General features: G+C 40.0%; 2 protein-coding genes and 2 long non-coding RNA genes across 4 annotated transcripts; 3 read left to right on the forward strand and 1 right to left on the reverse strand.

The window, feature by feature from the left end:
- The first annotated feature begins 10,051 nt into the window (after nt 1-10,051).
- On the forward strand, nt 10,052-16,338 carry LOC149102333 (uncharacterized). The gene is made up of 2 exons (XR_016202585.1): nt 10,052-10,418; nt 15,700-16,338. It is a non-coding gene; the product is annotated as an uncharacterized LOC149102333 (long non-coding RNA).
- On the forward strand, nt 11,458-14,409 carry LOC149102334 (uncharacterized). The gene is made up of 2 exons (XR_016202584.1): nt 11,458-13,021; nt 13,964-14,409. It is a non-coding gene; the product is annotated as an uncharacterized LOC149102334 (long non-coding RNA).
- A 1,533-nt stretch (nt 16,339-17,871) lies between the features above and the next one.
- LOC110064191 (uncharacterized) lies at nt 17,872-46,953 on the reverse strand. Its single transcript, XM_089274556.1, has 18 exons — nt 46,878-46,953; nt 44,782-45,069; nt 43,953-44,261; nt 42,692-43,330; nt 42,003-42,234; nt 40,222-40,502; nt 39,285-39,336; nt 37,617-38,164; nt 37,087-37,383; nt 36,330-36,626; nt 34,882-35,113; nt 33,603-33,808; nt 30,967-31,151; nt 29,924-30,295; nt 29,029-29,240; nt 28,516-28,556; nt 18,933-19,029; nt 17,872-18,237 (listed from the first exon to the last, which is right to left on the reverse strand). Exons 1-18 carry the CDS (start codon nt 46,951-46,953, stop codon nt 18,066-18,068), a joined length of 4,536 nt encoding a protein of 1,511 aa, XP_089130682.1. The 3' UTR covers nt 17,872-18,065.
- Nucleotides 46,954-52,982: 6,029 nt separating this feature from the next.
- On the forward strand, nt 52,983-54,060 carry LOC110064087 (uncharacterized). The gene has a single exon (XM_020771094.2). It carries the CDS (start codon nt 53,254-53,256, stop codon nt 53,848-53,850), a length of 597 nt encoding a protein of 198 aa, XP_020626753.1. The 5' UTR covers nt 52,983-53,253; the 3' UTR covers nt 53,851-54,060.
- The last annotated feature ends 3,224 nt before the right edge of the window (nt 54,061-57,284 follow it).

The raw sequence follows: 57,284 nt of genomic DNA on the forward strand, positions 1-57,284 counted from the left end.
TTAATTGGCATCTTCCTCATCTGAATTGATGAATGCAAGAATGACGTCATTTGAGTCATCTTCTCCCCCAGAGTCAATGGCATCACTGTCATACTCATCATTGTCACTTTCATCCGTTTCACTGCTGTCAGCACTTGCCCTGTTGTCATTTTGTGTCAATGTCCTGGCATTTCTCAGTGTTGGTTGGCCAGCTTTGAGAGGCCTCTTCTGCTGTAAGCATAAATGTCTTACAATTGCCTTTACTTTCTCACTCTTGCTGCTTTTTAAATGTGCAAAATTCCAAAATGCGCAATAATGGCGAAAGCGACGGGTCGTTTAAGAAAAGGTTTACAGCTGAACGATCCAGGCAGTTTGACATCTTACAAGCAAAAGAAGCAATCTTTCTAAGTGCGGATGGCTGTTCAGAAAGGGCGGGTGAGTTTTCCGTGCCAGGGTACCAGTTGAAGCCCAGTGATGGAAGAAAACTGAACTTTTCCATCAAAGAGCTCAGAGCAATTGTGGAAAAGTTGAATGTCATATTGAAAGATGTAAAGGAACACGATTCCACACTCTTTCAGTCCAATGGGCTTGCTTTAAAGCAGGGCGAAGAATTTGCCCACAGTTTTAATGTAAAACAGATCAAATGTATAGAAGCTAAGTTGACGAAGGTCACGCAGGACATGGAAGCACTAGAAAATAAGAAGAGCAATTATAACAGCATATTCAAGGGCACACTCAAACAGCACATCAACAAAAGGAGAAGGAAAAAAGAAAACCGCAGAAAGTCAAATGAAAGAAAGAGGAAGCGGACTGAAAACAACGTCCAACGAGTTTATGGAATCTGTGTTGGAAACCCGCTAGGAAATGATCTTCCACAATGCCTTGTGTACCCTCCTAGAACGGCCGTCCCGGAAGAGTGTATTAAAGTTGAGGATGTTGCCACGTCGTTATTTAGAAGAGATGGGCCATACATTGCACAGCTCTTGGAAGGGAATTATTTCACCACAAACCTTGAGCAGGAGTCAAAGAGCAAGTTTACACCTTCATGTACCCTGAAGAGTACACTCTGACGGAAAGCACTGCTGCTTCTTGCAGCATTGGTGAAACTCGTCGATAGCGAGAAATGCACTTTCTGCGAAAGAGAAACAGAGAAGCTTGTACATTTATTTTGGGCTTGCCCAAAAACTCAATATTTTTGGAACAATTTTGAAGTATGGCTACAGTCTTGCCAAGTTATTGCCAAGGAGACACCCTTAGAGCCTGATACAGCACTGGGCCTAAGGCCGGATAGCTCTAAACATTAACTTCTACTGCTTAAATGCTAAATATTACATTTGGCTATGTAGACAGAAAAAATGTTCTCCAAAACTAAATGATTTCTTACTGTATTTAAAACATATCTATGAAATGGAAAAAAATACAACTACAATCGTTTTAAAAAAGTGGGAGCCTCTGTTGCCTCTTTTGTAATCTCTTGACAACTCGACCCTAGTCCCCTGAAAACGAAAATAAAAATGAAAGGAAAAGAAACAAGGCGCATATATATATACCATGCATATTTTCTGTAATTTGCAACTCGGAATGTACATTAGTGACAGGAGTAAACTGGTATGATCTTACCGTGCTAGAAATGTAAGAAGGCAAGTAATCTAATTATGTTGTATTGTAAGCAGTGTAAGTATTAGTATTGTTAGTAGCGTGAGTATGCGTATTGTATAGAGTAAGTGTTAGTATCGTAAGTGGCGTAAGTAATAAGTTTTTTGTAAGTAGTGTAAGTAACTACATTAATATTGTATTGTAAGCAGTGTAAGTAGCATTTAAAAAGAATAAAAAAAAATAATAAAAAAAAAAAAAAAAAAAAGCATTGGTGAAACAGACTTCCATAGCAGCACAAGCGGCGACGAAGAACTCGATGACAGCGAAGATGAAGATGAGTGCCAGTGAAAGTTGCATTCGAAAATAACAGTGTTAAATACTTCTTTTCAGTAGCTACAAATGCTTTTTGTCGCCAAACGTTTTTTTAAAGCAGAAGGAAAGTTTGTAATAAATTTGTATCCTGCCTTCTATGTTTATTCTATAGCAATTTTTTTGATATTCAAACATTATGCCATTTTAAAGTTTTACTAAAATATTTCACGTGACCCCCCCCCTTTTTCCCTTATTTTTTTGGGATGGCCCCCCCTCGAAAGCCATTTTTTTCCCATGCCCCCCCCCAAACCCCACCAGCCCCCCCTACCTTATAAAAAATGAACGGTCCCTAATGTAATCTTGAGGGGTACGCTTCACTTGGTACCTGTAGAAGGTGAATGACGCACAACTAGACTCCTTTTTTTATATGGGAATATTTTTTATAAGAATATCGAGGCTGAAATTTGCGGCATTTTAAAAATATGTTATTATTAAACCCAAGTTTGAGATTTTGAAAAGAATATAATTTTGTGTTGAATATTTGTACACATGCACACCGTACAATTATATGTTTTTAAATAAACCGAATAAAATTATTCCTTTCTCTAAACGGCAAATCTAGCCAAAATGCAACAGAAAGGGCACGGTATTACTACAAGCTCCCACGACATAGCAATAATACGGAAATTCAACTACACTGCCTTATTTATGCGGCATTATATTTATTCGAGCAAGTTAAATGGCCTGGCCATCTCCATTCAGGATTTTATCAGTAAGCTACTCATTAAATACAATCTTGAAAATTTGTCTCAATCAAATGTCTTAGTAAGAAGTACTCCTCCCTCCTCAAAGTCAATCTACAGTATAATGTACTGTAAGTAACTGTATATACAGCAAGTAATGTAAGTAGAGTATTATGTTGTTAGCAGTATAAGTAGCCCGTATTGCAAGTAATTGTATTTCCTGTAAGAAACTGTATTCAGTATTGTATTGCCAGCATAAGTAACCCGTATTGTAACGTAAGTAATGTTCTGTAAGTAGAGGAGCGTAATGAGTAGAGTATTGTAATGTTTGTAGAATTGTGTTTTGTAAATTAAAGTTATTAAAAAAAAAAAAAAGAAAAAAAAGAAAAAAATTATTCCTTTCTCTAAACAGCAAATCTAGCCAAAAAGCAACAGAAACAGCACTAGTCGTTTGTTCGATGCTAATAACATTTCTGCAAGAAGTTATGCTTGTGAGCTGTGCGTGATATCAGCCCTTAATGCCTGCAGACTAACACCATGCATCCTGACGCTGAATACATTCGAAATCAGAAATGTTATACGTTATAGTCTAAGAATATTGTTAAGAATATTCTCAGCTAAAATCGGCAGAAAAAAAAAAATATTCCGCCTCGGACGGAAAAACAATATTCTTATAAACAAGAATGTGTCCTAATCAGGAGCCATAATCGGGGACGGAGACCGTAAGCGCGCGCCATTTCAAGTATTGGGGTTGTCCCCATGATATGGGACAATAATTCTATTTTTAGAACAAATTGCGCCATCAACTGCGGCACACGCGCGTGCGTGCTGCGAGGATTTTTGCGGATGTCGCGCGGGGGAAAAGGCGTCCGAAATTCCCGAAATGTTTCATGTTTTTGCCCCACAACTCAACGCGTTTACCTCTGTTGGAGTTTTGCGCAAGTATTTTCGTCGTAAGCTGCTCCAGTTTGAGTGAAGTAAGGCAGTGTCGAATTTAGGTATGTTCCGCTGTAAGCTTATATATATCGCTGACCAAGTTGTGTTCCGACTGATGCTTCTTTTACATGAGCTGTACATTACTCCACTTTAAATTTCACATATGTTGAAGATTAACAACTTTTCCATTACACAGCAAAAAACTAGCTGGATATATTTAGATAGAGCAGAGCTTCAGGACTTCATAGTTTCATAGCTCCTCTTGCCACACGCTTGCGAGGAATTTGTCAGTCTATCGCGACCGAAAAGTAAAACAAAATAATTGCTGGTTTGAGTTTCACTTGAATTGTAAGCAACGCTTGATGTTTCATCGAGGCTTAATAACTTTACGTCCGTAGATACTGCTCAGTTTTATTCGTGTAAAAATCCAGTAAATTCTCTGTTGTCGATGAATGAGAGCGCCCACCGATGCGTGTTTTGTACAGTCAGTAAACATGACAAATTGTACTTCCGCCGCACTTTCGTGTGAAAGCGTACATCGAACTCAAACAATAGCTCTATAGTTTTTAAATATGTTTAAGATTGATAAATGTTTGAGAACACGTTCAAAGCTAAGCTGCAAATATGTGAATAAAGCAGAAACAATCAGCAAAGTTACGATGACGCTCTCTTTAATCAACTTGGAATAACGATTTCGATTTTGTTGATCGAGTTATAAAAACTCCTTGTGTATTTTCATTTTCGCAGTGTAAAACTTCACTATGCTTATGTTGAAGAAACACACATGATATTAGTAGCCTTTTTTGCATTCGTGTAATTTGTTGCAGCATCTCAGCACAAAAGATAACGAAAGAAATCTTTGTCAAGATTTGTTGACAATTGAAAACACCGACTCGGACTTGAAAGTGCACGAGCTGCACTATGCAAATGAGCTAATTGTACGCGTCAGACTTTCCTTTCAAAAACCTTTGCAAACTCACCAAACAAGCAGAGACAATAAGAAACCATCAAAACAGGTTTTGGTTATGATTAAACATTGTCTGAGAAACTCACAAATTAACTCGATACCAGAGTAGAGAGTTTTCTTGCTATATTCTTAAGCATACGCGTGAGCTTACAACTAGCGTGAGCAGATCTTATTATTCATTCCCAACGCGAGATTGAAGTCTTGTTTTCGACCCTGAAAAACCCACCTTTTCCGTTAGTTCAGAGCATTAAACTACATATAAGCGCCCTGGTTCGTATTCCCTGCCTTATTCCCTGCCATCGCTGTGAAAAATACGCAAGAGAATCTCTAACTCTCACCATTTGATCACGCAACGTGACAACATCCACGCGAGAGCCCCTGACATGTGCGTGAATACGCGCAGATATATGACGTCAGGATGGCGCAATTTGTTCTAAAAATAGAAAAATTGTCCCATATCATAGGTGCGCGCGAATCCCGAGACTTACGGTCTCCGTCCCCGATTATGGCTCCTGAAAAAATACATATAATATTAAGAATTCAGGTTCAAGATTCTACCTATCAGGTGCCGCTGATCACTCCATCTTTGCCACGTCTCTAAGTCATCAAAACCTAAATCTTATCTAGAGGAGGTAAAAAAGAAATTTCATTAACAATTTTGGGCAAAGTCCTATGTCTGAAAATCTTACCCGTGTGTCCGGATCAAAGAATACTGAGAACAGCGAGGGGAAAAAAGCTTTAATTCCAGTCCCAATCGTTTTACCATTGCAGTTTTCATTATTTATAAACCACCACTGAAAACAAAAAGCTTAGCTTGTTTGCATTTCCGATATATGTTTAGTGAGTGAGATCAAAACATGTTTGATCTTTTCCCTTATATTACGTTGACGTTCTGTGCAAGAGATCTATAGGACAAGTTGGTGTAAAATTTCCGACCTTGTATTCATCCTGACACTGCACCAAACCAAACAAAAATCACCTCTGTGCGGTCCTTGGCTTGAATTTAGTTCCGAAAGATTTTAGGAAATAAAGGGTTACAATGATTTTCAAGCCTACACTTACTGTATTCAGTGACTGCAAACCTTAATGATTCTTGGATTTTCTTTGTTACTAGCACGTCATTTCACCTCAGGTTTGTATTTAATTCAATTGATACAGTCGCATAATTTGCATAAGGCTCAAATTGGAAATGTCAGGTGTACGAGACAGGAACATCTTGACTTGATTGGACATGAAAATTTCGTCAAAACACGACAATTTTAATTTTGATTAAACATTGGCAGCCAGCATTAAGTTCTAGAAACGAGGGTAAAGTCTAATCCATTTGGGGACGAAATATGAAGAAAGCCCTGAAGAAGTTTTCTTTCCTGACAGTTTATCCTCAAAAGAGTGGAATATTCATTTGCTTTAGTTTAACTACTCTTTAAACAAAAAATTCAAATTTAAGTTGCTTTTTTGTGAAGTGGTTAAGTCTATTATTTTTTTTCCGATTGCGTTTCGACTGTTATAAACTAACGTTATAACCAGGTTAAGTTTCGTGACCTGTTAGCGTCACTTCGTGTTTGACGTTTCTTTGTAGTGAGGCAGTGCTGTGGCATAAATATATATAACATCGTGTTTAGCAAATGAATTATCGAATTGTAATGATGAACCGGAAAACTGCCTGGCGAGAGAAGGCGTAAATGAACTGATTTATAACAAACACATTACAGAAAGCTAAAGTTTCTAAACAAAGCAAATGCGGAAAGAAGTGAACTCGCCCTTAACTCTACCCACCTCGAAGGTATAGTATTCCGATTTGAAACTAAAAATTGCAACAACTGGTTATTCTGTCCAGACAGACTTCAGATTCTTTGCAGAATAGGCTTGAGAAATGCTAAACGATTACGCTATTGCTAGTTATTTTCTTGTAAATGTAATTTCGTAAAAAAGCAATAACTAAATTTATTGATAGAGACTGGCCTAAGCGTGCTAGTCCAGCCTCCAAAAGGTGATCTTCTGTCACAACTAATCTTTGTGCAGGCAGCTGGAGATCTCAGCGACATGCAGTAGAAGCCTTGACATTAGTCGATCACATTCCCTTGCCTTGATATAAACAATCTTTAAGACTTTCTTATTAGAAACTGGAGTTAAACCAAAACATATGCAGCACCTAATTACACGAAACAGACAGACGAAATAAGAATTTTCAAAATTATTTGACTTCGCCCACTCCCTCAATTCAGTAAGCCTTCCCTTTCTAATAACGTTCCCCCTTGACTGTCTCTTTTTTTAATAAGCGCCCCAATTGTATTAAGTGTCCCCAATTGCCCAAGTGACATGCAGAACATTGGCATGAAACAAAATGTCATGAACTAGGCCAACAGACGAGTGAATTGTGTAGTCTGCTTTCTCACCTGAACGTAATGTTAAACAAACTGAACAAGCAAACGGTATGATAACTACAGTCGAACCTGTATGAGTATAACGGCCCTGTATTAAGCGGCCACCCTCTATTAAGCGGCCAGTTTTCAAAGTCCCGATTTTTTGCTCATACAAACGCTGTATTTGTTACCTGTATTAGGCGGCCACCTCTATTAAGTGGCAGCGGCCACCCTGTAACAGTCCTATATATGTCTTTCTTTGCTATTTTTACCTGTATTAAACGGCCACCCTGAACGTAACAAGTATGAAATTGAACGTAACAACTATGAAATGACGGAATGAGATATTTTGTTGTGAGCTGTAAGTCATAGAAATACAGTGCTGTATACCGTAGAAGAGTACTGAGGACAATTGCACAGCACTTTTACACAATATCACTTATATTATACCGTTAAGTTACAAGTTGGCTCTGAACCTTGTTTAAGGTATCCATTGCTTGAAAGATTGTTGATTGTCTTATTGTTTCCTTGCATGAAGTGTTTTTGTATGATACGCCACTAAAATTGACACTAGACCACGCCCAGTGAGTATTTTTAGTGATCCTGTATCAAGCGGCCACCTATATTAAGCGGCCAGTTCCTCATGTCCCGAGGGTGGCCGTTTAATACAGGTTCGACTGTATGAGACTGTGACACCAAATTTTACAGTCAGTCTTGAATTACCACCTCAGTTGTTGTTCATTCAAATACTTCATCACATCCGACGCCGGTTTGTGCAAAAAAACGAAATAAGCGCCCATTGACTAATAGCCACACCCTCTCCGACGAGTCTCCTCGATCCCTTGACCTACAAAAGGGAAATAAGCGCCCCGGTTCTAAATTGAATCATTACAGTACAGAACCACAGCCAGAAAAAAAATTATGAAAGAGGTACCCCACATGTTCATGACAAAGTAGGGACAGAGGCAAAAAAGACAAAGATTATTGAGGCAAGAGCCTCGGCTTGCCTGTTACCAGCTACGGCCCTGCAGAATATATTATACAAGGTCCTTTTTTCAACTGTATGTCATATTTAGTAAACGATAATATTGAAAAAAATACCAGGAGCCATAATCGGGGACGGAGACCGTAAGCGCGCGCCATTTCAAGTATTAGGGTTGTCCCCATGATATGGGACAATAATTCTATTTTTAGAACAAATTGCGCCATCAACTGCGGCACACGCGCGTGCGTGCTGCGAGGATTTTTGCGGATGTCGCGCGGGGGAAAAGGCGTCCGAAATTCCCGAAATGTTTCATGTTTTTGCCCCACAACTCAACGCGTTTACGTCTGTTGGAGTTTTGCGCAAGTATTTTCGTCGTAAGCTGCTCCAGTTTGAGTGAAGTAAGACAGTGTCGAATTTAGGTATGTTCCGCTGTAAGCTTATATATATCGCTGACCAAGTTGTGTTCCGACTGATGCTTCTTTTACATGAGCTGTACATTACTCCACTTTAAATTTCACATATGTTGAAGATTAACAACTTTTCCATTACACAGCAAAAAACTAGCTGGATATATTTAGATAGAGCAGAGCTTCAGGACTTCATAGTTTCATAGCTCCTCTTGCCACACGCTTGCGAGGAATTTGTCAGTCTATCGCGACCGAAAAGTAAAACAAAATAATTGCTGGTTTGAGTTTCACTTGAATTGTAAGCAACGCTTGATGTTTCATCGAGGCTTAATAACTTTACGTCCGTAGATACTGCTCAGTTTTATTCGTGTAAAAATCCAGTAAATTCTCTGTTGTCGATGAATGAGAGCGCCCACCGATGCGTGTTTTGTACAGTCAGTAAACATGACAAATTGTACTTCCGCCGCACTTTCGTGTGAAAGCGTACATCGAACTCAAACAATAGCTCTATAGTTTTTAAATATGTTTAAGATTGATAAATGTTTGAGAACACGTTCAAAGCTAAGCTGCAAATATGTGAATAAAGCAGAAACAATCAGCAAAGTTACGATGACGCTCTCTTTAATCAACTTGGAATAACGATTTCGATTTTGTTGATCGAGTTATAAAAACTCCTTGTGTATTTTCATTTTCGCAGTGTAAAACTTCACTATGCTTATGTTGAAGAAACACACATGATATTAGTAGCCTTTTTTGCATTCGTGTAATTTGTTGCAGCATCTCAGCACAAAAGATAACGAAAGAAATCTTTGTCAAGATTTGTTGACAATTGAAAACACCGACTCGGACTTGAAAGTGCACGAGCTGCACTATGCAAATGAGCTAATTGTACGCGTCAGACTTTCCTTTCAAAAACCTTTGCAAACTCACCAAACAAGCAGAGACAATAAGAAACCATCAAAACAGGTTTTGGTTATGATTAAACATTGTCTGAGAAACTCACAAATTAACTCGATACCAGAGTAGAGAGTTTTCTTGCTATATTCTTAAGCATACGCGTGAGCTTACAACTAGCGTGAGCAGATCTTATTATTCATTCCCAACGCGAGATTGAAGTCTTGTTTTCGACCCTGAAAAACCCACCTTTTCCGTTAGTTCAGAGCATTAAACTACATATAAGCGCCCTGGTTCGTATTCCCTGCCTTATTCCCTGCCATCGCTGTGAAAAATACGCAAGAGAATCTCTAACTCTCACCATTTGATCACGCAACGTGACAACATCCACGCGAGAGCCCCTGACATGTGCGTGAATACGCGCGGATATATGACGTCAGGATGGCGCAATTTGTTCTAAAAATAGAAAAATTGTCCCATATCATAGGTGCGCGCGAATCCCGAGACTTACGGTCTCCGTCCCCGATTATGGCTCCTGGTCCTAATGCCGATTTCGCGTAGTTTACAATTTGTAAGAAGCGTCCAAACTGATTGGCCGGCTAAGTATTCACGATATTCGCTAAATTCTGTTGTCACTTGTCGGGTCAAGCCAGAAGAGTCTTTGAGTGATTTTCTTTCCGTGAATTAATTTGTTGCCAGTTAGGTTTTTGCGATTAAAATTAAAACTCGCTCGAAGATTAGCATTGTGGAACCATTCTACAGACAATCCTGTCCACTGATCAGTTGCCGCGAGCAAGTACTATAAATTGGCATTCAGCGCTAGTGTTGGAGAGAAACAAAAATACATATTCTAATGGTTCGCCTGAATAGTCAGCTGAGTTCATAAAACTTGCAGCTGCATGTGACGATGAGTCACGATTGAGACAATGTCCAGTCAGGATGAAATAATGGCTTCCTTTTCCCCCCTTCACCTCCTGCCATCTTCAATCTCATCTTGTGAAAATCTAGCAGCGTACGTTTCCCTTTCGGCCTTTTTTTTTTAGACGAAGATAGGTTCACCGATTGAGTTAGGTTACAAGTTTTGTTTGTACTACGACTAAAACAGAAAGAAGGGAAATGAAGAAAAAGTTAACAGAGCACTTCTGTCTTCTGACAAGCAAGCTAATTGAAATCGAAATCATGGCAAGTAGCATTGTCCTTGGTAGCAAGTCGTTTGCACCTGCAGGTCACGCACAGGTAAGATCACTTAAAATTTAAAGGGTGAAAGGCGTAGATAAAGCTTCGGAGTGCAAGGTCGTAAAACGCTCATGGACAAACGAAATACTGACGAGATAAAAAAGGACCGGCCGACGTATAGTTTGCATTTATAATATTGTGCCTCCAACCAAGGACTTCGTCGAAAGAAGCTTGCACCTCGCTTCCAGTGGTGCTACTTACCCAATGTGTGTGTCGTGCAGGTTGTTTGCGTTGTTGGCCCTATGCTACACTGCATGTAACTGCATGTAACTTGCTGTTCACTTACTAAATCCTCAGGAGTCTATATCGATCCACGTTTGCCGTGTTCCAAACATGTTAATGAGATTGCTAATATACAAGTGAATATATGAAAGTTTATATATTTGAACTGCGGAGAATGATATGAAGATATGATTGATCATCGCAGTTATGCACACAACTTAAGCAGTTGTGAAATTAAAGCCTGAAAAACATTCAGGCATGAACGGGATTCCAACCCATGACCTATGCGATACCCGTGCAGTGCTCTACCAACTGAGCTATCAAGCCAGCTGGGAGCTGGCTACGTTGTGAGTTCGTAATATACCCGTAGAAGGTGAAGAATACAAGTGAATATATGAAAGTTTATATATTTGAACTACGGAGAATAATATGAAGATATGATTCATCATCGCAGTTATGCACACAACTTAAGCAGTTGTGAAATTAAAGCCCGAAAAAAATTCGGGCATGAACAGGATTCCAACCCAGCGTTAATTTCCCAACTGCTTAAGTTGTGTGCATAACTGCGATAATCAATCATATCTTGATATCATTCTCCGCAGTTCAAATATATGAACTTTCATATATTCACTTGTATTCTTCACCTTCTACGGGTATATTACGAACTCACCGGCAACGTGGCCTGCTCCCAGTTGGCTTGATAGCTCAGTTGGTGGAGCACTCCAGCGGTATCGCAGAGGTCATGGGTTTGAATCCCGTTCATGCCTGAATTTTTTTTGTTTTTCAGGCTTTAATTTCACAACTGCATGCTTAAGTTGTGTGCATAACTTCGATGATCAATTAAAAGACATATCTTCATATTATTCTCCGCAATTCAAATATATGAACTTTCATATATTCACTTGTTTTCTTCACCATCTACGGGTATAGTACGAACTCACAAAGTGACCAGCTCCCAGCTGGCTTGATAGCTGAGTTAATAGAGCACTGCAGCGGTGTAGCAGAGGTCATGGGTTCGTATCCTGCTCATGCCTGAATTTTTTTCAGACTTTAATTTCAAAACTGCTTAAGAGTCATACTCAGTTATTTTCCAGCTATATAAAAAAGTCGCGGCCACGGTACCTCGCCGATTTTGCTGAAATTTGGCTTGCAGTCTTGTTGTAGAGTCCTAACAGCGAAATGTATGTTAAAAAGTTCCAATTCTTTTTACTTTGGAAAATATCGAGAAGGCCGATTTCGAGTGACCTTGGCGGCCCGCCAATATGGCGGATGGAAGGAGTTCTAGTTACTTGATCCTGCCATCGTAATTAGTTCTCGACGATTCTTGTAACAGGCATTAAGAACTATCCTTTTTTCTCTTATTTATCGAGATAAATTCGGAAAATGAGAAGTTTGAACGAGCAACGGCTAAGAAGCTCGAAGTTATGTTTACGTCGCTTTAAATAGTCGCAAATTTACTGCAAATTAGGAAGCTGATATCTCCATTGTTATCTCGATTAAGAACTAGTCATTTACCCTGAACACACCTTGTTTATTGAAAAATTGATTCCCTCAATAAAGAAATTGGGGAAATTTAACCGTGGATATAAAAAAAATTATAGCACCAGTGACAGTCTGACCAGTTTAGCCATTGCTGAGGACCAGCCCGTTAAGCGAATACGGCAGATGTCTTAATTGAGAGAAAATGAAAAAAAAAAAAAAAAAAAAAACTATTCCTGTCGTCTAAATAAAGTTATTTCCATTTTTCTTGTTCATATGGTACAAATGCTCTACGTCTTAAGACACGTTAAAAAAAACTATTGATACGTGATTTCTGGAGAAATTTTGAAATGATATGGATCATTTTGTTGTTGAATTATAAAATTAACATACTTCATAACACGCACTCGATTTCGTTTTTCCAAATCAAAGTACCCTGGAAATCACCCAGAACATAGGAACTCAATTTTCATTTCCAATATCAAAAAAAACTTTTTATTTTACCCAGATTACGTGGCTACAAACTATCGCGGAAATACCGACCGACATAATTTCAATCACTGTTGAGTACAAATATGCAAATTACGTCACGTTTCAAATGGAGTCCTCTTTAACTGATTCAGGCTCTTAAACTCCCCTTTGTGCTCCCCTTTCTCTAGATGGCATAAAAAAAATCACCCACTTAGCTTCTATTGTGAAAAAGTTGTGTATCCCGGCAGAATTTGAAGCCTGAACGATGAACGTCGAGGACATAACGAGGATGACTGATTGACAAACTGATGAGAAATGAACATCCTTTCCCGTTCGCTAACTTGCAGCGCGCGCATTCGCTAATTAAGTTTATTCACTCAATCCTACCGAGCACAGGGTAAAGAATTTTCCTTGCTATGGTTTGAATTAAGGTAAGTGGTTTTATTTTATTTCTATCTTTATTTCTTTGGCTTTCATCGACACAAAGATGAAGTAACAGTGGTTAGATGTGGGTTTTAAAGGTTTTTTACGGACAGCTGCGGACAAAGCATAGCATCAAGCGAGTGCGTATCGTTTTCACAATGCACCAGAGATATAAGGCCTCATCTCAAAGGTTTCAATTAACGTTCTCGATGTTTCGCTTAAAAGCGAAATTCAGCTCCTTTGGGCAAGAGCAGGTACTGATTCGAATTACTTATCTATTTCATTGTAAACATTTTCGCCCCATAATTTGATGTTCTATAACCGCTGTATCGACGGTCCCTACAAAATACGACTTATCCTTAGCGCCCGGTAATCTGGGTTCTAAGCTGGGAAGTGACTTGAAGCGGAATATTCTTGAGTGGGGTAATCTTCGTCTCGGGAAAGGACATCCTGTCCTTCACATAGTTGACATGAAGAATCAAACAAAGCAGACCATTAGAGGGGTACGATATGGCTTACCACACTGACGGTGACGAGGTGTTTTTTTTTTCTTTTTTTTTCTTTTTTATCGATCGTACCAACTCTCTGATGCGACAGGGAATTTTGCCTGGGCTGATCGTTGTGCAGGACTTTTTTGCGCAATTCTCCCTTGCTCAAAGTTTTTTTTTTTTGCTCTTGGTATATACCCCATTGTAACGTTTCTAACGGTACTTCCCTAATTACAAGTATATACTCTTTGCAGGCGTTTTCAATTTACTGTAGGAAGCCAAAAAACGTCACAATATAATATATAGCACAACTTAATTTGATTTGCATTAAATATATTTGCAAACTGCAAAGAGGGCGCTAAAAGGGAAAAAAATATTATATATTTGTATATATTGTTTGTCAAACCGTCGAGAAATTATTGTCGAGAAATTATTATTTACCATGATCATTATTTCTTTCAGGCATTGAAGGTCACAACGCTACCGTTACGGCAACCGATGCTTCATTTTCACATGGTAACTTCCGCCCTATCAAACCTAGGAATTCAAGGAAGAAATGAAAATGAAAATTGCTTGAGATGTTGATGGTCAGAGACAATTCTCATACGAGGAGATTTTGGCTTCCCCAAAGTTTCTTTTCACTGCGGGCAAAATACAAAAACTCAGAAGCCCAGTCAGTTTCCGGCAAAGACTATGAAGCGGCTAAAAATGAAGAAGCGCTGGCAACCTCACGAAATGAGGTATTGGAGCACATACAGCCTAAGCACCCAGTCATGTTCGATGGTTACAATCTTTGCGAACTTCACAGAAGCGAAGTAAATGAAAAATCGAAATCTGTCGATAGATAGGTGATTTCAATATCCCAATAGTGTGAGAGGAATTTAAAAATAGAAAATCAATTGAATAAGCACGGGACATGTTCACGCGTTTGGGTGATTTCGAATCTGTAATTTGGATTTTCAGTAAAGACTGTTTACAGTGCAACAACCTCGGTGGGGAGGGGGGGGGGGGTACTACCATATATGGGCTATATAGATATGTGCCGCTGTGAAGGGTATGGTTTTCAAGCAGTTAACTCTAGGATAGGGTATATAAATCAGAGCGTTTGGGTCTAGAATAGGGTATCATTTTTGACAAAACTGAGTAGTTGATTGAAGATTTTATTTAGACTAAGGAAACCAGGAATTGACACTAAGAAATATAAAAAAATCAAATCGGCAGCTGCTCATCCCCACCCAGAGATTCCCAAAGTACCCCCGCCTCCGGGGCAACAACAAAGTGAGCCGTGTAAAAGTTTCGCTAAAAATCGGACACACAATCTTGAAACCTGTTTTCAAACACAGCTCTTTGAATCATATAAGCAAGAAAACATGGAAATTGCATTATTTAAGCGACAGGAATCGTTTTCTATTTTCCTCGACTAATATTGGCTTAACAAGCTGTTCCGCAGAAAAGGCTAAATTACTACTAATAATATAGTTTTTCAGCCTACGCTGTTACAAAATCTCCCAAATTTTTATTAATGAAATCAAATCAGCAATAACTAAGCTACACTCTGGGTAACTGGCTACTTCTCAATCGAGATAACACTGGAGATATCAGCCTTCCAATCTGAAGTAAATTTACGACTTTTCAAAGCTAAGAAAATATACCTTCGTGCCTCTTGGCCGTTGGTCGTTCAAACTTATCATTTTCCGAATTTATTTATTTTTTTATTTATTTTGATAAATAAGACAAAGAAGGATAGTTCTTTGTGTCTGTTACAAGAATTGTCGAGAAATTACGATGGCAGGATAAGGATTGAAGTAACAAGAACTCCTTCCATTCGCCATATTGGTGGGCCGCCAAGGTCATCCGAAATCGACCTTCTCGATATTTTCCAAAGTAGAAAGAACTTGAACTTTTTAACATCCATTTCGTAGATAGGACCCTAAAACAAGATTGCATGCCAAATTTCAGCAAAATCGGTGAGGTACGGTGGCCGGCCAAAGTTTGAATCTTATAGACTATGACTCTTAAGTTGTTTGCATAACTGCGATGATCAATCATATCTTCGTGAGATTGCTGATGTTGCCTCCTCTGGTATAGGTGGACTTAAAAGGTTGAGGCCGTTAATCGTTCTTCTTTCATAAGGAATTCTTAAGAGAGCAACAGCAGCAAGAATAGCTTTATTTCATCTTTAATGTTCTTTTTTTGAGATTCTGGTTCAAACGACGGTCCATTTCCTCAAAACTCTTCGTTCGTGGTGATAGTGGTCCGCCAGGACGACGTTTCCGGTGCTGATGGAAGGAATCAACATCTTATCCGTATGCCTGCCGTGACTTCCATTGGACTGACATAGGAATATATCTGGGAAAGATAATGCAGGTTTACCAGAATAACAACCTCTTGACTGTGATTTCATTTGATATAGTTTTGCCGCGATTGGATGTGGTCAATAGAAAGCTGTTAAAATTCGTTAACTTGTGACATAAGGCGAAAATGTAACTTTTAGCCAACTGCAAGAAAATCCTTAAGTGCAACTCTTGAAGTTAACTGTAGTTTTGTTATTGCCACAAGTCAAAATGCGGCGTTATTATCTTGTACTTACAAAAGGAGAGGGACACTTCGAGAGGAAAGTGTTAAAAAGGATGACTTCCGATCAGTCGTCCAGCCTAAACACACACAGGATCAAAATGAGACCTCCGTGCTTTTTTGTTACATCATATATTTTGTTACAGTCTCGTTTAAACGTTTTTACAAAACTTTTATGACTTGTAAATAGTAAGGGCTATTCCTTGGGGGGTAGGTGTTGAAATTGAGCTCATTATGTATAAATAAAGAAAATTATAATCCCAGTCATACCGGGCTGCTTTACGCAGGTCTGTGAGACCGCACGATTGCATGATTCCGCCCCGGGTGGGCTTCCATATAAAAAGGACGAGGGAGCTCGTCGAAAATTTGAAAAAAAAAACCTAATGCTGTGTTTACATTTGAGCTTTTACCAAGGTAAACAGTTACTAAGGTCAAGTTACTTAACCTTGGTACATTCGTTCAGTGTTTATACCGGCTCAAATAACTCAAGTTAATCTTTCAACATTCTTGCGCGCTGCATTAACAACGTCATGAAATCGAACTTGCACGAGGATCCCACCGCAGTGGAACAGGAGCAAATTGAGGTGCCATCATTTTCATAGGCGAGGACCTCATTCCATAATATTGCGGCGAAAATTCAGTTGCTTGATCATACCCAGAGTAAGCATTGTTATATGTGTAGAAACGTGGATACGTTGTGTATGCAGCAGCATCCTCCCAGGTGGCAAAATACATCGAGAATAATTACACAACAGAGGATCAAAGTTTGTCTAGAGAAAGTTGTAAATAATACCGAGAAAGAAAAATACAATGCTTTCTTTTACGCGACGGATTGTTCGCCGTAGGAAGATCGATCCAATTTTTCCATGTTATTTGCCAAGATTGTCAAAACTGGAAAAGAAACGTTTTGTCGCACAATCTGCTCACCGCGGGAAATGAAATATTAGGCCGCCACAAGCGGATATATCTGTCATCTTGACCTTGGTTACCAACTGTAACCATGCCTGATCACAGGGTAATTACAACTTTTACCTCGGTTAAATTTCTTTCGTCCTTTGCGGCATTTACCAAAGTATCAGTTGGCGTTTACACACGGAAAATGTTTACTTAGGTAAGTAAACTCTGATACCTCGGTAAACCGTTCAAGTCTAAACACAGCATAAGGGGTACAAATACCCTGTTTTGTGCGCGTGGCTTGAAATATTTTTCACCCGTAAGAGGTGAAAAAAGTTTCTATAACTCGACAGAAACACGGAACATGTTATTAGAGATCATATATTGAGCGAAAGCATCATTTTAAGTTTGACTTTATCCTCGAACTCGAATAAATGTCGCGAAAGATGAAGCGTTCTGCATGCCACTACTCTGAGTCCCCGTAGGCCATTTAGGCCTCCCCCCCCCCCCCCCCATTTACCTTGTTCATTTGTCTTCCCTTCTTTTCGTTGCTAACAGGTGCAGAAATAAGTACCGTTTTTGGCGAACCTAAGTCGAAGCACTCGTTAAGTTTCCAATATTTACTATCCTATCAAGGAATAATGCTTGCAATTTAGAATGTTACACTCCAAGGCTGTCACTTCATCTTTACGTGGACAGTTAGTTGCTTAGCAACGTCGTTCCGATAACTGGTTGTTTGGTCGGGTGTTGGAAACCGCAATTCGCCATCAACTGGTACTTTTAGTGCTCCCCCCTGACTTCTCAACCAGGTTATTTTTGTTTTGAATTTTTAAATTATAAATGTTTTTATACTAAGCTATTTCATAGAGGGTAACAGCTATATTAATTTTAAAGCTATTAAGTGTCACCCTCTTTGACTAAAGTTTTATTGATAGTCTGTGTGCACCAGACACACCATTATCCATAAACTACGGCATGTGTGGTTGGATTTTCAAAACTATTGACTTCCCTGGTAAGGTGTTAAATATCCTGGTAAAATTGTTTCCGCGCTAGACAACTGTTTGTTCGATTTTTGTTGATCAGCCGGGTGTTATCATTAGTCGTCAGAAAGCTTCTCGCTACGGTAATATGCCTTGGACTCATCAAGCGATTCAAAGTCCAGATATGGAGTGTCCTCCTGCATCATTTTTTCCAGTGATTTCGTCGCACTTTCAAACGTCGGTCTTTCGCTGGGCTTCTCCTTCCAACAACTTTGCACCAGCTGATAACTGGAAAAGGAACGGTTAGACTATAATACGTTCTTAATTAAGCCGTTCCTGACATTTTCTATGCGCGTGCTTTCTCTTGGACCCGGCTCTCGCAAAATAGTGACCATGCATGATTGGTGGATCACAGTTTTTAGACACAGACTATCTCGATGGTCATTATTTGCCTAAGAGCAGGCCTAGAAAGATGTTCTCATTTACTTGAGGTAATATATGGAGGGATAATGAAGAGACGTTTCGACGCATCTATATCAACGAATCGGGCAATTTTTAATTAACTTGTAGAACCAGCCAGTTCATCAGTAAACACTACACTGGCTGAAGATACAACCCGCCGGCCGGAGTGAGCAACTTTGGTACCTGATGTACGCCACAGCAAATTTTAGGTAACAGCAGACTTTTATATTTCTTGAGTGTGTTTTGATCCGAAAGGAAATGTGCTATGATTTATGCAATACTCCCCTCCGCTACCCCGCAGTTATCTAAAATCTTTCCTTGGCCTCGACGTGCGAACCAGGAACGGAAGTAAGTTGAAGGTTTGTTTAATTGAGAAATTTCAGAAACAAAAACTGTGTTTAAACAGAAGCTGGGAAACAGGAAATCAATGCTTCTGAAAAATATTTTGGTCAAAGTGTTTCCTCGTTTGCGAGGATCTTTCAACATAAGAGCGAGTTCGTTAAACAAATAGTTTTACTTACAGTTCATCAGAGCATGTGTCTGGTTTTTCCATGCGATATCCTGTTTTGAGAAGATTGTACAGCTCCTTGTTGTTTATTCCAGGATAAGGATTTCCTCCTAGAACAACAACAGTTACAAGTTTGACTATGCATGTAGATGTTTGCAACCCTAGTCTACCCGGGAGAGGAACTCCCATGTAAAAAGGACGGGGGTGTTCGCCGAAAATCTTGAAAAGAGCCCCTCAGAGGTACCAAATCCTGTTTTGTGGGCGTGGCTTGAAATTTTTTTTCAGCCCTAAGAGTTACCAATTCTGAAACAACACATTATGTCCTGACATATTTGTGTTAGGCTCAAAACCCTGGATGAAAGGTACCGCAAAAGCTCGTGCTGTGGAACGTTTGAGGCTGAATACCCTGAGAGGTATCAAAACCGCTTTTTTAACCCCTTAAAGATACGAAGAGCACACCCGCCCTTTATCTATGGGGGCCTCCCCTGGATATGCAATAAACATTGTAGGTATAGCAAATTTAGACTGTCTTGGACTTGTAATGCAAAAGACAACCAGGCTGATAATAAGAGCAGGAAAGTTGACTTTAATGTGATAAATTTTGACTGATTTCAATGGTGACTGTTTACCGAGACAAATAGATTTACCTCGAAACAAAAAGTAAGTCATGTGGACCTGCACGAAAAGCGACCCCCAAGTGTAAAGATCAGCATATATTATATGGTACCTAGCTAAACATGCGAAAGAAACCACACGAGTTTGCATGTTTATGCTCCTTTGTTTGCAAACTGCTGTAAATACCAACATGGACAGAGAATGTCTATGTACTCTTTTGTAAGAACGAAGAATTTTCGGACTGGAGGTAAATGTTCTTAGTTTTTTTCAGCCAACCTGAGCCTGAAATATTACACGTTCAAACGAACGTAAATTATTTACCACTTAAATATCCTCAAAAACAGGTGCAACGAAGCATGGGTGGATCACATGCGGACCCTAACACCTTTATTTCCTTTCTTTTTTTCAGATAAATTTTAAGAGCATAACATAACGCACTATGAGCTAAATTTCCTATATATTTTGTTACTCGTAATCGGCTACACTCTGGTTCTGGTCCTCGTCACTTTTCCAGCGTCCGTGAAACTTTAACAACCTTTCAGAAACGTTATGCGAGAAGTCGTTCTAACAACAGAGGTTACCCCACCAGAATGTAAACTATGGAGGCCGTTATCTTTGGGATCATAGCCCACATTCTTTAAAGTTAAGCATCCTTAAATATCTCACCTACAGCGGGTACAAGATAATTTGCCATTCCTAAGGGTATACCCAACTTCTTTTTCCAAGTGGATCACACTTGGAAAAATGGGTCAAACTTGGAAAAAAGATTGAAACTTGGAAAAATAGGTCAAACTTGGAAAAAAGATTCAAACTTGGAAAATAGGTCAAACTTGGGAAAAAAGGATCACACTTGGAAAAAGGTCACACTTGGAAAAAAGATCACACTTGGAAAAATGGGTCAAACTTGGAAAAAAGGCGGACAAACTTGGAAAAAATAGGGTCACACTTGGAAAAATCATCAGTCATCACCACCATCGACGCGCTTTACTCGTGTCACTGATTCAGAACGTGACCAGCTCGAAGGACAATAAGTGTTGGGTCGCAAGCGAGAGAGATCGAATGAAACTGGCGTAAAGTATAAATAGAAAGAAACGGCCAATCACGACTTTGCAATAAGGTCGTCCGACAACTAACACAGAAAATGCAGCGAGGAATTAATGTGACGCTAAAATACCAGCGGAAAATGTTTGTGTTCTTCAGTTACCATCTCCAGTCGTTAAAGTTCTCAGTAGTTTTGCTATAACTTCTGGTAGTCCTGAATGCAAAAATGCAGACGACCAGTAACTATATAACCGAAGATGGTCTATGATGAACGTGGGCAAGACAAGCTCATTTATCCGGGTTATGTTGTATATTCAAATATGTCCCTAAAAGCATTTACTTAGTAGCTTAGTAGACTGTATAGACCCTTTTCATAAATGGCTGCCATTCAACTGACACGGTAATTCAAAAGAATTGATACTCTCAAATGAGCTCACCATGACGGGACGCACGGGGCTTCTTCTGTAAGTACCGCGGAGAAATGGTAGGAAATTTCCCTAGCATTCCTTACATACTCTCATTAGGGTTCTTCGTCTTGCGGCCAGGGAAGCCGTCATAATCTGTTTCAGTGACATGCCGATGATATTAAATGAAAAATAGACCAGAAAGGGCCGATGGAATATGAGACAAGCTTTAAAATGAAGTCACGATATTAACAGTGCTTTAAAAGTAAATAGTGCGTTCGAGTCATTACCGATGCTTTCAAATGATGGCGGACTCCACCGACACCAATAATCTGGAACAAAACAAGGTCATTATATATCGGATCACGTCTAACCACACGTGAGCGGACAAAATCGGGGAATGCCGATAAATCAAGTAATCCCGCAATGATGAACGAATTACACAACATGAACCTGCCTCTGCTTCTCCTCCTGAACCAAGTTCAGATCTACGACCTGAACTTAAAGATACCGAAGTGCCTACGAATGGATGTTGAGCGCGGCGAGCAGACGTAAATGTCTTGTTTACCCAATGAAAGCCATCACAATAAACTCTGAGCTTGCGAGATGCTTGTCCAAGCGTAAAAGAGCGTTTGATTAATCAATCTAAAACAGATCTTAAGGAATAAAACCCCAGATGACCTGGAATACTTGTCTGAGTATATCGTTGGCAGTGGAGCCACGTGCAGTAATATCATGCTTGACAATTGAAGTTATTGTGTAGAAAATATCGCACAATTACACAGCCGAGGGCAAAAAAAAAAAAAAGCGCGAGGAGAAACTTAGTACATGGAGCTAAGATAGATTGTCAGTGCTTTAGGTGACCATGCACGGCTACCAATGGCTTGGCCAATCGTTTGGCCAATGGCTCGTACACGCAACGAATCGTAAAACTCAATAAGTAACGACCTCCGAAAGAAGTGAGCCTACCCCCCATCCCCTAAAAATAGAGGAACTAAAGTTCAAAAGTATAATTATTTTTCCAAGCAATAACCTGAATAACGTAGGATAAACTGATGACGATTCAACTAGGGAAGGTATAGCTTATTCCAGGAGGCGTCATGAAGCGCCCTGGTAAAACAAACCCCGCAAGATTTTCATCAACTAACAAGAAGGTACTAACAGGAACTTTCCTTGCAAATTGAAATTACCACAATTGACAACTTTGCATCATTTTTAACAGGAACGCATAAAAAGAACGTTTAATCATATTGAAATTAAAAAGTCGACCAGAGCAGTTAAATATTTATAAAGCAGACTAACGTAGCAGTGCATCCTGAATAGTAAAAATAGTTTAAGGTATCTTACATCACGGTCTACATATAAAGTGCCCACCCATGTGCCAGCAACATAAATTTGAACTATAATAATAATAATAATAATAATAATAATAATAATAATAGTACTAGTAATAGTAATAGTAATAGTAATGGTAATGGTAATGGTAATAATAATAATAATAATAATAATAATAATAATAATAATAATGATAATAATAATAATATGTCCATCCCCACAGAAACGAACACCTTGAAAACAATGGAAAAACTCACAAAGTACAAAGATCTTGAGATTGAAATCGGGAAATCGTAGGGAATGAAAACAACAACTGTCCTAGTGATCATTGGAGCTTTCGGGCTTGTCAAGAAGGGAAGAGGAAACTACATCGGCAAGATCTCAGGCAATATTAGAATAACAGTGCTACAGAAGACCGTCCTCCTTGGAACTGCTCACATACTTAGGAGGACTCTATCCATCAAGTAATCCAGCAGACTTATGACTGCCCTAGGCTCACGGATTGAACTCGGCACCATAAGCTAAAAGCGGCAAGACTTTAAGGACTTATAATAATAATAATAATAATAATAATAATAATAATAAAATAATAATAATAATAATAATAATAATAATACAGTAAATGGTTTGAACCCAGGAGTATCAGTAGTTCGTATAGTGTGATCGTCCGGGTGAGTGTAGTTCTGAAAAGAACTGTTGTTGGTGACTGACGTTTCGACAACCTGAGCGGAAGTCAGCTTCAGAGTCAAGTGAATAGTGTTTGTCAGTCGATGATGTTATAAGTCTGGTCCGTTGAACGTTATTGGTCAGTTTAGCCATGATGGTATTGGCTGAAAGACTCGTGCAAAGTTTGTCATCAGTCATTGGTGGGTTTCGATCCGTCTATTGTTAGTCAAATAGGTCGGTTTTTGGTCCGTGTATTGTTAAGTCGGTCTGTTAGAAGTCCGTTTGTCGGTTTCGTTTCTGCCATGGATAAGTCGTTTGTAGGCGCCGGTAGTTGTTGACATCTGTTAAGAGGCGGTTGTTCTAGGTTAGTGTACCAGCTTTCCAGAGTCAGTCGTTGAAAATAGTTTGTACTGTGGGTTAAGCACTGAGCAGAGTCCCAGTCAATGCTGTGGTTTGTCAGTTGATGATGTACAGCAATGTGATTGTTGGCATCACCATTTCTCATGGCTCGTTTGTGTTCAGTCAGTCTCGTGTTAAGGTTTCTGCCAGTCTCACCAATGTAGGAAGCCTCCTGTCTGTCGTTAGGTTCGTCTCTGTCTTTCACGTTGGTCAGTAAGTGTCCTAACGTAGTTGTAGGTTTGTGGGCTACACGAATGTTGTAGGGGTGTAAGACAGAGACGAACCTAACGACAGACAGGGAGCAGTTTACAGGATCAAATGCTCCGACTGCCTAATAATAATAATAATAATAATAATAATAATAAATATAAAATGAAAAAGGAGTGTTTATTGTGACAAAAACTAGAGCTAAGTAAATATAATAATAATAATTATAATAATAATAATAATAATGATGATGATAATCTTTATACAGGAGGCTCCACTCACTAATGTGGTTTTCAGGGAGATCCTGAAATAAAAATGATGGCAATCAAAAAAATTAAAGTAAACCAAAATTATTACAGCGTTGATTAAAAACCTCTAAAAGCTAAAAAAATATATATATAACTAAAGATATATAAAGTTGAAACGTTGAAACTCGTTGTAAAATATAAAAATACAATTAGTCATTTACGGTTAATACAACTATCTAGCTTATATACACCTAATATTTACATTAATGTTTTGCGCAGGACATTCTTAAAGTCTCTTAAAGATAATTTTTTTGTTGTTGGCAACAGGTCATTCCAGTCAGGCAAAACACTGTTAAAGGATCTAAGAAGTCCCCAGTTGGTAACAGATTTTGTAGTTCGAATGATTTCCTTAGAGCGGGTGTTATAGCTATGATAGTCTTGTCCTCTTACAATGACGTTATTTCTACTGTTGTCATTGACCTAAATTACAAATAGGGATGCAACGTTGCATTTGCCTTCTGGCAGACAGGTTCATCCAGTTTAGATCTGAAAGTGCTTCGGATGAAGACGAATACGGCGACCTATCCAGGACCAATTTAGCAGCTCTACTTTGGAGAACTTGGATTGAATCCATTAGGACTTTGTTGTTCTTATCGCCCCAAACAATACTGGCATATTCAAGTATTGGGATGACCACTGTCGTGACATAAAGTTTCCTGGCATAGGCAGGAAGCAGATGTTTTATTCTCCGTAAAACCCCCAGTCTTTTCAAGACTTTTCTTTGAATTTGATCAATATGATCATGCCAGGTTAGGTGCTGGTTTATAGTTACACCAAGGTACTTGCATTTTGTTACTTTCTCCAGTTGACTGTTATTAGCCATAAGATCTATATCGTTAAAGTGACTTAGTTTGGAGTTGCTAACCAATGATCATGAACGTCGACTTTGCAACATTTAATGTCAACTTGTTGTCAATCAGCCAGGATGTAATCGCTGCCAAGTCCGCATTCAGTTTTGATTGCAAGTCATTTGGGCAGCTCTCATGGCAATAAAACGCCATATCATCAGCGAACATAGTCATCTTTGAGTGTTGTAATACAGATTGAACACCGTTCATGTACACTAAGAAAAGTAGTGGCCCAAGAATGCTGCCCTGAGGTACCTCCATTGTGATTTTAGCTGGGGGGGGGGGGGGGGAGGGGAGGAGAATGCATCATTACAAATTGTTTGTTGGAATCGACCAGAGAGATATGAGCGGAACCACGTCAAGCTTTTTCCAGCCACTCCTAGACTCTTGAGCTTATTAACAAGGATCAAGTGATCAACAGTATCAAAAGCCTTACGTAAATCCAAAAACACTGCTCCCGTTACGCACCCCTTGTCCATGCTCTCTAGGATTTGATCTGTGAATTCAATTAGGGCGGCAGAACCAAACTGTGATTGTAATAACAGTTCGTTCTGTTCTAAGTAGGTACAAAGCTGAACATGCGCTGATCTCTCTATAATCTTGCTCATGGTAGGTAAGATTGATATCGGTCGGTAGTTATCCTTCTGTGATTTATCTCCACCTTTGAATAAAGCAGAGACTTAAGCTGATTTCCATACTTTAAGAAATTCTCCATCCGCCAAAGATTTATTTATTAGTTCAGTTAGAACTGGTGCGATGACATCGGAGGCATCCTTTAATAGGCAAGCACTTAGTTTGTCGAGGCCAACAGCTTTATTCGTTTTTAGAGATCTAAGGGCATTTTGTACAAAGTTCACAATGACACTGTTTAGATGGAATTCACAAGGTGGAGTGCTGGTAATAGGAATAGTCGGGATATTTCAAAATGGTTTCGCCAACACTTTACCAGCAGATACGAAGCAGTGGTTCATGATATTGGCGATAGATAAGTTTTCAGTGTGCCACTTTCCTTTCTCGAAGATGGAAAACACTGAAGATTTTTTCGCATCAGGGAGCACTTGTTTTATCGCTCGCCACATTTCGCTACCATCACCCTTCGCGTCTTCGATCATTTGACAGAAGTACTTCGATTTCAGGTTTTTTTTCCTCGTGATTGGTGTAATTCCGCACTTTTCTGTACATGCTCCAATTATAAATATTATTGTTGGCGCTTGCCTTTCTAAGGTGATAGTCTCTATCTCGTTTCATTTCTGCAAGTTTTGGGGTTACCCATGGGGTTTGAACGAAGAATTTCAAAACGATTTATAGGGACTCAGTGTTTTAACAGATTACAGCCACAGCCCTAGAGGAATACAGCCCTATTCTCACAGAATTAAAAAAAAAAAACAAAAAAGCACCGAGAACAGATACTTACAGTAGAAGTCATTTGCGTTCCCACATGGGGTGAGAGATTTTCGCCCATATCAAGTTCCTTCACTCTCGTAAGTTCTCGCGCATTTCGAGATGCGCCACACTCGCGTTTTAAGTGCAGGGATGCCAACCAATCGTTACCTACCTTTTTAAAGATGCTACTTTTAGCTGTCCCCCAAATCTACACACGTATATTTCACTTGTGGAAAACTATCGATTTGTACAGTAATTGGGTTGGACATTCTCGCGTATATAAACTTTCTTTTCTCTCGTAAGTTCTTAAGCGTTTAGAGATGCGCCACACTCGCGTTTTAACTGCAGGGACCCAACCAATGCTAAACTAACTTTCTAAAGATGCTACTTTTAGCTCTCTCCCAAATCTACACACGTGTATTTCACTTGTGGAAGTCTATCGAGTTCGACGGTGCTTGGGTGAGAAATTCTCGCCCCTATCAACTTTCTTTTTTTTCATCAGTTCTTGCGCGTTTAAAGATGCGCTACACTCACGTTTTAGGTGCAGGGATCCAAACCAATGCTTACCTAACTTTTTAAAGATGCTACTTTTAGCCCTCCCCTAATCTGCACACCTGTATTTAACTTGTAGAAGTCTATCGATTTGGACTGTGCTTTGGTGAGAGATTCTCGCCCATACCAACTTTCTTTTCTCTCGTAAGCTCTCCTGCGTTTAGAAATGCGCCACACTCGCGTTTTAAGTGCAGGAATCCCAACAAATGCTTACCTAACTTTTTAAAGATGGTACTTTTAGCCCTCCCCCAGATCTACTCACCTGTATTTCACTTGTAGAAAACTATCAATTTGCGCAGTGTTTGGGTTGAACATTCTCGCCCATATCAACTTTCTTTTCTCTCGTAAGTTCTCGCACGTTTAGAGATGTGCCACACTCGCGTTTTAGGAGCGGGAGTCCACACCAATGCTTACCTAACTTTTTAAAGATGCTGCTTTTAGCCCTCCCCCAAATCTACACAAATGTATTTCACTTGTGCAGAACTATCGATTTGGACAGTGCTTGGGTGAGAGATTATCGGCCATGTGAACTTTCTTTTCTCTCGTACGTTCTCGCGCGTTTAGAGATGCGCCAAACTCACGTTAGGTGCAGGGATCCCAACCAGTGCTTACCTAACTTTTTAAAGATGCTACTTTTAGCCCTCCTCCAAATCTACACACTTGTATTTCACTTATTGAAGTCTAACGATTTGGACAGTGCTTGGGTGAGAGATTCTCGCGCATATCAACTTTCTTTTCTCTTGTAAGTTCTCGCGCGTTTAGAGATGCGCCACACTCGCGTTTTAGGCGCGGGAATCCCAACCAATGCTTACCTAACTTTTTAAAGATGCTACTTTTAGCCCTCTCCAAATCTACACACGTGTATTTCACTTGTGGAAGTCTATCGATTTGGACAGTGCTTGGGTGAGAGATTCTCACCCATATCAACTTTCTTTTCTCTTGTAAGTTCTTGCGCGTTTAGAGATGCGCCAAACTTACGTTTTAGGTGCAGGGATCCCAGCCACGGCTTACCTAACTTTTTAAAGATGCTACTTTTAGCCCTTCCCTAAATCTACACACGTGTATTTTACTTGTGGAAGTCTATCGATTTGGACAGTGCTTAGGTGAGATTTTCTCGCCCCTATCAACTTTCTTTTCTCTCGTTAGTTCTTGCGGATTTAGAGATTCGCCGCAGTCGGGTCTTAGGTGCAGGAATCCCAACCAATGCTTACCTAACTTTTTAAAGATGGTACTCTTAGCCCTTAGGATAATTGAATTATGCATACAAAAGAATTTTAAATTGGCAGCTATTTACGAAACGTTTTGCATTTTACTGGCAGAGTGCATACTGTTCTTTCATAATAAACTTTTTGTAGCGACTCTTAGCCTGCGGGTGTTCTTAGTACGTTTTTAAAATCTGGGTTAATCTCGGTCTTTACGTTGTTATAAAAAAAGGCTCTCACAGAAAGGAGTCAGTATTCAATGACATTTTGAGTGAATGAAACAGGCCAAATATATTTCTCTCACTCATTACCTGACAATTCATTAAGTTTTAACAAAAGAAACCATAAACCCTAATGATGTTTAATATCTGATCTTAACTAGCAAAGATTTTTTTGCGATTTAATTTCGCAGTTTAATCTTTGGTTTAGTTTAGAAGTGTTTGATCACATTTCCAGACAGCTCGAAGTTCGTTGAAAATACTCCGTATAAGCGTCTCATTTTTAACTCTCTTTAAAGTGTTTGAAAATGTGGTCAAACATGGTCGTTCGTGTTTGATATATAACATCTAGTTCGTATCAGTGCGGGAATACCAAACTGCTAGAATATTATTCAGTAGAAAAAAAACGTGTCCTTACCCATTGTGCAGAGTTCCCATAGAAGAATTCCAAAAGACCACCTGGGAAAAAAGGTAAAAAAGCTGAATAGATTTTATCATCAATATACAGTCATTACTGATCGAGGTACATCGCAACATTTCGACTGCATCAGTAAAACAAATGCAAAAACGCCTTTGTCCTGAAGTTAAAAACTAACTCAGACTTATACTTTTCATTCCCTTGGACAATAATTGCGGCCGGGTAGTTACTCGTATTCCATGCCAATTCTTGAGAGCGCCATTAGTCTGTCCGAGGCATTTAACAGTGGTTTTCGTTGAGAACGGGATATGGAAGGAGCAGGAGGGAGAGAGGGAAGCCAAGCAGCACTTCTTAATTTATAATTTAAGCATTTCATTAATTAATAATTTTCGAAATTAGTTCTCTTAAAGGAAGGTAACAGGACGCGAGAACTCAGCTATGTAGTCCACTCAGTGGCTAAAAATTGAAAAGGAAAAGAGAGTGACCTTGCACCACGTAGCTAATCAAACTTACATATCGCTTTTGGTGGTGTATTCACTGTTGTACAGTGCTTCAGGCGCCGTCCATTTGACCGGCATCTTTTTCCCTTTCTTTAGTTTGTAAACACTTTCTTGGGTTTGTCGCATCAATCCAAAATCTGAGACTTTTACAACTTTGTCTTCGCCAAGAAGAACATTACGAGCCGCCAAATCACGATGCACAAACCCGTTGCTTGATAAGAAATCCTACACCAGTTTGTATAAAGGAAGGAGACAGAGAGAAGTATGCAGTGAGATCAGTTCTTGTTAAACATACAGGCCGCTTGCGCGCGTAGGATTACAGTCAAACCAAGTGAGGCGTACCCCTTGAGATTACATTAATAGATTGATTATTTGAATAGTGAACCCACGAGTCGCTTCAAGAATGTAATAATGAATTGATTATTTAACACCAAAACTTTATTTAAGTGTCAAACCATCTAGCCCGGGAGAAACCCATTCTAATAAAGTTTATTTGAATATTGAACCCAGTATAAAGTCATTTCAAGAATACGGCTAACTGGTTCAATATTCAAATAATCAATTCATTAATGTAATCTTGAGGGGAACGCTTCGCTTGGTTTGACTGTAAAAAGTAAGTAATTACGGTCTAATTGTATGGAACCTCATATGAAATATTAGAAAGGTTTATTGATAAGGATGATCAGAGGTAGAAAAAATATAAGGGTCTTAAGAATCTTGTTTTCCTTAGCTGTTTGCTTTACTACCAAGCTGGCTAGAGAGAAAGGGGAGAACCGGGGTTACAGAGAGAAGAGCTTGTTTGTTGAAGGTACTTTAATGATGGTGGCTTTAACAGCCAATTCAAAATTGTTTACATAGTAACCCTTTGTCTTCGTCTTGTTTGTCAATAGAATTTATTCAGTACCTACCATTCCGCGTGCTATTTGCCACGCAAAACAAAGAAGGTCCTTCGCAACAAAGTCTTCGTCCTGTTGCACATTGTCATAGTCAGTATTTTGTGGGACTTGAGAGAACTTCTTACTTCCTTCCACGTCTGGTTTGGGTTGCTCTACCGCGTTTTCCTGGGTAACTGTCTCATCGCTAAGCCTCGAACATGTAGAGTGTAACCTTTTGTTGTCCGTACCATCCACGGGTAGTTTTCCGCAGTTCATTAATTCTTTTCTCTCTTCCTTATCTCCCACCAACAGTGCTTTTGATTTATCATCTATGCTAAAGTGCAGATCATTAGCATCTAGAATCAAGCGATTTCGTTCTTTGTAGTAATTCTTTTGATAACTTTTCTACGGGAGAGCAAAACAAATAGAGAGATGCTCGCTGCTGCATTTCATGAGAAATTACATGTATGTTTAGCTTTTGAATGACTGGAAGAGCGCAACGTATGTGTTCCGCTATGATTTATTTTAGCGTCCCCATTTTATAAGCTCAAGGGGAAGCAATAATAGAAAGAGGTGGCTTATTTCTTCACAGTATCAGTAACTCAAATAATTTCAGCTCCCTGAGCCCCATAAACAAAACTTTAAATTTCCAGCCGTGGGAGTAATCAAGAGACTATGATCATAATCTGCTGGTAATTTTAATATTGGTCGTGGGAATAGACGCTTATTATAAGACAAGGCATTTGTTAGAACTGTAAGGAAGCCGCTTTTTTCAATGAGAGAAAATCAAGCTAAAGGGCTTCAGAACGTGATGTGTAATAATAGATGCATTTACTGATGATTTAAGATATATCTCCTGTATTAACCGAACATTTACCGCGCAAACTGCCATGTCACCCGGGGGTAGAGAGTCGATCTCAATGCCCGCGCATCGACTAGAGTGTGGAAGGTCCACATGGGTTCGAATTCCGTTGGGGACTCTCAGTTTTCCTTTGTCCAAGGCTCGTTGAAACTAAATTACGTCTTTGTCTGAGCATGGTCCCTTCACATAAAGTTCTAATAAGTGTAAAATCTACCTGTATTCTCTTGTTTCTGAGCCAGTGTTGTAGGTCTCCATATGGAACATACTCTAACATTAGAAAGATGGGATCGGAGTGAACCCAACAACCCAGCATGCTGACAATATTCTTGTGCGAACCGATCGCTTTCATGATTTCAATTTCCTCAAGAAACTGGCTCCTGGCTTCCTCGTCTGTAGTGTCTAAAGACAAATTGTAATAGTATATCTGGCATCCGTTACACAAGATCAATGTAAAGTACTTATATTGCGGAAATAAAGTTGGCATAGGGGATACACAATACAGTTTTTAAAATCTAGTTTACTTGCTTGTTCTTTACTTTTTTTTTTAGTTTGTCAATTTACATTAAAATAAAAATAAAAACATTGTTTCTATTGGCCTAGCCCGTGGATAGCTGGTGCCAGTCTACTCTATATTATACATTTAGAAAACAGTCCTAAGAAAATACGCGTGTTGATTGGTTAAAAATCGTGTTGCAATTAGATTATCAGCTCGCGATTTCTATCGCGTGATAGTTGACTTGGGCTGCGCCCTCGTCAACTATCACGCATAGAAATCCCGAGCATAGAAATACCACTTTAAGGCGTGAGCTGCACTCACATATTTCAAACGCTGACACCCATTACCCCAGTTTAAGTGATAACGAGAAGACGAAGTATTTACTTAGAGCAGAAAACACGGTTACATCTAAAATAATAGGTAAATATATCCATTTAATGTTTCAAAAAAGAAAAGAGATTCTCAATTTACAAAAATTAATTAGCACTATGAGTTTCCCAATTTATTGTATACCGATATGGTAAATATTATTTTACGTAAAAGAATAGGCTTTGTCAATAATTTACCTATAAAACATTGCGATAAGACAAAAGCTAAAAACATCACGGTTAAAAAAACTCTAAAAACTGTAAAAAACTCTAAAACGTTTACTCAACGTCATTTTCAAGTCAAAATGAATAAGAAAACGTTATTTGAATATAAATGTACAAAACAAATCCTTAGAGACTTAAATAAAACACTATTAAATGCGAGAAATATTTGCACGCAGTGTCACATAAACAGTTTAGCACGAACGGAGTCCTTCTGGGTATTTAGCCCAGGTTTTAGCTCCTTAATAAACAACATCTCGAATATTAAGCAATCAAAATTCGTTCTACATTTCCTCAAAATCGAGAATTGTTTGTCCTTCAAATCAGACTTCGATAGGCCATGTTCTTCCAAGTGTCTTCCAATTGCAGAATGTTTATGCTCGCCAATGCGTTGGTGCAAGTGTCGGGTTGTGTACCCGACATAATCTGTGTCGCACAGATCACATTGAAATTTGTAGACCACGCACTGATTGTTGACAATCGGCGGCTTCTTCTCTTTCGGGGCGAGGACTTGACTGATCTTTTCTGACTGAAAGACAGACTTTATTTGTCCTCCAATTTTTGCGCTCAGATTTTGCATTTCTCTTTTTACTGAGTTGGCTGATTGTTGATCTTTAAATGGTAGTGGTACCGCGATATTACAGGTACGATATTAGTTAACGTTGAAACCTTTATTGTAACTAGACCAATACCTCCCTTTGGAGAGTAAGGAGCAATAAAGATATACTATTACTATTACTATTAATCAGTCAATCAGTAAATCAGTCAATCAGTCAGTCAGTCAGCCAGTCAGTCAGTCGGTCAATCAGTCAGTCAGTCAGTCAGCCAGTCAATCAGTCAGCCAGTCAGCCAGTCAGCCAGTCAGCCAGTCAGCCAGTCAGCCAGTCAGCCAGTCAGCCAGTCAGCCAGTCAGCCAGTCAGCCAGTCAGCCAGTCAGCCAGTCAGCCAGTCAGCCAGTCAGCCAGTCAGCCAGTCAGCCAGTCAGCCAGTCAGCCAGTCAGCCAGTCAGCCAGTCAGCCAGTCAGCCAGTCAGCCAGTCAGCCAGTCAGCCAGTCAGCCAGTCAGCCAGTCAGCCAGTCAGCCAGTCAGCCAGTCAGCCAGTCAGCCAGTCAGCCAGTCAGCCAGTCAGCCAGTCAGCCAGTCAGCCAGTCAGCCAGTCAGCCAGTCAGCCAGTCAGCCAGTCAGCCAGTCAGCCAGTCAGCCAGTCAGCCAGTCAGCCAGTCAGCCAGTCAGCCAGTCAGCCAGTCAGCCAGTCAGCCAGTCAGCCAGTCAGCCAGTCAGCCAGTCAGCCAGTCAGCCAGTCAGCCAGTCAGCCAGTCAGCCAGTCAGCCAGTCAGCCAGTCAGCCAGTCAGCCAGTCAGCCAGTCAGCCAGTCAGCCAGTCAGCCAGTCAGCCAGTCAGCCAGTCAGCCAGTCAGCCAGTCAGCCAGTCAGCCAGTCAGCCAGTCAGCCAGTCAGCCAGTCAGCCAGTCAGCCAGTCAGCCAGTCAGCCAGTCAGCCAGTCAGCCAGTCAGCCAGTCAATCAGTCAAGCAATAAATCTGTTTGTCAGTCAGTCACTCAGTCGGTCAGTCAATCAGTCAATCATTGTCTTCCACATGTCCTCTGTGTGCTAGAACGCTCATTTAAAACACTTTCAAATATAATCCAACATTCCTAAATTCTGACTCCCAATTTGCTTCAGGTTATTCAGTTTATGTTTTATCAACATTTTTGAATTAGTCATTCTTTTTAGACTGACTCAGAAGTGAGCCGAGAATCACTTACCCGATAACACTTTAATAGCTACTGTTCGGCCCTCTTTGAAGTCGACAGTCTGTGGTCTGGGTTTGTAAAACACTTCAATTCCAGGGGATTCTTTGAACGTGCCTTTAAACACTTTACCAAATGCCCCACGACCAATCTCTTCCTCGAAGACAACCTGCTCGGGTAGAACTTCCCAGCGCCAAAGAGGGATAATGGAGGACTTGGATCTGAATTAAAGAGCGATCACTTGTCTCAATGCCTGACTGCCTTTTGACCTTACTTTTGACTGCCTTTTGACAAAACCTCCAGCATTTAAAAAGCCGGGGGGAAAATGAAAAGAGCTCTCGCCCTATCTTGGTCTTTGATATGCCATGTAAACTTTCACCATCACTTATCATTAAGAAAGAATTGGTACCTCTTAAGGTCGGTACACACAAGAAGACTAGTCCCTCCGACTAGTCCCTGCAAGTAGTCGCGGGGACAAGTCCCATCGTGTGAACTAGCCATTTTTACCACAAAATCTAGTCGCAAGTACTAAAATTTGGTCCCTACGACTAGTCCCACGAATTCAAACTGGTCCCTGCGACTTGTTCCTCAAAACGCTTCGTGTGAACTGTACGTGGGACAAGTCCTTGCGACCAGTCCCTTCGTGTAAACTCTTCAGGGGACTAGTTTCAGGGACTAGTTGCAGGGACTGGTCCCCTCGTGTGTGCCGACCTTAAGGGTGTTTATACTAGAGTCACGCATCTAAAATGGTTCCAAAGCTATTGGGTATTTTTCAAAATTCGTTCAAGGATGCCCTTTTCTTTTACATGAATCTCCTCTGGGTTACACGTAGAATATCGAAGAACGAATTTTCAGTACAACACACCGCTAGGAGTCAGTACTTTAAACATAGCATAGTTTAGCATATGTGGCGTTTCACTTTTCAGCACGCCATCAATGCCCGACCAATTGCAGTAGATGATCCAGGGACGGCGGAGCCAGGGGGACTGGGGGGCTTTAGCCCCCTAATTTCAAGCAAAAACTACATAGAATAATTTTACAAATATCTCCAGACCCCCAGCAAGTTAGAGCGCCTCTGGCGTTCGCTTGTAAGCTCCCACAATTCAAAAATAGACGCTCCGCCATCCCTGTGATCATCTGCATGCGTTGACGTTTTACATATATGTGTGTTATCTATGTGCGTTTTATCTGTGTTAAACTGCAAAATTGTGAAACTACTTAGATACTCAAAGAGACAATTTGCTCTGCGTCATCAGTAAATATAGTAAAGATTTTAAAGATGGTATCAAATTACCTTCGGGGTTGTAAATTTCGAACACGTTGCTTGTTTTTCCTCGCTTTCTGTCGGAGGGAGAATGCTACCATACAAATAATGATTAGAAGTAAGCCAAGTCCAACCACTAAGCCATATAACTGAGGAGACGAAAGACCTTTTCCATCCTGATAGGCTGGAGAGTTCGTTAAGTTTTTTTCTGCTTGGGTTAAGACGGAAGGTGAGGACGGGGTATCATCGTTTCTATCAGAACCTGCAAACAAGTTAGGAAAAGAAATAAAAACCTGCTGTGAATAGATATCTGAACAACTTAAACGTCCCTGCTATTTCGTAAACTACGGCAAACAGTGTTATTCATCCGTTTCTGTATTCATATTGGAGCATACGACCCCTATCTACCTAGAGGATACGCGTGAAACTAGCCAAGGATGATGTAGCTTCTTCTCTGGATATTGTAATTTATTTATTACATATTTAATTGAAAACGAGTGGGAGGAGCGGTGGTCTCATAGCTAGTACGCTCGTCTCCGGATCGAGCCCTAGCCGGGCCGACACTGCGTTGCGTTATCGGGCAAAACACTTTACTCTCAAAGTGCCTCTCACCCACCCAGGTGTATAAAAGGGTACCGGCAAACTTAATGCTGGAGGTAACCCTGAGCTGAACTAGCATCTCATCCAGGTGGGAGTAGAATTATTCTTAGTCGTTTCATGCTAGAGAGCTGATGGGCCTCTTGGCTCGTATGCAGACTTTACCATATGACCTCTACAGATAGTGGAATCCCTTTATTTTTTTTCCGCCTCTTTCACCGGGTTGTCTATGCAAACGCCACCTGATTTTGATAACATTGACGTTAGCCATCCCATAACCACTCGCCACCTTAAATCCAGGTTCTTGTTGGCGATCAAATCCAAAACGGCGCCTTCTTCATGCTAGCCGGAAGCTTTCTTGGATTTGTATCATCCGTTTCCCTTCACCCCTCTGCTGCCTTCCCATATCTGGTATTGTATACAGTCGAACCTCTCCACAACTACAGTGGAAAGTGGCCGTTGAGAACTGGCCTTTATGGGGAGGTAGGTTGTATCTTTTAGGGGATGCAACCAGTTTTTATCTTTAAAAAAATACTTATTGTAGCGTGTAAATAAGTAACACAATCAAAATATATCGATAAAACAGAAACCAAGCAGAAACAGAGTCCAACGACGCGTGGTATGGGTCAATTTTCGTTATGATTTGAAAAGAGGGTTTTGTATGCACCGTTCCTTCGTTGTTGATTAACTGGCTGCTGTCGAGAGGTTACTTTGGCAGTTGGGTCACAATTTTGTGGCCGTTGCCGTTGCGGAGAGGTGGCCGTTGTAGAGAGATCAAAATAAGAATGAATACATGGACAGTCCGCCTAGACAAAAAAAGTGGCCGATGTAGAGAGGTGGCCGTTAGTGGAGGTTCGACTGTAATTAGTCAGTAAACGTACCTGACATTGTTTTTATTATCCATGTTCTCGATCTGTCGCTTTCTCCCAGCTCATTCCAGGCCGACATTTCGATTGAGTACTGCCTTCCGCATTCTAATGTTACAGTAAAGTTCGTCGCCATAACGTTAGTGACGTTAGTTTGGTGCCAGCCTATTTCTGGTGTCTGAATCTGTTGATGGTATATCGAGTACATGGTCAGCGGACACCCATGGTCAGCAGGAGGGCTCCATATCACGTTGACATCACATGCCAATGATTTTGTTTCCTTGATGTTTGTAACAGGAGGTGATGGAACATCTGCGGTAGAAAATGAAAGATTTGAAACGACGGAATATATATGGTCGGTAAGAAGAGTTTTTTCAGAAATGGCATGTATAGCTATGAACGTACTACAGCCAAATCTGCCCAACCCCTCAATTCCCGACATCACTTGACACCGAACCCTTGACTTTTTTTTCCGTGTTGGCCTTTTTGAAATGTAAAGTGTCTTTAAATTATGGGTGGCCGATGAGTATGGTCCTAATTTTAAATGGGTATATATGTAGCTTATTCAATCGTGTCAATCAATAATATCAAAACAAAAAACATCCCTGTGTTAGAGTAAAACTTCATAAAAACCACAGAAGCCAAATTATCAGTTTCACCATCTATATACAATGTCTAAACAACGCACACTTTGACTTAGAGAACATCCTATATCGTTGCCTTTAGCTTTTAATGAAGTTCACAGTCCTTAAGTCACATAAGGAATGCTTACCTCCTTCTGTTTTGAAATTCCATATCTTGATATCATTCAAAGCACTCTGCCAGTATTCACACATTGAGGTAACTGTTATATCATACTCATTCTTACACTTCAGCTGAAGTGTAAAACTGGTCGCATTTCTGTTTACTGTAACAGAGCGCCATTTGCTTTTCTGCACTGGTGACATCACTTTTCTGTAGTTCACAGTGTAGTTGACAACTGGACAGCTTCCTTCAAAGAGTGGTTCCCACGCCACAACAACGGTTCCCCCTGATACGATCTCGGTCGTGTTGACAATAACAGGAACGCCTTAAAGGAGTTTCAGAAGAATACTGTGCAACTGATCATGGCAATCCCAAAGTTGAGATGAAAATTAATTTAGTACAGTAAGGGTGGTTGAAAGAAGGCAGATGTGGGGCAAAGGAAGAACCGACAAACTCGACTAACTTTGGTTCCAAAGTTGACTTAAAATTTGAAAATGACCCACTCTGCTGCGATAATTCGGATCTTAATTATTTATCGTTAGAATCCGTAAGGCTCACCTCTTAGTTTATTGATTTGATCCCGCGAGAGGGCTGTACCAAAAACATAAAGATCCATCACTGAACCATGGAACTGATGACCGTTCCAGTGACCATCCTTACCAATCTGGTAACGCCAACCTGTGGGTTGAACAAACGTAGAGCTACGGGGATACAATCTTGCTCCTTTCACTTTACCGTCAGCGTAGATTAACACGAACCCAGTCACGTGGTCCCAAGTAACAACCACGTGGGTCCACGTGTCCAAAGTAACATTGGCACTCTCTATGGACCACAATTCCCATTCATCATTTTCGTATTGGTAACGCTGAAATACAATCTTCTGGTTTTTCGTGCTTAGCAGAAACTGCCGTGGATTATACCAGTCTCCATATATCGCTCCAAACCCATCGGAGACCCACTTCGTTTGTTTGATCCAACAGGCAATGGTGAAACTTCTGTCGTTGAGTGTGATGATTGGTGCAAGGGCGTAGGAATGCGATTGGTTCAAGAAGAGGGCCTCACTGCCGTGACACCTTCCCTCAGTGAAGGACGGAGATCCAATTAAACTAAAAAAGGAAAAAAATTATGATTCACACTAAAACTTGACCATAGTAATAAGGAATAAACGATGAATGCCCCTATTTATTAAAAACTGGATCATTGGATAATGCAATTCGAGAGTTTTCATTGGCTTAGCCATCATGGGTTATGAGCCATTATACCACGCTCTACAAATATGGTAAGCAAGTGCGTGATTTTTTGGGGCGTTTTTTATTTTTATTTAAGAGATGATTATAGCCAACTCGGGGCTACCCGCCTCGTCGGCAATCTATCATCTCATATCCAGCGCGCGCTACTGGAATAATTGTTAATCATACGAAATGGAATTCAAGGAGAATTAATGATTACTCTCTTTAAAAATACAAAGTTTGCTACAATCGTAGAAATCGGCGGATCCAAATCAGATCCCTCTTTCTCAAGCAGTGAAGCATCTAGAAGACAGCACAATGTTTGCGGCTACTGGGTCTCAGTCTATAGTAGTCTATCTGTCAGTAATTAGCGCACTGTGGATTGTCTGAGTATTCTTTGGTGCCCATCACCGTGTTATTCGTCTGTGTGGGGAGGGACATTGAGAGAATATCTTGCCCGAAAACACAGCATAATCTCACTAACCATTTGATTACTGGGCCTCTTTACGTTTTCGATAAAAACCAATCATTGCAGTTGTTTTCACTTGAGTGTCGAAAGCAATTTGGATTTGCTTTCAGTAAAATACAATACGTTTGGCATTACCACGCCAAGCAATTGCAAATTGGCTTTAAAAAAACTAGCGCCACTTTATCATCTATCTTATCAGACCTATAACCAAAACCAATCGTGACTCCCTTGCACACGTTTTTTACGCGCTTCGCTTCATCTCTCTTCGCGTTTCGTACGTAGTAGCGGGAGCGAATGAGAGGCGGCTGTATTCGCAGGCTAACACGTCAGTTGCTTAGCGTTTTGATTGGTTCATTGGATTGGTTGCGTCCTTTGTGATTGGCTAGAGTGATTACTTTGGAGCAATTCGCGATTGAAGACGCTCGTTTTATACAAAGGGTGCACATAGGCTGCATGGAATTTCAGTCGCTATATAATTATTATACTTAACGTCTCTAAGGTTTAGGCGCTAAATAGTAAGTGACCAACCTTATATCTTCGTCATGGCCATTCAGCAACCAGTAGCTTAGAACTACCTTATCTGAAAACAAAAGAGCTTTAGTTTTAGCTTCCATCCTGTAGTGTAGGTTTCTTCTATATTTTTAAGGCTATTGGATTGCTGACGATTTTTTGGTATTAAATTAGCTGCTCAATTTGATAGACTTCGATCAGCCTGCTGCTGGAGTATCATTACCGATCAGAAACAAAAAACTTGTAAACCAAGAGTACGAAAAAGCAGCAAATGTATTATTGTTTTTTTTCATGTTTGCTATCTAACTGTTGAAAGAAAAAATAATCTGCACACAAACAAAATTAATTGACCTTCAAAAAGACATTTAAATGCAGCTATTGGGGTACGTCTCCAAGTCGCGATGCGTTAGAAATTTAAATTAATAATTTCAAATATTCACAGTTTTTGTGATTTGGAAAATGAAATTTTTCAGGCAACTATAAGAACTGCCAAGAGAGCTTGTTTGCAAGCTTGCAGATGTCAGCCCGGCCGGGGGGGACTCCCATATGAAAAGGTCGGGGACGCTCGTCATCTCGCTTAGGGGTAAAAATCAAGGATGTTAAGATGTTCGTGACGAAATACCACTATTTTTAACTAACAAAGTATCTGTGAGCTAGGGTGCACTGGAAGAAAAAATGGTAAAAAAACACTCTTGTTTCCGCTTTTAAGCTCGATTTCCGCCGGTCTCTTTGGTACAGTTTTCTAGAACGGGCTCCTTTCCTGAACAGCGGCCTGTAATCGAGTCTTTTCCGTTTTAAATGGTACATTTTAGAGGTCAAGTTAAGCTCGAGCCACGCCTGGATTGGTCTCCCTTAGGGGTTTGGTTCAAATTTTCTGACGAGCATTCTCGACCTTTTCATATGGAAGTCTTCCCCAGGGCAGCCCGGCGGCTTAAGAGACCCTGAGAGTGCGCACCTGGAGGGGTCATCTTGCAGCATTTAATCATGTCAATACAGTTCAGCTTGTCACAGTCTCCTTTGTACACGCCCATCATATAGTGCCAGTCTCGACACTTGCTCCAGCCTTTCTTATTTAGTGATTTCCTTACATCTTCATCGTAACAATCCTTGGTCATGTTTTTGAAGTTTCTGGGTCTGCAACACAATGCTTTTTCGATATTGTAAAGCCAAGTCTCGTTTGAGCGATAAATTCCTTGGAGAAAATACCCGTCAGGACAGGAAGCCCATCTATTGTTTCTGAATTACAAAATAATAATGCGGAATTATCTATTTGAATCATCTTTTCTAAGTAGGTAGGAATTCGAAGGTAGGTAGGTGGGTAGGTGGGTAGGTAGGTAGGTAGGTAGGTAGGTAGGTAGGTAGGTAGGTAGGTAGGTAGGTAGGTAAAGTCTGCATAGAAGCCTGCAAGTGGCCCATAAGGCCGGAGCTTATTCCGGTTTCCGTAGCATGAAGCGACTAAGGCTATTTCTACCCCAATGCTACTCCATCGCAAGGTTACCCCTAGCATTAAGTTCGCTGGTACCCATTTATACACCTGGGTAGAAAAAGGCACTGTGAGAGTAAAGTATCTTGCCCAAAAACAAAACGCAGTGTCCCTGGCTCGGGTTCGATCCGGAGACGAGCGCACAGAATAGAACGTTTGTGAGGTAAGGAAAAGACCGAAAAAGTAAAATTAAACCAGAAATAAACAAGAATGATTACGACAGAGGAAAATTTAGACTGATAAGTTCTTATAGCGGAGCTCCCGTGCGCCAAAGCACTTGAGCGGAGCCCCATACCTTAGAAAATTTGGTAACCCATCGATCTAAAAATTTTGGTTGTCACGTGACTGTCCGTACGTATGTACTTACGTACGTACGTCGGTACGCCAATACCTCGAAAAATATGAGTAGCACCATTACCATGGCTACATCTTTGATTTTGGGCATCCATGTTATGGTTACTTGACAGCTGTCAAAACAAGCTATCCGCTGACCAATAACACGTGACCATATCGCGAGCTCAAGCCAGGTTATTACTCTGGGAGAGAAGGAGGGAGTACGTGCATAGACAAAATTTCGGCACAAATTAACCCCTTGCGCGTTGTTTTCTTCCGACATATTCCTTGCACAATCGTCTCTTGGAAAGTCCCTGATGTATTGCGTACGTAATTTCTGCAATCTTGGTTACGCTTATTGGGTATAGTTTGTTAAAATTTAACTGGACAAAAATTGCAAAACCACACACTGAACAATTACATGCTCATAATTGATCATTTTTTGAGTTTCTGATTCAAGAAAAACAAATCCAGTCTTTCCTTTATGGTTGATTATTGCAAACAGGAGCTCCGCTTTTAGGCCTGGCTAAATCTATATATTATGATGCATCGTTCGCGTCTGTTCCATGCTATCATCCTGTGTAAAAAATGTAAAAGAAGATGGCGAAAAAGTAGAGAGTCTATTTTGCGTTGCCTTTTCTGGGCTCTGCAGACATTGGTTAACCAAGAAAACCAGTGTAACGTTCTCTAGCCAATTGTAAAGAATAGAGAGCCAGTCGAAGGTTCTGTGGACTGCCTCTTGACGCTCCTTACAGAACGCTTACTTTTTTACTAAGCTCTGCCACTGGTTGAAGATCATCGTGTAACGTTCTTTAACAAATCAAAAAGAACAGAAAGCTAGCTGAAGGCCCTTCGATCTCTTTAGGTTCCTCATAGCTAGTGTAAAAGTGCAAGTGGAAAGTTTGTTCATTGTAACTGACCTGCTTAATGAAGTTTTCCAATCTAGTGTTTGGCAAACAGGAGTATCATCTTTGTATTCGTGTGGAGGGCTACAGCACTGCCCCTTTTTAATATTATCGATACCGTCAGGTAAAGAAATGACAGCATCATTTTCCCTCCACACTCCACTTATGTATCTTCCCAATGAGCAGTTTGCCCATCCTGGTCCACTGAGGGAGGACTCCCAGCCCATCTCACTGCACCTGTCGTTTCCTGTAATCAACAGAAGGCAAAGTTACAAACTCGTCTTAGGGCACTGGGGATGGGTTTGTGATTATGCCAAAATGTTGTTCCGTGTAGATTTCAATGAAGAATTATCACTATTTTCGGAAATGTATTGACTCAACGCAAAATTAACTTGAACCATCTAATTTTAGACCCCTGAGATAAAGTAAGACCATTTCCCTCGATTGAAAGTATGTGTATGACCCAGTAATAAACTGGCAACTAGATGTCCCTATTCAGTGTCTGTTACATGTGAATGTAAGTAAAGTTGACCAAGCAATTATTGAACAGAGAACAGGCAACAACTGGGGTCTGTAAATACTACTGTCCAACAATTGTCCCTTCCAGAAATTACTTGTAATGATCACTGAATGACTGATTAACCTTTGGCCTCGACCATATAAAGTCAAATTCGCCCGACATGTCAAAGTATCATTATAATTACCTTGACCAGCTTTTTCCACTGCGTTTATTTGCTCCTCGGTCAAAGCAACGTCATAAATCTGCATGGCTGTAATTCGTCCCTTAAAATACCGACCATCATTTTCTAATGCGCCCATTCTAACGTTATCTTGAGTTGAAAGAGACAGGCCAGCTCCAATATTCCTCTGCACCACTCGTTGATCATCCAGCCATAAATTTGCCATACCAGTAATGTGACTATAGGTCAAACCAACATAATGCCATTGGTTTAACGCCAGAACGTAAAACGTACTTAAGCCTGGAATCATAACGTAATTTCGTTGACTTATTACACCGTACAGCTTTCCAAAATGCATCCAGAAATGAACAGCCCAAGGCCAACCAGTTATCTTATAATTGAAAATAGGTCCGTCTGTATTCTCAGGATACACCCAACATAACATGGTGATGGAGTGTTGAGCATCTAACCCTCCACTGTTTGGGAACTCGATGTAACTGTTGTTCTGTCCCGTGAATTGGTACGAGCCACCGGCCTTGCCATCAGGCCCAGGTGCTGTGCTAACACCAACAGGGGTACCCTGGGTTTGTCGATTTTTTATTTCCCGTGTTGCATGCTTGCTGTTCAGGGGATAAAAGGCGATTGGATCTGGAACTCTGACGGCTACAAGGTTGAACAAAAACGAAGATTCTCAAACTCATTAAATTATTGATCAAGTTTACAAAAAAAAAACGAAATAATGTCAGTAACGGTGTTTTGGTATCTGAACTTATTTAATTTAGATTTTGAATGATTTTACTGCTCCGTTTTTTCCGTAATTCGTATTTTGTTTGAGAAGATTGATCAAACACTCGATACAAAAAAAAATTATATTAGACGATTGCTTATGCAAAATGTTACAAACGTTATTTTAATTCTCCCGGTCATTTTAGGGGATTATCAAACGCAGTGATGAAGAAGTCTTTTACTGAACGTAGTTATATCATTTTAAGGCTATTAAATTAACTGTTAATAATCGTCCAATAAAAACGTGTCCGATAAAAAAGCTGCGCGTGGAATATTTTGTCAAAACCTTCATTCAACTGATTTGACTTTGAGTTCTGTCCTTGTTTCTTGGTGCGCCTCTTCCCAGTTGTCGAACAGAAACCAACTGCTAGCTATCTTCGTATAACTGTTTTTGTTTGAAACTGATCCTGGAATTATAAACATTAAACATAACCGTTTCAACGTTAACTCTATTGAGGTCGCTATGTTTTATATTCTATATTCTCTAAAAAGAACTTACTGTTAGCTTCATCTTTAAAGACGTAAACATTGTTTGCCCAATAACCTCCTCTGCCGTCATTTTGGCAGCCGCTACTCTTGCCATATTTGTTAAAGGTCTCTAGTGCTTTAGTGCTCGCCGCACACCATCCACCATTTTGAACTGCAAAGGCAGGGAAACCCCTTTTGCGAGCTGCGACAGCGCACTTGACAATTGCGTTCTGACGCCTTTGGTAAAACGATGCCCCGCCATCCAAGACTGGGTCTGTGTCTTCAAGTGTTGGAATTGCACGATCTGCAGTGTCTCTATAGCATCCAACACCTGTATAATCTATTAAGAGAACAGTGTCCAACTAAATGAAATATTTTTATACCGTGCCACAGAAAATACAGCCAATCAGAAAACAGGAAAGCCGTTGTATATTCGACGGCATTACACCCAACCTTCCCATCGTGCGCCTCGGGTAACTATCTAGTAACATTCAAAGCAGTTTTGAAGCTATTTATTTTTCAAACAATAATTGCCCAAAATGATTTTCGATTTCAGTTTCCTTAGAGTTTATGTAGATGAAATCCAAGTGACGAACTAGTCGCCTATCTTATAGTTTTTGGACCTTATTGCTTAGTCAAAAGTTGAACCCTTTACTTGTTCAGCTCAAGAAAAAAAGATTCAGAAGTTTTCTTTCAGTAAATCATTTTGCATACAACCCATGTCTAAAATACTTAGAATAACCACATTTATATAGTTAAGATAACATGACAAACGATAAAGCTACTTTTGATTTTCTGTGTGCTTGCGGCAGCAAATTGGCATAAACCGGTAGTTCAATGTTTTAGTTGAAGAGTAATACCTTTGATATAATAGACTTGATTAACATTTGGTCCACCTTCACCATCATTTTCACAGTTCGAGGACCTTCCATATTTGTTGAATGTCTTTTCGGCTGTAGAACTCGATGCACACCATCCACCAGCCTGAAGAGCGAAAACTTTGAAGCCTAGTTTCTTGGCAACTTCATAACATTTGTGAATTGGATCACTTCTCGTCGAAAAGTCGCCATCCAGGATGTCATCTGTTCCTTCTAAGGTAGGAATCGCAAGGCCAAAACTGTCGTCGTAACAACCGATCGTCTCATAAACTGATAGATAAAATTTTTGTGAAGATTATCATGTGACTGACTGAAATTTGGAATAAATGCAACATGATTCTTAACGTTTTCAATGACTGACAAAATGCACGTGCGAGTGGGTGCATTTTGTATTCTTTGGAAAATTCCAAGGGTTTTATTAATAGCTGTTATTGAAGTTATCAACGGTTTGACATACAAACTAGGCGAAAGGGTCAGTTCCGCTTTGTATTGACCCATTCGCCTCGTTTATATGCCTTTTTGAAGAAAGGAATATTTGACCACAGGCTCAACTGCAATAACATCTATTCATTCCAAATCAATTTCGCAAAAAAACCACTTGATTATATTACAAATGCATGGGCACATTTTCTCTTGGCCTCCAAGACATTTTGCATGCAGTATATGAAAGTAATTATATCCTTCAACCTCACACCTAAAGAGCTAAAAATCTCGTCAATTATTATTAAGTTAATTTCAATGTTTGGGGGCCTTTCGTATGTAGCGTGACGTTGCGTAGGCTCCATCTACGTACGGAGGAACGCGGGCCCTTTTTCCGAACAGCGACTGCTAATCGAGCGTAGATGTTCTTTTCTTTGCGCAGTAAAAATGTTGAGAGTATATTCTTATGCACAAAGGAACTAGCAAATGAGCAAATGAACTCACGAACGAACGAGCAAACGAGCGAACGAGTGAACGAAGGAACGTAGGAACGAAGGAACGAAGGAACGAAGGAACGAGCGAACGAACGAAGGGAACGAGCGAGCGAACGAACGAAGGAACGAACGGACGGACGGACGGACGAACGAACGAACGAACGAAGGAACATAGGAACGAACGAACGAAGGAACGAACGAGCGAATGAACGAACGGACGGACGAAAGAGGGAACGAGCGAGCGAACGAAAGAGGGAACGAGCAAGCGAACGAACGAACGAACGAACGAACGAACGAACGAACGAACGGACGGACGGACGGACGGACGGACGGACGGACGGGCGAACAAACGAAGGAACGACCGAGTGAACGAACGAACAAACGGGTGTCTGGAAAACCCGAATAGCGAATAGCGAATAGTCGCGAAAAGCGAATAGCGAATAGTCCCAATTAGTGCGAATAGTCTCGAATAGTGCGAATAGTGGCGAACAGTCGCGGAAAGTAGCGAATAGAGACGAATAGTCGTCAATAATCACCGCTTTAGATCTAATATCCTGCGTTAACTAATTATCCAAATAAGCAACAGAATTTCAGTGAATTTATTACCTTTTCTTCTCCGGACTCAGGCTAGGGCTGTCCATCGCCGACATTAAGAAAACAGAAAACACAAGGATAACCTAATAAAGACGTATTTACGCTTTCGCAGCGGTTAAAACAGAAGAAATTACGGTTTAGAAACACCTTTTGTCCTGATAAGCGTCTGCGCGTTTTAGCGGGAAAATCCCATCCTACGTTGCTGCGAGGTTGACTGCGAGAAACTGGGTACCATATTTGCTACGATTTACCACTATTTGCCACTATTTACCACTATTTGCCACTATTTGCCACTATTCGCCACTACTCGAGACTGTTCGCCACTATTTGCACTATTCGAGACCATTCACACTATTCGTACTATTCGCTATTCGGGACTATTCGCGACTATTCGTTATTCGCTATTCGGGTTTTTCAGACACCCCGCACAAACGAAGAAGCAAACCAAGCTTTCTTTTCCTCAGAAATCACGCTGCTGGATGGTGATTAAAATCCAAAACTCGTGGTAATCTGTATGGTTCACCAGTTATACATTGAAGTAAACATGTTAATTTAACTGATGATGTTTACCTTCAGTATGGGTCCACGATGAAACTGCTGTCACAAGGGTAAGGAGCAAAAATGACCATAACAGCTTTGACGTCATGGTCTGAAGTTTTAATCTAACACGTCTGAAATAAAAAGAAATCATATTTATTGCATTACTGGGTCAAATCATCCGGATAAAAAACTGTTTAAATTCGCAATTTTTTTAAAGCATTAAACAATAATTAAATTTGTGATAAAATACTTCTTAACGACACGAACAAGAGTATTAAAAAAAAAGCGACTGCGTTTCTTAAATTATAAGCTGTATATAGATATATTTTAATTGAGCTTACAGTTTTGGAAACTTCAGTAGTTGCTGTTGACAGGATTGTATTTGCGAGTCTTTCGTTAACTTTATGTTGGCTGGTCAAATGAAGTCCCTCGCCCATTTCTATTCAAGGCTTCTCAGTGTGCAACATTAAATTACTGAAAGAAAGAAAAAAAAGCAATTACCAAAACCTCTTACTTTCTTATTTAATTTTGCATTCATGCAAATAGGCAACCCTTAAGCATGTCTAACTTTCTTGAAGCCCATCGTCGATTTTCGTGTATTTCACTTTACGAAAAAGCAGAGCATTTGTAAAGATTAAAGCGCTTCAACGCTTCTTAGATCATCAATCGGTCGAACTTCCTAATATTGATGTATCCTGGTTATCAGCCGGAGTTTCTTTTTTTGTTAACGAATAGAGCTCAGTGGCAGCTGTAATATATAATATATTACATCATCACAATACTGTAATTATAATGGATGATCTCTTATCTACATTTTCATCGGCGTAAGACTACAAATTGGCGTAAGATACACTTTTTTAATGAGATAACTGAACAAAGCAAGTTTAAATTATTTACATGCAATGGGCTGGCCAGCCAGTCGCATGATTCTGCTTTCGATCCGCGACTCAAAAAGCGTTCAGTTAAAAGACCAGGTATATTTAGACTAATTTCAGCTAACATCTCTCTATTTATTACTGAACAGATTACGTTTATCTTGCCAATTTGATTAGTCATGATGCATCTCGACCTTTTCACCGGGCGACGCAAAGAACGTCTACATGTGAATTCGAAGTTCGCTCATGTAATGAAATCAGATTTGAGATTTCCGCTTAAGCTCGCTTATAACGAGCAAACAGCATTTTGCACTCCTCGGAATACTCCATTGCAATTTCTATCCTTGACCGAAATCTTGGTCTAACGTTATAAACGCGCCGCTTAATAACCTTTTTCTAAAATCCTCAATATTAAACGGTAGAAAGCGTTGTAGATTAACACTATAATATCCGATTTTACACGTTTTGAATTCCCCGTAAAAAAAGAAAATGAAAAAAAGAAGAATTGAAGTTTGTTCACTCACCGTCATTATAACTTAGCAAGTTTCATAGCTTCATCATTAAATGTATTCAGTGTTCTGCGTCAGTACACGCTTTCCACAGCACAATGGCCAGCTTGTTAACGTGAAGGGAATTTAAACGATCATGTTAATCAATCGTAGCAGCTGGGCAAACCATCTTAAGTAATTTTTTTTAAAATAGATTTTACGTTAATTTGAAAATGTTATTCTTTACCTGTAAATGTTAACTTAACTTCTAACTTTACACTTCTAACATTACTCGTAAATGTCACCACATTAATGAGTGGCTTTTTTTTAAGACTCGCTAAAATCGCCACGTTTAGGACTCCTTATAATCGCCACTTCCTTCAAATCGCCACTTCTAAGACTCCTTAAAATTGTCATTCTTAAGTCTCCTTAAAATCGCCACCTTTAACACTCATTAAAATCGGCACTTCCTTAAAATCGTCACTTTTAAGATTCCTTAAAATCGCCACGCTCTCGATTATAGCCGAGTTTTGAAGGAATATCCCACCTCTACTACGAAAGACTCACAAGCATTCAATTTTCAATCTAACGTGCCTTGCCAAATCATTTTATTTTTAAAAATAACACTATTTCATTAATGGCACAGTACAAACGAGTGGCACTCAACGCCTGTTGAACATGTCGAACAACATGTCTTCAACTGCTTAAAATTTTATTCGAAATACTCAGTAAATCGACGTAACAGCACGTTCGAGAAGTGAGATTTAATCTATAAAGACCTACTGAATTTCACCCATGAAATGACAGGACTAGAAGTATATAGACATGTAACTATCTACAAATAAATATCTTAGAGGATTTCTCATGGTCCATAGCTGATCATCCGCCTACAAAAATAAATGCACATTTTCATTTACAGATGCCCATTTTCTGTAAATAACAATTGCATTCGAAATATAATCTTGATTACCCAAATATAGCAAAAAGTCATTACGACAAGCAAAAGAGAAAAGAAAATTCAAACAACAATTTTATATCATCATTCAGAAAAGGAGATTAAGTAAACTAACAAATGACTGGAAATTGCAAAATCTCTCGTCGGAGGTGAGCAGTACTTTGCTAATCACCTAGCCTCCGAGTTAACCAATCAAAACGCGTGAAAAGCACTGTTCACTCGTGTGGTATATATTACATATATTTAGTTGCTTATGGTCTCTAGATCACAGCTAGCTGGTACCAAGATGTTTCTTTGAAACTTTTATAAGACGTGGAAGATGACTGATTGGAATGGGTTATCACAAGAGACTATGATATAGATTCTTGGTCATCGTATGATCCCTCGCATCTTACAATTGCTTGCCTTATTCCTTTTATTTTTATTTTTTTTACGAGCCAGGGTTTTGCGGTGTCTCCGTATAAAACAATACATACCTTCGACTCTTCATTAAAATTTGAAGCATTACTTTTATTGTACGTCGTGGAAAAGGTTCTTTTTGTTCATTGAGATCAGCGGTATCTAACACAACAAACACTTTATCGTCTGCGTCAGGGTGTCAAAGTCACTTAAGAGATAGATTTCGACGTTTTGACTGCAAGGCTGGTAATCTTAAGGTTATTCCCCAGTATTGCATTGCGCATCCCTACTGCGCATAATTTCACGCGTGATTAGCGCGCGCGCAATAAAAAATGGCGGCTTTTTCTTTACAGCTGGACCTCGCCATAGAGGGAAATCGTCATTTTCTCGCAAACGAGTATGGTGACCTATCATTTTTTTTTTTCTGTTGTTTTGAATTGAGTAATAAATTTCTCTGTGTAAAATAAATATGGACCAATTCTCAGCGTAGAACAAAAAGCAATCGTCGGAAACGTGAATTTAGCAAGCAATCGTGACTACAATCATGGTGCTATTACAAGGATCTATTGGGTATAAAAAAGGTGCTGTTGCTCCTAAACGAACAAGGGGACCCCTCATTTTTATTTCAAAATTTAAGTTCCTATAATATAAACAATCAATAGGCAAAGTTTCACAAAAATCTCAGTGTAGGTTCTATTTCAGGGGATTGACCTTAATCCGAGCAGGCGATGAGGTAGACAGACTCTGACGCATCACCATATTTGGTAAGCTGGTTGGATGTGATTGCTAGATTTCTATCTCCCTTTTTCAGTGACGTCTCCTGTACCTTCAGCCTTCCGCTGCCGTATTGACCTCATGTCTCATTTGACATTTGACCTCATTTGATTGATTGATTGATTGATTGATTGATTCATTCATTCATTCATTCATTCATTCATTTGATGTCTCGTATCGTCTCTATGCTCCTGTCTCATATTGATGTTACCGTTGTTGTTGTTAGCGTTAAATTATAGCATCCATGCCTCTGGAACCTTAATTTCACTATCCAACAACAACAACAACCACCATGATATTGGTATGATGATATTGTTAGGATGAAGTCTTAAATGAATAGCTTGTGTGACCTGCTGCGTGTGTATCGATCTGAGTGCGCCAGTCTCGATCAAAAGACGGGGAAGAACTGGGTTCGAGTCGAATACCTCCTGGTGGCTCCTTGATCCTTTTCTTGTACTATTCGTCCAGTTTCATTCCCAGGGAATCCTTTAAACTATGTCATTTTAAGTGCTTCTTTATTCACTGTGCAAAAGGAAGACTTGAAGACTGAACTTGGAGCTTTTTCTTGAGTTTCGAATATTCAACTTACAGTTGTTTACTAGGAGAGTACTTCATCATGTGATGACTTCGAGCGTTAAACCATGACAACAATAAAATACTTTGTGTGAAGAGATTATAGCTGCTTTGTACAAAGAGTTATACCCAAGAGGCCTCTTGACTTAAGTGCAGTGTACAAACACTTCACCTAAGTTACAAACTGAATTGAATTTGCAAACAAATCTCGCTATCTTTTTAGGGCGACATACTGTGCGTTGAGAAACGCCACTCCGTAAGACGCGACGTTCTCGGAAGAGGGCATTTCACTAGTAGAAGGACAAGAAGCTTTACGGTAAATATCTAGAGTCTCAAGCGTGGAATCATTGAGAAGAACTGTGTTCACTAAGAAAGCAGACGGCAACTTGACCCTTGTTTGCTTGAAAGATCAGTACCAACTATATTTCATAGTTGCAACAGCAACTGAAAGTTAAAGCAGCTTCGTCACGAGGTAAAGGTCGAGTGATGAACTAGCAGATGCCCACTGATCGAGAAGACATGCCTGAGAAGATAAAGTTACCTCCGCTTCTCTCTATGACAGTCAACAAGACTGACCCCTCGAGGTCCGAGTACCGTTACAGTTTTACACCGAAGGTGAAACTTGTTCAGTCACACATCAAACTTGCCTCTAGCTTCATGTATCGTCGCGCGCCAGAATATGTTCGTAACCAGCCTCGGGAGAGCTTCCAGCCGGGATTTGTTCCCGCGGCAAGAAACGGAGGGCTTGGAGACTACGTGTTCTTGCATAGCAACGCATTTTACAGTAGCACCAGGGAGAGGCGAACGTATTTCACAGTAAGGCCGGACTGGGTTTCTGAGAGATCAGTTCGGAAGAACAATCCTTTCTCTTAAATTTTCATTTTGACTTGTGGTCAGTGTTGGACTTTCACTGTTGTGATTGTGTTTAGGGGTCGGCTCACTGTGTCAATAGGAGACTTAAGATTAAGTGCGAGTACGAGATCGAGTGCGAGAACGTTTGCAGGCTCCACATAATCACATCACATACCCATCTCATCGCATGAGCTGCCCTCTCTACCTAAAACCAACATGAAGAGCGAGGGTTGTGGAAACGTTAATGGTTTGAATTTCGAAAATTGTCCTCGAAGTCAATCTCGCACTCATATAGTCCAATCCACGGCCCCTAATTGTTTACGCGATCTACACTCTAGATTTTAAACGTAATGTAAATTTTATTGCATGAGTGATAGATTGTCGCCTTGTTGTGGTTTCTTGACTCTGTAAGATAACCAGGAAATTTGTAAAACAACGCTTACACGATACAAGCTGCGTGTGTAATGAAATGTGCGCATATTCAGTAACACATACACAATGTAGACGCATGTTACGTCAGCTAACTCGCGAGTTTTCAGGATTGATATTGATTGAAAACTGCCTCGCGGTAATTAAACATTGTAAAAAAAATGCTATTGGTTTTGGCTTACTGCACGTAAATATCACAGTGCGTCAGAAACCACTTATCTGACACTTTTAAAACAACTTAAAACTATGCTACTTAACACGTGTTTATTGTGCGCAACATAAAACAGCGAAGTCATTCTTATTACATCATGCTCAGCCAAATTTATTTGTCAAGGATAAGTTCAATTTCGATCTCTCCTTTCTGTCCCCAAACAATGCCCGACGATTACCAAATGGGACCTTTCAAGGGTTACGCTGTGAACCAATAAGATACACGAGAATTTAAATTATAATTAGTCCTTCGCCGACATGAATGGACATGCCATTGAAAGCGATATCCTTGACACCAAAAGATCAGCTTCGAGAAATGAATGTTTGCAACTGTCTTCAGTAAACAGGAAATGAAGCTGAATTAAAAACTGGCTCAGTGGACATTTAGGGTTCGCGATAAGTAAAAGACCGACAGGTTTTGTCCTTGCTGTTCTGGATCAGTTCATAAACAACTTCTTAACACAGTTGTGTTTGAATAATTCCTGAAAAGAGTGACAATAATTGCATAACAATAAAGGCCGGAATTAAAGACTTAAGCTCAGTAGATGAGATATGTAAACGATCTTCGTTGCTATGAGCAACAAGTAACGCAACAGTGTCTGCCTCACGAAATTTTGATCGACTGACGAGGCAGTTGAGATGAAACTCACAAAAATAGATTAACAGCGCGAGACAGAGTTTTGTTTGGGTGATTTGAGAAAGCAAGCTGTTAAGAAGCTTACTTAGAACTGGCGCGACCTTAATCGCTCTGATTTTACAGTGCCGAGTACGTTCTGCTTAGTGACCCAAATCGTCGGTCGCGTTCAACAAAAGCAACCTTAGTTTTGGTCTTGGGGAGACATTAACGAAAAATGCCGGCAAAGTATGGAAGCGAACCTGGGTTTCTACAGGAAACTATCAGCAAGGTTACCTACAAAAGTGAGTATACGACAAGTTTCACGGGGGAGCGAATTCCAATACAGAATGTCCGAATTCCAACAGGATTGAGGAAGTGTGTAAGGATGACAGCTTGGGACGAAGCACAGAAACCAGAAACATCTCGAGCAGTTCAGTTGCCGTTTCACCAAAAACGAAATTATCCTGCCAGGATAAACCTTCAAGGACTGCAACCATCACCAACTACGAGGGCTAGAAGCGCTCAACAAAGGCCGTGCAGTAACATTTCCGAGCTGAGCCGAAGCAGCGGTCGTAGATCTACGAGCTCGCTGTCGGCATTTTCGGGGCGCGATAGACCAAGCACCGAAGAACTCCTCAGACGACCTCAAAGTCTGGTGGCAAGAAGACCGCAGAGCGAGCTTTCTCGATTTCCAAAAGACTTTCGTTATATCGACAAACAGTGCTTCTTCCATCCGGCAAAAGAACCAACTCGAAGCTTCTTCGTAATAAGTCCGGACTGGGTATCGGAACGTAGGAATCACTTCATTCGGAAAAATACTTTGTTTGGCTAAGTTCGTCTCAAGAAGCATCATGGCGTCAGAGGCACAAAGATCACCCACTTGAACTGACGATGAAATATTCAGAACGCTGCTATTTGTGGAGATAACTTACTCTGTCAACTTGTTTACATATGCAGGAATTTACTGAATTGTAAATACTAAATTTCAACTCACACCAATCCCGATTTGTTCATAGCAAAATAAAACAGGTATTTTTCAGGATACATATTATTATTATTATTATTATTATTATTATTATTATTACTATTATTATTATTATTATTTTATTCATTTTTTTAATTTTGTTTTTCATTTTGGCTTTTTGTCGATTTTTGTTCGAGAGCCCGCATGCACACGTTTAAATCCGCCTATACTTTGTCTAAGCGGGGAAAGATTACTGACGTCATAACGAGGCAGGTTGTTTGATTCCCAATTCCTTTCTTCATCTCAGTGACAGCTGTAGAGTTACAATCTTGGACGAAAAAAAGATAAATGAGACCCCACTTCCTCCGAAATTACGCTAAACCGAAGTAGGCCGGTTTTTCCGACAGGGGGAAGGGATGGTCTTTAATAGTATTTCATTTAAATTGAGGGGAAAATTGAAAACTGTATAACCTTGATTTTGACAGTTCGGGCTGGCACAGCAGCCATTGCCTTAAAAATCTATCAGAACATATACAGCAGTAGTAATTCTCTGTGTCGCCTGTTTAGTTAAGGCGACGGATCCTTATTATCTCCAATTATCGGTCAATGTCTACTCGTAGTTGATTTCATTGAATCGTTCAATCAGCTCGTTGTGATTGTAGACGTTATCTACCACTATCGGATTTTAAAATTATCTGATTTGTTCTCTGTAGCTGGAAATTTAAGATAACGTTGGCTTACTGATTTCTTTTTGAATGCTTTTATGCCTTGTTTGCATTTCATTTGTTTTTGTACTTTTCCTGTCTCTCAAGCAGACGTGCTGTAGACGGACCAAGCATACTCGGGGGTACTCCCTTATATGGGCTATAAGGGTATGTGCGGCCCCGAAGAGTATGGTTTTTGAGCCGTTTTGGCCAGAAATAGGATAACGATTTTGACCATTTTGCTATGTTATGGTTTTAGCACTCTCAGAGGGTCTTGGATAGTGGGTAAGTTTCTTACTGAGAAGAAGCTACTTTTTCATCATTAACGATATGACCATCAACAACTGAAGCCCTTCACAATGTCTTTAACATCGGTCTGAACAAGGGAACTAGTCATGAGGGTACCACATTTTTGGTCAGGCGATAAATACGGGAAGGAAAATCGCAGATTTTGGTCTTAAATAATATAGGGTAAGGGTTTTGGGAAGCGGGCCGCACACCCCCACCCAGTTGTTCTGGGAGTACCCCCAGCCCGGGCAAGCATACGCGCATATTTAGCCTCCATAACAGTACAAACTGCTGCTTTAGGGTTCTATCATGAAAATCGTGAATTGCGAATTGAGATAGACAAAAATTATTCCTTTCTCGAACGGATAGTGCTCAAATAGTGTTTTTGCTAATTATCGGTACGGTGTTTAAAAGAGAAAATAATCGTATTCAATCAGTTCATGATTCCTGCGTAAATGCACCGTGGGAACATTAGGATTACATCTGCTACCGTCACTGCTGGAGTTCTTGGCTGGGTAACTTGTTGTTGAATTATGCACAGCTTAATAAAACTTGACGAAAGCTCTTTCTTAAAGGAGAAGCGGTTTCTCCAGGAGACGTGTAAACAAGACCTCGACGCATTTTACCAGTTATTATACTTATATTATTAGTTTTCTTCTATTTTCAATTTCTTTAAGTATATTTTTATTCAAAGTTGTTCGCGAGTCCTATGAAACTCAAATTAGCGGTTGGCTCCATTATTATGTAAAAAGTGGTGAATACATTTTGAAGTTGTTTAACTTCTTAAAACTGCATATAGAGATACCTAAGTATCCGCTGCTGCAGGTGACGGATTGGCGCCAATCAAGTCAAAGAGACAACATAATCATAAACTCTAACAAACACAAATTAGAAACATACTCTACTGATGATAAAACCAATCACACACGAAACCATGCCAGTGAACGATATCGACGGAGCTATTTCACCATGATCATTACTTCCCACCATGAAAGCATCGGCAACGAATTCATTAAAAAATAGCTTGAAACTAAGATCAATGGGTTTCACTCCAGGAGCCTTGCCTCCCACACGCCATAATCTATTCTAAGCTTCACTTAACTTAATCTGGCATTAAATAGCTCAAGTCAAAGATCGTTTATTTGAATTGAAGGGACATGCACGATGAATTAAAATCGAACAAAGTTGTTCGTTATAAAGTATCCATTTTTCTTGACGAAGTATCGATACAATAACGACTGTAAAGATCATCTGTGTTTCAAACATTTTTGCATGATACCGAATATTATTCACTTAGGATGATGATATAAATAACCATTTAAAACTGACTGGTCTTTAATGTATTTCATAATAGAGCCACATACCCACTGAGCATGTTATTAACATAGACATTTCCTATTAAAAATTTATAATTGTTAACGCACCATCCATAGCAACTGGTTCCGTTGACAATAGGGACAGCAATTATCGTGAATTGTTGTCGTAGGCCTGTCTGTTTACAAGGACATTCTTAAAGTCTAGGCTTGAAAGTTGGTGGAAGAAGTTTTCAAAAAAACCTTGGATGTTTAGAGATAAGTATTTTTTTTTGAGGCCAAAAATCACGTGTTCAAAGTGTGTGGAATTGAAATTTTAGCCTAGACGTTTGAGAGAAAGTATATGTAAAATTTGTCGCCGAAATCGACCACAACCACGTCGAAGAACAAACAGGTCATAACTGAGATAGTTCGATTGCTCTGTACTGAGCAAACACATCCACAGTGCACCAGCTTTACTGGAATAACTTGTAAACATGGAGCTTTTGTATCCAGGGTATAAAAGCTACTTCAGCAGGTTTCGCACCAAGCCATTTCACACGGAGTACACCACCAGATACTGCAACTCTGAAGCGCCTGTGTTGTACAGTCAAGTACCGAAATACACATGGTATGAACCTCGCAGACCTTCTGTAGCAGCCAGAGATGAAGGCACTACCAAGCTAACGCATTTAAGACCACCATTTGCCGCGAGAATGACAAGCTACGAGCCAGAGGGGACGTACCTCGTGGGAAAAACAGCGTGCCGGAAAGCACCGTTGTCAGGCCGCAGTGGTCCTTTCGAAAGGAAAGGTAGATCGTCCGTAAAACTTCCAGAGGTTTTTTCAACTCCCACAGAAAGAAGTTTATCAAGGGAGGGATCAGTGGAAAATCATGATTTGCAGATGGAGAGAATGTGCGTATCAGAAAATACACCCGGTGCAAGAACCTCAGCAGGGCATAAGCAATTGAAAGAATGTCAATGTTCGCAGTCTTCTGGGCCTCGACGCAGCCAGGC

The sequence above is a fragment of the Orbicella faveolata genome, unplaced genomic scaffold (genome assembly GCF_042242905.1).
Source record: "Orbicella faveolata isolate gen_17 unplaced genomic scaffold, um_ofav_v1 contig_36, whole genome shotgun sequence".
Classification (NCBI taxonomy): domain Eukaryota; kingdom Metazoa; phylum Cnidaria; class Anthozoa; order Scleractinia; family Merulinidae; genus Orbicella; species Orbicella faveolata.

Coding starts and splice junctions, on each gene's coding strand:
- LOC110064191 (XM_089274556.1), bottom strand. CDS start 46,953: ATGACGTCAAAGCTGTTATGGTCATTTTTGCTCCTTACCCTTGTGACA. Junction 40,503..42,002: donor TGGAAAACTTCATTAAGCAG/GTCAGTTACAAT, acceptor TTTGTAATTCAG/AAACAATAGATGGGCTTCCT. Junction 28,557..29,028: donor TACACCACCAAAAGCGATAT/GTAAGTTTGATT, acceptor CTTTTTTCCCAG/GTGGTCTTTTGGAATTCTTC.
- LOC110064087 (XM_020771094.2), top strand. CDS start 53,254: ATGCCGGCAAAGTATGGAAGCGAACCTGGGTTTCTACAGGAAACTATC.